Below are 62,651 nucleotides of genomic sequence, written 5' to 3'. Positions count from 1 at the left end.
TCTTCCACACCTTCAAAAAGGAGAGAGCTCCTACTGTGTTGTCTTCAAAAGCTGGGTACACACGCTCAGAGACAGCCCTGTTGAATCACCCTATATAGCCCAGTTCACAGTCAGCACAGGAAATGTTTTGTGATTTTTTTGTATTATGTCATAATCTTTGATCTAGCTGTGGATGGATGCTAGGGGTGCACCCTCCTGTACCCCACACAGCAACTGCACCTTTGAATATAAAAGACTATAAGCTAAAAGAGGTCATGAGAGGCAAAGTCTGGTGAATAAAAAAATGACGGGAGGTGAAAGACGAAGGAATGGCCCTCCAATACCTCCATGAGAACTGAGCATACGGAATGTCCTGAAACTGCTAAAGAGACTAAAACAGAAGAGATGCTGGTCATTTGGCATTGGAGACCACGAGAGTCAGCTGCAAGTCTCTGTCCGTGCCCACCAACTGAGGGGATTTCGTTTTTTACTTCAAATATAATTGAAGTGAACTATTGCTATTGCGTAAACTACCTTTTACAGCGATGCCAGCTCGTTCAAACTACACTGCACTTCAAATTGTTGAGGTTGAAAAACACAATTTAGAAGAAGAATGTGTAACAACTATCCCAGACATTTATCCAAGAGGAAATTGTTCCAACTATGTTGTTAATCTTGTTTGTGTGTGTCCTCATGGATCACAGACACACGTGCAGCCATATAAATGAAGGCAAAACTATTCTATTTTGTTTTGTTTCCGCAAACTTAACAGTCACCAACATGGTTGATGGTCTTATTTGCAAATGTGGTTGTGGTTTGTTCTCCAAGCTCGTTTTAATACAATTCCTGAACGTTTTGTTACCAAACTAGGTAACCTCATCAGCAGGATTTTCTTGTCCTCTTCCCCTTAGCTCTTAAACGTCTTGTGTGATCAGTTGGTCTTTGAATTCCGAGCAGCTGATTGGTTCTCTTGTTGATTGGCGCTTTGAATGGTCTGGCTTCTTACGTATTGATATGTTGGATCTAAATCAATGTGTTTGTTAATTGCTCTATTGGTGGAATACCAGGCCTCAATATGTTTACGCCTATACAACTTTGAAATAATAAAAATTACTTGTAGCTCGCGTTTTAGAAGGAAAGTAATGAAGAACGCCTGGCCTCAAGGTAAGTGGCTTCCATTTATGTGAAATCTGATTGTTATTCTGTGTGGGATGTGTGTTTAACACTTAAATAATACCGGTATGTCCTGTTCAGTTGGTAGTGTGTATAAAGATAGATTAAACTATGTCAACGGGGGACAGGATTATATATATATTGAAGTCCACACATCTTAAAATGGCTAAGGTTGGGGAACCCTGCCTTAGGGAATGCTGGTGTAAGAAGCCACTTTTACATCACCTGCTGATATTTAAAGGAAGAGACATGGAATAGAACCCTTCACTCAGAAAGCGGCATGCAGACATCCCCAAGCTACCAAAACAAACTTATTGACGGTCTTTTTTCTTTCTGTGAAAACTCACACGAGACTCACACTGTTGAGATGCGTATATTTATTGTTATCAAGCTCCTCCTGCAACAGCCACAGGAAAAAGGATGGCATCCAGAGGCCTGCAGAGCTCAGACAGGCTATTTTCCAGGCAGTCTTTGTGCAGGACATCTAGTCTGGTAAACATAGACTTAAAGTAGGCTTATGGGTGCCTCGAGAAGAAAACAGACCCCAGGAGAACCAGCAGAGCCCAGGGACAGAGTGGGCTGTCTGCAGAGGCCCCTCGCTCTGTTCAGAATAATAAATAGCAACACATGTGTTGGTCTTTTTTAAACATGAAAAACATGACATTACTTACAAAGTACTCTGTAAACAATGCAGTCTGCAGAACAGAACAGAATACAGAATAGAACAGAACATAGAATAGAATAGAGAATAGAACAGAATACAGAATAGAATAGAACACAGAATAGAATAGAATAGAAGCTGGAAGGGACCTTGGAGATCTTCTAGTCCAGCCCCCTGCTCAAGCAGGAGAACCTATGCCCTCTCAGACAAGTGACTGTCCAGTCTCTTCTTAAAAACCTCCAGTGATGGAGCGCCCACGATTTCTGGTGGCAAGCTGTTCCACTGGTTCATTGTCCTCTCTGTTAGAAACTTTCTCCTTAATTCCAGGTTGCTTCTCTCTTTGGTCAGTTTCCATCCATTGTTTCTTGTCACAGATCCTCTGCTGAACACGAGGGAACCACCATCCTTTCTGGTGCTGCCCGCAGAAATGTGGTGGAGAAGTCCTTGGGGTTTCTCAGCCTCCCTCCCGTAGCTTTGTTTTTCCGGTTAAAGATCCAGCTTCTCCCGCACGTTCCTAAGTGACATTTTTATCAGAGCCTAATACTGTTTGTCATCAGCATGACATCCTTCCCCTGACAAAATGCCTTTGCATCAAACACACATGAACAGTAAGCCAATGAAGTGATGTTTGGTCCTCCTTGTGACCAAGAGCCTCAAAGCCGGGTGCGCTACCAGACTCGTTGGACCGAAGAAAGCTGCTGTTCTCAACACTGTTTTGCACTTAGCCACAAACCATGGTTTACGTGTCTGGATTTGGAAAGCCCAAATGAATCACACTGGCCCCGCCTGGCCCCGATGATCATTGCAACCATGCTACAATTAACATGTGGGTTTACAGCAGTCCAGTCCAGTAGCGGAAAGGACTGAGGTCCATAAATATGGAATGGGATTTCCTGCCCAGGGTGGGACCTTCAGCTGGCCGGCTCTGGGAGACGCTCTTAGGTCAGGGCTTTTCAACCAGTGGTATGGGTACCACCTGTGGTACACTGGCACCTGGGAGGTGGTACGCGACCATCCTAGAAAAGTAGTGGGGGAGGGGAATGAGAGTGCCGCCGGGCGGCCAGGCAGGCGTCTTGCTCAGCTGTGGCTTGGGGGGCACTTTTTTCAGTGCCATTGTAACTTCGAACAGTCACTAAGCGAACTGTTGTAAGTCGAGAACTATCTGTATTTTATCACTTTTTCCTTTTGGGGGGGGTGATCAAGTTTTTGACACCTTGCTAGGCGACTGATGGTACTCGGATATTGCCATATCCTAAAAGTGGTACAATGGGTGAAAAGGTTGAAAAGCCCTGTCTTAGGTCACTGAACTGTAGGGACTCCTGCAGGCCAATGTGCTGGCAGCTGAGTGCCAGGGGATACTCTGCCTAACGGACCAAGGGGTCTTCATGTCAATTGCACCATCCCAGCAAAATGTCCTCGGGATATAGTTGCACCTACAAATCCCTTTCCTTTGGGGTTTTCAGATTCCTCAAAGTGTCCTCAGAGAAGATGTCCTTGCCCTGGCCTAAGGAACAGATCCCAACCTGACACTGCAGCAATGTTGTCCTCCATATTAAGAGGATGGTGAGGGGTGGCTTGGATCTGTTCCTTGCTCCTACACAACAGGCAGCCTCTGAAGACCCACCAAGTGGCCAAACAGTAGACACAGAGCTTCGAAACAGGGTTAAGGCAAAATCCATCACTAAGCCCATGTTACTGTAAGGAAAAATTTAGCAATAACGCTCTTAAAATAATGTTCTGCCGTCAAGCCAACTTGCAGAAGAATTTTGCATGCAAGTCCATCTAGATCTGATTTTATCAAATATTTTTCCGTATTCCAAGAAGACAAAGGCGAGTTGACTAAAATACGCTGCTGCTGTCATCACTGGCTTTTTTTGTGTGTAAGCTCCATAAATCCCGCAATGCTCTTTGTTTATGATTCTGGTCCAAGAGCATCCATGGGGGAATAAAACAGTCAAAAGTGCAAAGTCCTGCTGTTTTGTTTTTTTTCCATATGCGCTGAATGTGCAACGTTTATAACGAAGGGCTTCAGTTTTCCTTTGCTACCCTGCTCCAGCCAAAGCTGAATTCTTCACATAATTCTACCATTTTTTCTAGGGAATATAAAAATATATATAATGTGCAGGATCGTCATGTCATCTTATTTTTGATGCTCTTTTGTTCTGGATGGCATCCCCAGGTGTGGAAGCAAGAAGAGTGTCTCTGCAATGGCTGGCCTGGTCCAATGCTATGCAAAGTAGGCCCAGAGAAAGACCCCAGCGCTCATGCACAAGACCAGGTTGATGTTGAGGATGTGCTTCACCAGAGGTGGTTCATCAAGTGAAGCCCTGACTCCAGCTTTGGGCTCAGCAGGCATCCCAGGTGAGTCCTTATCTCTGCTCTCCATCCCACAGAGCCACAAAAACAGGCTCATTAATTTAGACTTCTTCTCCTTCTTCTTTGTGTCCAAGGGACCTGCAGGCAAGACAATCAGCGGTAAGAACACCACAAGGCACTCAAAATCTCCCCCATTTGGACCTCTGGAATTGGCTGGCATGTTCTGGGACCAATCCAGATAGTCGCTAGGAGTCAACGCTGACTCAAAGGCACCCAAATCAAAAGCAGATTAGCTGCCGGTCCCAGAATTTGCCATGATACATCTTAAATCTCAGATGAGTACATTTATTTTCCTAATTTGACTTTCACAAAATTGCAAAGGGTGTCCCCTCAGCTTTTGCAAGGGATCTCCTGGGCTTTGCCAAGGCTCGCCTCTAGGGGTCACTCCAAGACCGTGAAAGCCCCTTCCCCACTTGGGAGAGAAAGGCAGCCCTGGGGATTCTCCCTCTGGGTATCCCAGATGTTGGGGCTTCTAACATCAGTACGATTTTCCAACCTCTTTGCTGCTGAGAGGGGGGGGGAGCACCCAGGATTTTGTAGCCCGGATGTGGGATGCCCAGAATTGCTTTGGAGCCAAGTAATTGCTTCGTCCCCAGAAAAGTGCATCTCAGCCTCCCTTAAAGCAATGGAAATGCCCCCCCCCCTCCTGTTTGGAGACCTGTTGCACAACTGAGCAAACTGAAGAATCTTCTTGGACGAGAAGCAAAATGTTTTCAAGGGAAAACCCAAGAAAGCCCAGTTGGCTTTTGGAAAAAGCACCTTTGGGATAACCACGACCTGGATGGATCTCCATAGACAACTGAGCAAACCAGCTTTGGTGGCCACAGGGGATTCTGCTCTTGCCCAGCCTCCATTCACAAGTCCTCCTGGCTTCCTGGTTCACATGCAAGAACCCCCCCCCATCAGAATTTGGGAGATAGAAACTCAGCTGATCAAGGCTCCTTGGGGTTGGGAGGGAGGAGATACATTTGAATCTTCCCCTTTCCACTGTATGTTAGGATCAATGGTTTTTCTCTTCCGTTTCATTGTGGGCAATGGGGGGGGAGGCACAGTGCTACCCCCCCCTCAGAGATTAGAATGGCCCCAATACGGATGACTTTTCGTAAGGCTTTAAAAACTTCTGTGGAGCCCTGTATAGTCTCCACATGTGTTGTATGGGCCCCGTTGCTTGGACTTAGTTTTAACTAGTTAATTATCTCGGCTGCTGTGTATATTCATTTTGGATGATTTGGTGTTTTAAATGTTTTTTATAGTTTTAGAATTGCCACCTAGAGTCATTGGTTGAGATGGGCAGTTAAAGAAATTGAATGAATGAATGAATGAATGAATGAATGATAGATAGATAGATAGATAGATAGATAGATAGATGATAGAAAGATAAAAAGATGATAGACATAGATGATAGATGTATGAATAGATGATAGATAGATAGATAGATAGATAGATAGATAGATAGAGAGAGAGAGAGAGAGAGAGAGATGATAGATGATAGAGAGATAAAGAGATGATAGACAGATGATGGATGGATAGATAGATAGATGATAGAGAGATGATGGATGATGGATGGATGGATGGATGGATAGATAGATGATAGAAGATAGATAAGATAGATGTTAGAGAGATAGATGATAGAGAGATAAAGAGATGATAGACATAGATGATGGATGGATGGATAGATGGATGGATGGATGGATGGATGGATAGATAGATGATAGACAGATAGATGATAGACAGAGAGATAAAGAGATGATAGACATAGATGATGGATGGATGGATAGATAGATGGATGAATGGATAGATAGATAGATGATAGACAGATAGATGATAGACATAGATGATGGATGGATGGATAGATATATGGATGGATGGATAGATAGATAGATGATAGACAGATAGATGATAGACAGAGAGATAAAGAGATGATAGACATAGATGATGGATGGATGGATGGATGGATGGATGGATGGATAGATAGATAGATAGATAGATAGATAGATAGATAGATAGATAGATAGATAGATAGATAGATAGATAGATAGATAGATGATAGATAGATGATAGACAGACAGACAGACAGACAGACAGACAGACAGACAGACAGTAACTTGGGATTGTTATTTCAATCAGTCAGTTTGCTGCCCTGATCAAAATGGTGGCTCCACCTGATCTGTTCAAAGACTGGAACCCACTTTAGACTGGGGGCTCCGGCCAATTTGCCCTCTGCTCTGTCTCTTTGGAGAAGGAGGTCAAGGCACAACCTCTCACAGCCCCAACTCGTGCTCTCCCTCAGGGGAAAGATTCTGTTCCTCTCCCTGACGGGCTGCTTACCTGAATGTTTTTTGCAAATGTTTTCTGGGCCATCCATGATTTCCAGTTGCCCCAGAGGAGAAAGACCAGCCTCATTGTTACCTCTGACTGGAATGGACAACGATGCAGTTGGAGCATCATTTTTTCTTGGAACATCCTTGCGGGTGAACCAGGTGAGGCGGCTAACCTGTTTGGACAAAAAAACAGGGCCCTGGATGAGCGTGGCTGTGGTGGTCATGGAAGATTGGGTGGGTGTGGCCAAGGTGGGCGTGGTCACCTCTATGTTGCTCGTGGGGAGGGACGTCTGTGGGGGCCGGGCAGGATTGGGAGAGATCCAGGGGGTCTCTGGCAGGTGGGGCGATGGGCAGAAGGCTCATCCTGCAGGGTGAGGTGAGGCAAGACAAGGCAGGGCAGGGGTGCCATTGTCGCAGGGCAAGGCGAGGCAGGGGCCAGGGTAGCTGCTGCCTGACACCATCGGCCCCTGCACACACAGGCCAGCGAGCACATGGGGGGGGGGACAGTGTCTGTCAGCAGCCACAGCCTGCCGGCCCCTCGACCGGCACATTCTGGGGCTCCGCAGCCCGCCACCAGCAGTTTAGAGAAGCCGCCTCTGAGCTGGACAGCCAGCTAACAGCTGAGGAGGCTTTGTAGTGGGTCGTGCCAAGGAAAAGGAGAGCATGTGAGGCCAGGAGGGATGGGACGGGGGGGGAGGGAAACCAGCTGTGCTGGGATGCATCCGGCCATGTGGGACCTCAGCGAGTTAATGGGTGGTTGGTTGAAGAGGGACGGTTGCCATCTCTGGGGCATGGCACACGTGCCCACAGAGAGGGCTCTGAGTGCCACCTCTGGCACGCGTGCCATAGGTTCACCACCACTGTCTTAGGCCAATCCCTTCTGACTGATTTTACTCCAGGTAGCCAGGTCACCCTAAGCAGATCATGAGAGTGAAGGCAGCCAGCGCCCCTCTCAATGCGCACGTACCATTTCCTCCGGGGGGGCCTCCGTCAAGAGGCTGACAGCCACCACCACAATGAGCGTGATCACCCCCAGGATCATGGAGAAGTAGAGATAATGCACATATTTCACCACAGCCGGACGGTCATCTGACTCCCCACAGCCCGGCTGCAGGTAGACGAAATCCAAAACCATCCGGATTAGGCCGATCACCATGCCAACCAAAAGACCACAAAATGCCCCCTAAAGGAAAATCAAGAAAAGAAATCAAGTTAGTTCCCTGCCCTGAAACCAGTTGCCCTCTTTTTAGAACCACAAGAGTTTGCAGGCCACCTGTCAGCTGCCACCTTATGTTTGCGTGTGTGCTTCGCTACCAGGCAGTGAGAGTCTGCCGTGAACTCTGGGGAAGGTGGAGGGGAGGGGGGATGCTTGGGGGAAAGCGAAAGTAACCATTGTATCTCCCCAAGATGCTGCTTCAAGGTCGGCCGGCTGGGAGAAGAAGGCAGCTGCATGCCAACAACGCTTGAACTGCCCGTTCTGAAAACATCTTGTCATGGTTCCGAAAGAAGAAGCTCTTCAAAGAACTTTGAGGCATTGTTTACCTTAAAGAATCTTTTAATTTGCAACACAGTAACAAAGCATAACTCACTCCTTCATTTAACAGTCATTAATCACATTCTTCAATTAGTTTGAAGTGTGAACTTTCTCTCCTGTTATCTCCTCTTATTACAATTAACCTTGAAAAATACTCTACTGAGATATTGTTATGGCTAACTAGTCCCCAAGCACATTCTTCCCCCCTCCCTTCCAGCACCATCTAATTTTGACTCTAAAAGTAATACACAGGTTAAATAGAAAATGTCTGCATCTTCATATATTGTCAAGCAAGAACATCCAATGTTAGCAGCATTGACACATCTTGCTTGAATCTGATTAGTCATCGGGGGGGGTGTCAGGGATGGGAGGCAGTGAAGGGAGGGAAAAGCTGAACTTTGGGGATTTGGGAGCGTGATTCTCAGTTCTGGCTATGCGTTGCTGCAATACAATTACCTTCTAATAAAATTATACCTGTGTCAACAAACGGAGCCAAGGATTGTTTCTATTTAGAGGTTTAAGTTGGTGGCAGGTCTGACACCCCCCAAAAGTCCTTGGAGTTACCTTCTCATTTGTCCGCTTCCAGAAGCATCCGAGGATAAACACGATGGCCACGGGAGGTTGCAGGTAAGAGCTGATGGTCTGGATGTAGATGAAGAGCTGCCCACCCTGGCTGGCTTGCACCAGGGGGATCCACAGGATGGAAATGATCACAAGGAGCAGAACAAACACCCTGTGTGCAGAAGAAAGGCCGGGTCATTTGGATTTCACGCTCTTCAAACTGGGGATGAACACATCCTGGCAGTGAGTGAAGCCCTTTGTAAGGACCCACTTCAATCCACATCTTAAGAAAGCAGAACTCTAGGGAACGGTCTCTTCCAACAGGAACTTTTATTAAGAGAAACTGATAGCAGGCATGATAGACAGGATCTGAGGATTCCCTTACAATTCAATGTTTTAAAATGTCCCAAAGCAGCCCCCCCCCCGCAGTTCTTCTGGGCAATTCAAACCGGCAGATTTCTAGGTGTCAACTCCAGGAGAGATAACATCCATCTGGCTCCGTTGGCACTGTTCATTCAACATTTCCTCACACAGATCCCAGATGCTGCATCTTTTTCCCCGCCCTCCCCTCCCTTTCTCTCACTGGCCAGTAAAGGAGGAAAAGTTCAGAGGGGCGTAGGATGAAAGGCAAATGGTTACATTGTGATGGTTAGCAGATCCGAAGCGAATAAAAAAAAAGGTTACTTTGTAGTGAATAGAGGAAGTGAAAGTCATAAAAACCCCATGCATACCCCCCTCCCCCTTAGTAGTATGACAGGATCCAGGAGAGAGTAAGAATTGGTTTTATATCAGAGAAGATAGATAGAAATGAAATATAACTGGATTCTGACACTCTTCCCATCGGGAGCTTTGGAACGGTGGATTTGAGCTGAGCTCGGTTGGGAAAAGCGCTCTGGCCTTGCAGAAGCAAAGCCCTTCTCTGCCGTTCATTAAAGGATCCTGAGCTTTTTCAGGCTTCTGGGTGAGCGTGACGAAAAGTTATGTCAGGCCTGCCATCTTCAGCCTCGCTGGCATCCTGCCATGAAAGGGAAGGGAAGGGGAGAGGAGGATGGGGAAATAGGGAATGGGCAAAAGGAGGAAGAGAGGGGATGACAGGATTATAATAATAATAATAATGATGATGATGATAAAGTTGGAAGGGACCTTGGAGGTCATCTAGTCCAACCCCCTGCTCAGGCAGGAAACCCTATACCATTTCGGACAAATGGCTGTCCAGTTTCTTCTTAAAAACTTCCAGTGTTGGAGCATTTACCGCTTCTGGAGGCAGGTTGTTCCACTGGTTAATTGTTCTCACTGTCAGAAAGTTTCTCCTTAGTTCTAGGTTGCTTCTCTCCTTGATGAGTTTCCATCCGTTGACTCTTGTCCTGTCTTCAGGCACTTTGGAGAATAGCTTGACTCCCTCTTTTTTGGGGCAGCCCCTGAGATACTGGAAGACTGTTATCATGTCCCCCCTCATCCTTCTCTTCGTTAAACTAGACATACCCAATTCCAGCAACCGTTCCTTATATGTTTTAGCCTCCAGTGCCCTGATCATCTTTGTTGCTCTTCTCTGCACTCTTTCTAGAGTCTCAGCATCTTTTTTACATTGTGGTGACCAAAACTGGATGCAGTATTCCAAGTGTGGCCTTACCAAGGCATTGTAAAGTAGTATTAATACTTCACGTGATCTTGATTCTATCCCTCTGTTAATGCAGCCTAGCACTGTGTTGGCTTTTTTGGCAGCTGCAGCACACGGCTGGCTCATATTTAGGTGATTGTCCACTAGGACTCCGAGGTCCCTCTCACAGTTACTACTATTGAGCAAGGTACCCCCTATACTATACCTGTACATTTGGTTTTTCTTGCCTAAATGTAGAACCTTACTTTTTTCACCATTGAGGGTATCAATCTGGAACAGCCAACCGATCAAGGACGAACCATGAAAGTGGAATGCAAAACTACAGTAAAGAGGCACCCAATCTCAAAGCCATTCCTCAAACCCTTAAAACGAATATGATTGGACACTGATGGACTGGTCAAGACAGAGGGAACCAGAGACGGGAGAAAACACAGGCTTTGCATGGGATTATTCAGATCCAGCTTTGCTTATCCTGCAATCACTTGACCTTAGTAGAAGTGAACCTTTCCCTTCAATCATGGAGTCGAGGGTCTATCCTTCCTAAGGACCAAATCAGGACAGTTCTGACAAGTTGCTTTTACAGAACCCACTCATGAACATTGAGATGCAAGTTGAATCCCTCAAAAAAGGTCAGGCTCCTTGAATGACTATCAGAGAGGTGCTGCGCGCACATACCAAGTCCAAAGCATTTCTTTCAAATGATCTTCAGAATAAGCTCAGCCCTTAAAGGTCTTTTTTGGTCATTTGTTTGGCTACTGCTTGCCTCCTAAGAGTAGAGTAGTCATGGGGCTCTTGCTAGATGTGTCCCATGGGCTTACCTGCCAACGATCATGAGCTCCCATTCAGAAGACAGAGGTCGAAGATGTCGCCAAAGGTCCATGGTGAAAATGGTGCTTGCGCTGTTGAAGATTGAAGTCAAAGAGGACATCAGTGCTGCGATCATGACCGACATCATAAGCCCTCTTAGTCCTGGAAGCAAAAAGCCTGGATGAGAATATTCCTTACCAGCATCTCCTCTGGAATCAAAAAAAGTTTCCAGTTTACTCAAAAACTTCTTACTATTTGCTAAGTCATAGCTTGCATCCAACTTCAGAAAAAAAGAATAAAATCAGGAATTGTTTCCTTTGACAAAGTGAAAAACAAATCTAATTTACTTTTCACAGATGTACAGAATCACAGAATAAAATGGAACAGAACAGAAAAGGACAGAACAGAACAGAACAGAACAGAATACTTTATTGGCCAAGTGTAATTGGACACACAAGGAATTTGTCTCCGATGCGGAAGCTCTCAGTGTACATACAAACAATAAAGTGATAAGTCATAGATCATAAATCATAAGTTATAATCATAAATCATAAGATGCAATCATAAATCATAAGATACAATTGATAGATCATAATATACCAATAGGAGGAGGTAGTAGGAAAGATGACAAATGAGAAAGATGAAAAGATGCTATTCCATCTAGTTTTATGTTAACTGCAAATGTAATTATTTCCTTCACCATTAATCTAAGTAATGAATGAAAAAAATAGCAAACCGGACCTTCCTAAAGCAGCTCATTCACTCTAGTGCAAGGGTAGGCAACCTTGGCTCTTTTATGACTATGGCCCCTTCATGACTCGTGGACTTCAACTCCCAGAATTCCTGAGCCAGCTATGCTGAGGGGAAAGGGAGAGGTTTCCAAGCTGAGCCATGCTGGCTCAGGAATTCTGGGAGTTGAAGTTCACGAGTCATGAAAGGGGCATAGTTCCCCCATGCTGGCTCAGGAATTCTGGGAGTTGAAGTCCACGAGTCATGAAAGAGCCAAGGTTGCCTACCCCTGCTCTAGTGAGATAAGGAACTTTTGGACAGCACTCTTAGTACCCATTACAAGCCAGCTAAGGATCCATCTAATAGACAGGTAATCCAGCTCACATTTCAGCTTGCTAACTAGATTGTCATGTGGTCCTTTATTAAATGCATTACTAAAATCAAGATATATTATAACCACAGCATTCCCCCAATCTATTAAAGAGTTTTCCACATCAAAAAAATGAAATAAGATTTCACAGTTCATAAAATAGTGAAGGTCAGAAACCAATTTCCTATGAGGAACAGTTAAAGGATTTGTTTGCATACAAAAAATTATCTAAGGGGAAAGAAGGTTGTAGTCTGAAAAGATAGCCCCAAAAGAGGAATTAGTCTTGTTTTCTATTGCCCAGAGAGAACAGGACCAGAATCAATGGGTTAAAACTACAATGAAAGAGATTCTCGGTTAGGCATCAGGAGGATCGCTCTGACTATATGAACTGTCTTCCATAACAGGCAGGCTGGAATGAACAACTCTTCCATAGAGAAAGAGAAGTTCTGCCTTTTCCATGCTTGTTATTCTTTAGCTATATTTTCCTAGCATGTGTATCATATTTTATCTACCCTTTTATTCTGAAGATAACAAAGGAGCCCCTTTCACTGTTCTTAGCATCCTTTGTCAACTCCAACTCGTTCTGAGTAGCCAGCAAAGCTATGACTAGAAGCCAACTTGACTTTGTCCAAAACAGATCATGCCAAACAAATCTTATTGCATTCTTTGAAAAAGTGACTAAATTAGTGGTCCAACGAAATGCCGTGGATATAATTTACTTGGACTTCAGTAAGGCATTTGATAAAGTAGATTGTAACCTACTACTTGATAAGGTAGAAAAAAAATGGGATAGACAGCATCTCTAACTGGCTGAAAATCCACACTCAACGTGTGGTCCTCAGTGGAACTATATCTCCATGGAGAGAAGCAAGCAGTGGGTTACCTCACATTTCTGTCTTAGGCCCAGTACTCTTCAACAACTTCATAAACAATTTAGATAAGGGAATAGAAGGAGAACTCATCAAATTTTCAGATGACACCAAGCTGGAGGGAATAGCCAACACTTTAGAAGGTAGGCTCAAGATCCAAAAGACAGACTTGAACACTGGATCCAATACAACAAAATGCAACTCAGTTGTGAGAAAAGTAAGGTAATAGTCTGCTCCTGAAGGCTCCCAGGAGTCCTATTGCAATTCTGCCTCTCGACCATGCCCCTCTTCGCATTAATGAGAAGCCCCTTACCCAGTGGCAGAAGCTCAATGACAAGTTTGGGGTACGCAATATCTGAACATCCAGATGGATTGCCACAGATCTCTTTACAGGATTTGGGATCAGCACAGGCCACTAGATCTGCAACAAAATAGAACCAAAAGAAGTTATGAAGGGTGAGAGAAAGGCTGGACAATTCAAAAAAGTAAAAAAAAAAAAAAAAGGATTAGAAATCAGATTCAGGACTGCCATTTTGAAATCAGAATGGGGCCTGCAAGATGAAAGTCTGGGGGTCCCAACTTTGACTTTTGGAAGCCCTCTGGGTCTTCCCAGCCCTGCCCCCTCCTGGAATAGCTAACACACCTATCTTCCCAGAAAAATTTCACTTGAATTCTAATCTCTTGCCCCAGTGTGGATGAAAATCAAGGTATTTACACCCCAAACTGCCTGTCAGTTGGTTAAAAGATCAAAATGCAAATGCTGAAATAATTTCTTTATAGCTAATTCTTGGCTACTTGGGATATCTACAGGCTACTAGAGCAATTTCAAAAGGCATAAAGAAAATCAAACTTTATTTCTAAAAATGTAAAACCCCTTTTTATCTGTAATTATTAAAACATTCAACAAACTTCCCAGGTCATGAGATGCAGTAGGTACAACCGAGGAACACAGCTTGAATCACTGTTAAACTTTAAAGGCCCACTTGTATAATTTAAACAGAGAATTAAGAACATGAAATAAACGAGACTTTAAACACTACGGGAAAACAAAAACCATAAATTAAACAAACTCCTGGCTACTTGCTTAATTTATTTCTATAGAAAGAACAATTGTCCGCAGCAAACAGTTCCTCTAGCTCAGTTACCTGGGCTGAACTGAAATTCTAAACTTTAATCAGAGTCCGAGAAGAACCTGTACTTTTGCCGATCTCTCTCCACAGCTTCTGAGGGACTTCTTCTGCCTGGAACCCTTTGTTTTAAATCAGCTAACCGTTTCTATAGATTGAGGGACGGTAGTATTTCACTCAACATGGTCAAGGGCATCTGTCTCCACTAGGTTTTATTGATAGTCTACCCTGGGCACCTGGCAGGTGAGTTGCCTTCATCCATCACTCAAGCTCCCCTCAGGAGCACCAATGCCTTCTTCACCACAGTGGCCAGGTTTCCATGTCAGAAAGTGAAAGAGACCCAGGAATTTGGATTGTTTATTTTTGAGATAGCTTTTTTCTATGAACCCAGCCAAATATATTTTTCCCAGGGAATTAAGAGTAAGCAATGTATAGCTGAATGTGTGAACCCAATCAGGTAACTAAGTTTATGCTTAGTAACATCATGCTTAGTCAAATGGAATTATAATTTGCTTAACCGTAGTTTATTTTAAAAAATTACAATCGCCTGAGTTTATTCAACGCAATAATCAATACAAAGAACCTACGAGTTCACATGGTCCCTTAGGCACAAACAAGCAATCCACATCTCAGTTTTGTACGTTGTGTGAACATAGAGAGGGATCATAATCACCAATTGATAAATAAGCAAAGAACATAAAAAGGCCAATTAAAAAAACAAAACAGGATAACCATTACAACTGTGCAGAGAGGAATAGAACATTGTTCACTTCCCAGAACAAATAATTCTATATTTTTTAAAAAATCATGTAGAAAAGAAGAAGCATTTGATTTTTGATTTTTTTTTTTGAGAATTACACTTCCCTTTGTATCCTGATTTGGTTTGGTTTTAGCCCAGTCTCGGTGAACTGAGAAAGAAAGAGTCTGAGAAGACAGCCTTATTATGTATTATTAAATAAAATATGAAATATTAGAAATGGTTTAATAATTTATTAAATAATAACTACTATACTAATAATTATTAAATAATAATAAATAATAAGGCTGTCTTCTCAGACTCTTTCTTTCTCAGTTCTTCCAGACTAGGCCAGAATCAAACCGAAGGGAAGCGTTGTTGTTGTTGTTGTTGTTAATTGCGAAGTCGTGTCCGACCCATTGCGACCCCATGGACAACGCTCCTCCAGGCCTTCCTGTCCTCTTCCATCTTCTGGAGTCTATTTAAGCTCACGCCTCCTGCTTCAGTGACTCCATCCAGCCACCTCCTTCTCTGTCCTTCTCTTCTTCTATTGCCCTCAATCTTGCCCAGCATGAGGCTCTTCTCCAGTGAGTCCTTCCTTCTCCTTAGGTGGCCAAAGTAACCGGAAGGGAAGCGTAGTGCCCCCCCCAAATAAAAAGAACATGCTTCTTCTTTTCTAAATGATTTTTAGGCCACCGCTCCCACTCTTACCTGGAAAGAGGATACGGCTGATCATGCCAGGCAAGACCATCATGAAGAGAGGCAGGATCTTCAAGTAGGAGGCCAGCAGGGCCCCGCCCTTGGCATGAGAGAGAGACTTTGCCGCCAGAGACCTTTGGACAATGACCTTCAAAGGAAAAGGAGATGGACAGGGTTCATTTTCCCTTCTTTGCCTAGAACAGCCTCCCACATCACCCCAGCTTCAAAGTCCAGGCACGGTGTAGTCCAAAAAGTCAAGATGATGGTCACAATAGTCCAGTCAAAGGTTCAACCAATTTTTTTAATGTGCTTTGGCTTCCTTGTCCACACCTCGCAGATGCCTCTAAGTCCAGAACCATGAAGATGTACCCAAATGTCACCCTGACAAAGTAGACCAGACTGAAAAAAACCAAGACCAAGTAGGATACTTTTATGGTAAAGCTCTAGGAACATAATCTTGCAAGTCTCAATGTCCTTGTCCCTCCCTCCCTTTATCTTTGTGTGAATTGGGGGGAGGGGGGAGAGCTTGTCTGAGAATTTTTCTCACATTGTTTTCTCTGCGGGGGAACTCAAGGCTGGCTTATCTGACTGTTGCCTTGGAAGCAGCTCTTTCTTCTGTCTGCCAAGGCCATTTGCTCTGTCCTCTACTCCAAATAGACAGTGGCTGTTGAGGCGCTGGTGCATGGTGCATTCTGAAGGCAGATGGTGCTGGCCTTGAATGTGGGAAGCCTGGATTGAAATCTCTGCATAGTCAGGAAAAGGAAGGGGGTGTCCTCTCTATCCAAATGCTGCTCATTCAGAACACCCACTAATGGTGGATCATAGTGAGGAGCCAACCATATGAGTATTTATTTAGTTACCAAATTTATTTTCCAAAGCACCAGAAGGCAAGACAAGAAGCAAGGGATGGAAACTAACCAAGAAGAGAAGCAACCTAGCACTAAGGAGAAATTTCCTGACAGTGAGAACAATTTACCAGTGGAACAGCTTGCCTCCAAAAGTTGTGGGTGCTCCATCACTGTAGGTTTTTAAGACGAGATTGGACAGCTATTTGTCTAAAATGGTATAGGGTCTCCAGCTTTAGCAGGAGATTGGACTAGAAGACCAGGTCCCTTCCAACTCTATTATTCTATGTTCTATGTTCTATATAGTCGCTCATCTCACAAAATGTGACTCTGGGCGCTCCCAAACATGTTTCATGATTATAGGTAATTCCCAGTTATAATAATAATAATATTTTATTTGCGGTCACAGACCAAAATGCAAGCGCAACAAAAGAAAGCACAAAAAAGATATAATCACAAACAATTAAGCACCAGAAGCCTTGGCTAAAGGGAATTACAACGTTCTCCTCTAATAGTTACAGCTCTTAAAAGAAACTTAGAAACTTGAGAAGTAATATTGGAGGAGCCATCCCCTAGACAATATAAGACCAAATTACTACCATTGGGACCAGAGGGATCGATTCCAAGGAGAGACAGTAATTTAATTCTGCCTGTGTAATTCCCAGTTTAAGGATGAGTTCTATACCCAAGGTCTGTCCTTAAGTCAAATTTGTATGTAAGCCGGGACAGTGTTATATAATACTGTATAAATAACATTGTGTAATGAACTTGAACCACTGTGTATTTAACTTGAATCATTGTGTATTTCAATCAAATTTTGCAACAATAGGCTCCATTCATAAGCATGGGTCATCCTTAAATCGGGACATTCTTAACCCAGGGACTTACTGTATTACCATGACAGCACATGATGATGTGGGCAGATTACAGTGTTGTTCTCATAATGCCAGACATTTCAGTTGCCACACTTGAGAAGCGATTCGGAGGAAGTTGTGCAAACATTCTCAAGCACACAGCCTGACCCCTAATTAAAGTAGCCGCATCTTTTGCCACTCCTCTGTGTGAGCCATGCTGCAAGTTCTCCCTTAAAGCAATGCTATCACTTCCTGGCACATGGTGGCAAATTCTCTTTCTTTAAAGCTCTCCCTCTTTAGAGGGCACAATGGCTGAATGGTTAAAGGTGCTGAGCTTGTCAACTGGCAGCTTACAGCCCGGGTTTGAACCCAAGTGCCATGCGACGGGGTGAGTTCCTATTTCTTGCCCAACTAGCAGTTCGAAAACATGCAACTGCGAGTAGATTAAGTCCTAGAGGAGATCAACCCTGACTGCTCTTTAGAAGGCCAGATCCTGAAGTTGAAACTCAAATACTTTGGCCACCTAATGAGAAGGAAGGACTCACTGGAGAAGGGCCTAATGCTGGGAAAGATTGAGGGCAATAGAAGAAAGGGACGACAGAGAATGAGGTGGCTGGATGGAGTCACTGAAGCAGCAGGCGTGAGCTTAAATGGACTCCAGAAGATGGTAGAGGACAGGAAGGCCTGGAGGAACGTTGTCCATAGGGTTGCGGTGGATCGGACATGACTTCGCAACTAGCGACAACAACAATCATTTCAGTGGGAAGGTTAACAGTATTTTGTGCATTTTGGCTGGCCATATGACCACAGAAAAAGTCTTCGGACAATGCTGGCTCCCTCGCCTAAGAAACGGAGATGAGCACCACCCCTTAGAATTCGGATACAACTGGACAAGGGAAACCTTTACCTTTTAAAACTCTTCCTCAGCCAGAGATGAGAAGATGAATTACCTGGTCAGTGCACCAGTACCACAAAGATGGGATGGTCATTCCCACTATGATTCCCGGCCAGGGAAAGTCGGATGTGACAGGGTCCCGGAATATGTGGAAGGCATCCTGTCTTGGCAAACCACAGCTGGTGTTTCCGTGGTGGTTGCTTGCGATGGCTTTGAAGTATCTGTTCTTCAGGTCCTCGAGGCCTCCAATTTTGGCAAAGCCTACAGAGGTTGAAATGGACCAGTTCAGCTGCCTCCCACAGACAGACAGCAGGCTAAGGAACAGCAATTCTGAAAGCCCCCCGCCCAGTACTCACTGAAGCCCATCAGGGTGAGGGCGCCAGCCAGCATGATGACCGTCTGCAGGGTGTCCGTGTAGATGACCGCTGCCAGGCCCCCTGGAGAAAGCAGCAAGAGCTGGATTGGGGTCCAGTTTCTGCCCCAAAATCTGGACTAGCCTCAAAAAAGCCCTTTCCTGATATTGAAGGTTTATTATTACTTTATTTGTTGAATTTGCAAGTTACCCCTCTCACTATCAAGTGACTTTCGGTAGCTGCACAGTTCTGGAAAAATGAGAATATACCATCAGAGGAAGAAGTGATAAGAAAAATCCTGGACTGTGCTGAGATGGACAAATTAACAAAAGAGATAAAAAGAAAAGGAAGACACAGAGTACTATCTAATATGGAACAAGTGGTATGACTGGTTGGAGATTAGAAATAATAAATGAGAATAAAAGTGGAAAGGTTAAAAATGGAAAATGTGCGTATAATAATGTATAGTAATAATAATATGTATTATTTTTAGTATGAAGTATAGTATGAAGGAAGAAAAATACAAACAAGAAACAACGGGACAACAAGGACAAATATATCTAAAGAAGAATAAGGGGGGGAAATGTAAATAATAGATTACCGTTACGAAATTGCTGTTAAAAAAAAAAGGAGGACTATATACTGTGTGTGTATGTGTGTTATGTTTTGTTGTTTTAAAAAAAAAAAAATTTAAAGTGACTTTCGGTAGCTAAAGTTAATTTTATACCTATCAGAAAATTGCTGTTTTAATGCAGGTGTGATTAAATATTGGGAGACTTCTTGGAAGGTTTGCTGTTGGCATTTTTAACTAGAAATCCAAGTAAAAAATACCATGCACCTGATTATTTGCATCCCAAGTACCTAGCCTACGTTTGGTTTTGCTATTTTTAATATAACAAGACTTTCCCGACAGGGATTATGTGCCAGTTGGAAAGCAGTCATTTTGGAAAGAGAAGAAACAATTTTACGATGCTGGCTGAGATGGCAAAATTGACCTTTTGATTAGAGAAAAGACACCGATTCATATGAATGCTGGCTGGAAAACCCTTCGCCGGGAAACAGGAAAAAATAAATAAAATTGTGGCAAGTGTGTTTGATGATTAGAAAAAAAAAACCCAGTAGATTAGAAGAAAAATGAAACTGATGTAACTTTAGAGCAAGAGGTCAATTTAAATTCATGCTTCTATCTGTTATAAAAGACAATCAAAAATAATTTCTCTGTCTTTTTCTCTTCTTTCAGCACTTTTGGCTTTGCTCTTTCTTTTTTTTTCTTTCCTATCTGAACGGTTAGTTTTTGTATTTCTAGTTTAAACAATCTAGTAAAGTTATCAGACAATTTTATGGCCTTTTGCATAGAGTGGAATATGTGTGTGTGTGTGTGTGTGAGAGAGAGAGAGAGAGAGAGAAAGAGAGAGAGGGAGGGAGAGAGGGGGGAGGGAGGGAGAGAGAGAGAAAGAGAGAGAGGGAGGAGGGAGGGAGGGAGAGAGGGGGAGAGAGAGAGAGAAAGGGAGGGAGGGAGAGAGAGAGAGAGAGAAAGTGGGAGAGGGAGGGAGGAGGAGGGAGGGAGGGAGGAGGGAGGGAGAGAGCTTTCTGGGATCCACATCAGCTTTCAGTGGGGACCTGATTTAACTCTCGCTGTCCTCTTCAAACAACTTTTGGGGTCTTGGGGAGCAGATGCAGCTGTCAACCTGTCAAGAAAGGAGCGTCTGCCCTTCCCATCAAGCCAACTGGTGGTCTAGCAATAGATCATGACTGGCTGTTCGCTTGCCTTTCTCCATGTGGTTTGATTTCTTCCTTGCTAACAAGTAGTTCCCTGGGCAATATACAAAAGTCTGCAGCTGAATGCCACGTCTTTTTAACTTATTTCAAAAGGAGTTAAAAAAAGGAAACTTTGAGAACATTATTTAACTGAAGTTCAAAGCAAAGGAAGATGAAAAGGGGTGAGATTTTCTAAAGAAAGCCAGGACGTGATAATCTTTGCTTTGGAAATTTCAAGCTGTTCCTTCTCTGTAGGCCAACATATCTAATATTTTCTTTCTTGCAAAGCACTTCTGTGTACCCAAGTTATTTTTACAAAGCATGCAATGTGAGTAATAGTTTACTTATTTGCAAATGCTACCCCCTCACTATATTTTTTTAGTTGGCAGTGGGGCAAAATGAGGTCTCAGAAAAAGCAACAAAAGTCAGGCGGCACCTGAAGCCCCAAGAAGTACTTGGTGGTCACAAAGCAGAATTTAACCAATGTTCCAGGTAAATTAGGGTGAGTTACCTAACCACATGCTACATATTCATCGTGTAGACTTCCACAGGCTGCTAAATCTTCTAAGGAAACATGCTTTCTCTCCATACACGTTGGTCAAACCGCAACTGCCTGAAGCTGGATGATAGAACAGCCAAACAATCCCAGCTATTCTCCTAAACTCCTTCCCTGGAGCTCATAGTCCAGAAATAACTGCAAAAAGATCCACTCTTACAGCGTTAGCATCTACCTGCCACAGTGTAAATTGCAGTGATGACCAGCAAACCGGTGACCGCTATGTAGAGGTCCCAGTGCAGGGCCTGTTGGATGAAGAGAGCCCCAGCATACATGTCAACCTGGAGGAGAGAGAAACATTTAACATTGCAATCTCAATAACCATCTTGTCTGGGCTGACTCAAATTAGAAGACAGTTGGCCAAATGTTGTGTTGTATCCCCTACACCAGGGGTAGGCAACCTTGGCTCTTTTATGACTCGTGGACTTCAACTCCCAGAATTCCTGAGCCAGTATGGCTGGCTCAGGAATTCTGGGAGTTGAAGTCCATGAGTTATAAAAGAGCCAAGGTTGCCTACCCCTGCCCTACATTAATGGTTGCATTTGGGTATGTAGATAGATAGTAGCCTCTCTTGGAATCCTAGGGCTGAAGTGACCTTCAAAGTCTTCTAATCCAAACTCCTGCCCAAGGCAGGAAATCTTATTGCATCCCAAAGAAATGAATGTCCAATCTTTTCTTGAAGACCTCCAGTGATGGAACACCCACAACTCCAGGAGGCAAGTTGTTCCATTGATTAACTGCTGTCATTGTCAGGAAATTCCTCCTTATTTCTAGGTTGGATTTCCCTCTTGTGAATTTCCACCCGTTGCTTCTTGTCCTGCCTCAATCCTACCATGAGCATCGTGTTGCTGAAAGGTGATGCCCGTTTCCTGTATGCAAACTTTAATGGCAATTTTCTCCGATTTTCTCTGGTCATGCCCTAAGAGCTGGATTAGGAAGAATTACCTGGCCCAGGCCTTGGGCTTAAAGCCTAACTAATTACCCTTCTCAATTATTGTCTAAACGGGTATTATGTCTGACCTTTGTTTCAAGCACAGTAATTATTAATTGGCTGGTCAATATTTGAACTATTGATTGAGATAGCCCCCTTCTCTTTTTCTGCAAATTACAGGTAGTCCTTGACTTACGGCCATAATTGAGCCCAAAATTTCTGAGACATTTGTTAAGTGAGTTTTGCCCCATTTTACAACTTTTCTTGCCACAGTTGTTAAGCGACTCACTGCAGTTAGTAACCCGGTTGTTAAGTGAATCTGGCTTCTCCAGAAGGTCACACAAGGGACTCACATGATCTTGGGACACAGCAACCTTCAGAAATAGAGGCAGTTGCCAAGCATTTTAATTCTGATCAGGTGAACCGTGGAGGTGCTGCAAAGGTCGTAACTGTGAAAAACGGTCATAAGGCGCATTCTTCAGTGCCGTTGTAACTTTGAACGGCCGCTAAACAAACGGTTATAAGTCGAGGATTACCTGTATAAAGCTAAACGTCCAAACACACTTTATATTTGCAAATACTCTTTTCAAGGTATTAAAGGTAGTCCCTGCGGATTTTACTCCGCTAGTCGTTGCCGACTCTACAGGGCGCTGCTCATCTCCGTTTCGAGGCCACTAAGCCAGCACTGTCCAAAGACATTTCTGTGGTCCTGTGGCCAGCATGATGTCACGGACCACTGTTCCCTTCCCACCCAAGTGGCACCCATTTACCGCGTTTCCCTGAAAATAAGACCCGGTCTTTTTTTTAAAATAAAATTGCCTCCAAAAGAGGCATCGTGTCTCATTTTCAGGGGGTGGGTGTTCTTTTCCACTCACCTCGTTGCAGCGGCACCGACAGCCCCGCCCAGCCGGCCCACGTCTTCTGCGGCCGAAGGAGCAGCTGCACTCTGCAGCTGAGAATGGAGCTCTCAGGCCGGAAGGGCCTCTGACGGTGAAATGCAGGCTGGGGGGCGCTGCAGAAGAAGTGGGCCGGCGAGGAGAGGCAGGTGTCAATTAATGGGAGGCCTGGTGAGCGGGTGGGGGGCACATGGGGCAGCTCCACTCCTCCACCCCCGCCCTAGCTTAATTTTTAGGCGTGCGCCTCACCCCAAAACTAGGGCTCATTTTGGGGGGGAGGGCTTATATTAGGCCTACCCCCAAAAATCAAGCTGGGGCTTATCTTCTGGGTAGGTCTTACTTTTGGGAAAACATGGTACCTACTTGCATTTGCATGCTTTCAAGCTGTTAGGTTGCCAGACGGTGAGCTGAGGGTGGAAGCTCACCCGTCACGAGGCGCTCAGGTCTTGAACCCGGGCTGCTGCTCTCCAGCCAACAAGCCCAGCACTCTAACCCCCGAGCCACTCTGCCGCCCACAGTTCCTATTAAGCTTTTTAAGACTACTGAATTGATGGCTATTGTTACCAAAACTAAAAGATATTTCTGTACTGGTGCATTTAGAAGTGGCTTAAGCATTTGAACTTGTTTTTTTCCCTTTTACATCACAACTAAGATAAATTTACATAGAAAGTTAAAAAAAATTGTTGAGATTCCTTGGTACATGAGTTGCAAACAATAAATTGCAAGAAAAAACTTCCACTTATTCAGTGTCCCATTATTTTCAAGCTGGGACTAAGAATGTGTGTGGGTGCAATTCAATGGTACATAACTGGCACAAAATATTGTCATTGTTTGGGTGAACAGAATAAGGCTAGATGTTTTTAGAGGTTTCCTTTGAAGCTGATTAGAAATGTCTTAAACTCTTAACTATGGGACTAGAAAAATGTAGTCACAGTGAAGCAAAGCTGTTGAAGAGAACCATTTAAGGACATGGCAGCTGCCATTGAGCAATGTACAAACTTAGTCAAACAGAACTGGTAAAAAGCGGTTCACAACTTTGGCACAGATTTGAGGTGAATGTAACAACCCTGATTTTGTGGGTGAAAATCTTTTGCCGCCCTAGAGTAACACAGCTCTCCTCTTACAGGGGTTTGTAGTTATTTACTCTTTTTTGTAATGTGGTGACCAGTTTTGGTCACCACATTACAAAAAGGATGTTGAGACTTTGGGGGGGGAAAGTGCAGAGAAGAGCAACTAAGATGATTACGGGCCTGGAGACTAAAACATATGAAGAACGACTGCAGGAACTGTGTATGGCCAGTCTAGAGAAAAGAAGAATTAGGGGTGACATGACAGCAGTGTTCCAGTATCTGCAAAGAAGAGGGGGTCAACTTATTTTCCAAAGCACCAGAAAGCAGGACAAGAAACAATGGATGGAAACTAATCAAGGAGAGAAGCAACTGGGAATTAAGGAGAAACTTAATTAATAACCAGTGGAACAACTTGCTTCCAGAAGTTGTGGGTGCTCCATCACTGGAGATTTTTAAAAAGAGACTGTCTGAAATGGTTAGGGTCTCCTGCTGGAGCAGGGGGTTGGACTAGAAGACCTTCAAGGTCCCTTCCAGCTCTATTCTGAATTGAATTGAAAGCCCAGTTTGAAAAGACTGCATCCTCTTAACTATCAGAGTTTAAAACTTGGACAGAAGTTGTAACATTTTGGTTAGAAACCAAATGTTGTGATTCATACCCAACCCAGCTGAAGTAGCATCTTTCTCTTGATGGGATTGAGTGTCTTCTGTGGTTAATAAGTGACTGGAGCAAAAGGTTAGCCAGTTACTCATTAAATGTGAGTAGTCAAACACAAAAGTCAATGACTAGACGATAGGACTGGGCATCTTCTGTGCCCGCCTGTCCACACACACAACACGTTCCATTGGTGTGGGCATTTCCTTTAACATCTCTATCTGGGAAATAAATTTTCAGTTAAGAACAAAACAAATAGATGGAAACCAGCACTAGAAAATCAGCAACAAACAAATCAGATAAGGAGGGAGATTCTGGACTCAAGCCCACAAATTTGGACATCTCCTTAATATTAAAAGCTTTAACTCCAACGCTTTGTGATTCTATTTTAGAGCAACGTTTTTAATCCATTTTTTTTCTTGAATGGTTGTATGATGCTACTACACAAGCCGACCAAAGTAACGGTGTGAATATGAGCGTTCTTAGAGCTTCTCCCAGCATCGTCTCCAGAGTCAGTTTTAGAACTCTTGGAAAACAATTCTTGGTGGAAATGTTATGAGAGATTCTGCCCGGCCTGCAAACTTTCAGGAATGGATCTGTGATCCAAATCCTAGATTCCTTTCGTATCCTGAAGCCCCTTGGGCACCAGCGGACATTTCCTTAACTCACAGGCGCATTCCCGAGGACAGTGAGGCTGCGGAGTGAGCCGAGGGAAGACATGCGTCTTCGGAAAAAGGCTGCCCACAGATGCGGCTTCCATGCCCACATTGGCCCTGCTCGCCTTTTAGACTTTGGATCCCAAACGCAGCATCTCCCCAGTTCCCTCCTGTATCTGTTGGTTTGCCGCTCTACGGCTGCCACAATGCACGAGAAACATCAAAAGTCACTTATGAAGCCTATGTTGACCTACTCTTTCCAAGCCAGTTCTGTTCTGTCTCCTCTCGTCTCCTTACTTACTGAAATTTTGGTGAATATATAGATAAACAAGTAGAGAATTGCAAGGAAGATCTGAATCCTTTTGCCACCAAACCGTCTCTGCAAATACTCTGGCATGGTTGTAACCTGGGAGAGACGAAAAAGAGGAAGTCTTTACCAAACAAAAGCCTTGATGTTTTGGTGATTGCTGGAATTTACGCAAAGCCGTCTGGGAGATGAACGATTTCACAGCCCTCACCCTTCACCTCTCAAATCTGCAACTTCCCCAGCAACAGAAGACCCCTTTAGCCCCTAGAGCAGTGATTCTCAACCTTTTTAATGCCGTGACCCCCAACCGGTCATAAGTCGAGGACTAAACCGGTCGTAAGTCGAGGACTAAACCGGTCGTAAGTCGAGGACTACCCAACCGGTCGTAAGTCGAGGACTTTCCCTGCCCGGGAGCGCTGCGCATGCGTGGTTCCGCCCCCTGCGCCGGCCGAGGCGTAGCTGGCAAGCGGCAGAGACGGAGCAGGCTGACCACCAGTTGGCCCAGCCCAAGGGAGGTAATGCACCCACCGGAAAAGGGGGAAAAAAATGGCGGACAGCCTTGCTTGGCGACCCCCGTGAAATGGTCGATCGACCCCAAATGGGGTCGCGACCCATAGGTTGAGAACCGCTGCCCTAGAGAGAGCCTGCTAAAGATCCTTTTACCCCCTACTACAGTGATGGCGAAACTTTTAGAGACTGAGTGCCCAAAAAGCACCTCATCCCTGTCCCACCCCCGCCTCTCCTGCCTGCAGGGCCACCCACCAATTCCATGGCCCATCACAGCAGATCGCCCAGGCGGCCCAGCAGGGTCATGGCGGCCACGCCCTCTGTCTGCACCCCACAGCATCATCTGTAAGCGATGGGGCACAAGGGCGGAGCCTTGTCCCCGCTGCCCGGCTGCCTTGTCCTTGGCTGCTCTGCTCTGCGCAGGCTGCGCCCGGGGCAAGTCTCCTCCGGGGGGGACTGCTGGTGAGGAGGGGCCCACAGGAGGTAGCGAGGCTGGGGCAATGGTGTGCGTGCCCACAGAGAAGGCTCTAAGTGCCGCCTCTGGCACCCATGCCATAGGTTCGCCACCACTGCCCTACTACAAGCCTACTAAAGACTTCTTTAGCCTCTGCTAAGAGCCATGGTGGTGCAGTGGTTAGAAAGCAGTATTGCAGGCAACCTCTGCCCACTGCCAGGAGTTCAATCCTGACCGGCTCAAGATTGACTCAGCCTTCCAGCCTTTCCAGGTCGGTAAAAGGAGGACGCAGATTGCTGGCGGCAATAGGCTGACACTGTAAACCGCTTTGAGGGGGCTGAAAAGCACTGTGACGTGGTATATAAGTCTAAGTGTTATTGCTATTTGGCTTGGCTTTTAATCTCTTGCTAGCTGCCCAGAGTCACTCTGGCAAGTGGATGGCCAAATAAATTGATTAAAATAATTACAGAAAGTCCTCGACTTGCAACAGTTGCTTTAGGGACCGTTCAAAGTTACAACGGCACTGAAAAAAAGTGACTTTTGACATTTTTTCACATTTATGACTGCTGCAGCTCCACCTGCCCTCCATTGCCTGCATGGCTGGTACTGGCAGCTCGGGAGGGTACACGAGCCTGGTTCCAGGGAATTGTGAACGCTTCTTTGCAGGAGGGTGTCTTCCCCGCGGCCCTTAAGGAGGCCGTTGTGAGGCCCCTCCTCAAAAAGCCTTCCCTGAACCCAGATGAGTTGGCTAACTATCGCCCGGTCTCCAACCTTCGCTTTATGGCGAAGGTTGTTGNGGCTCTAAGTGCCACCTCTGGCACCCGTGCCATAGGTTCGCCACCACTGCCCTACTACAAGCCTACTAAAGACTTCTTTAGCCTCTACTAAGAGCCATGGTGGTGCAGTGGTTAGAAAGCAGTATTGCAGGCAAACTCTGTCCACTGCCAGGAGTTCAATCCTGACCGGCTCAAGATTGACTCAGCCTTCCAGCCTTTCCAGGTCGGTAAAAGGAGGATGCAGATTGCTGGCGGCAATAGGCTGACACTGTAAACCACTTTGAGGGGGCTGAAAAGCACTGTGACGTGGTATATAAGTCTAAGTGTTATTGCTATTTGGCTTGGCTTTTAATCTCTTGCTAGCTGCCCAGAGTCACTCTGGCAAGTGGATGGCCAAATAAATTGATTAAAATAATTACAGAAAGTCCTCGACTTGCAACAGTTCCTTTAGGGACCGTTCAAAGTTACAACGGCACTGAAAAAAGTGACTTTTGACATTTTTTCACATTTATGACTGCTGCAGCTCCACCTGCCCTCCATTGCCTGCATGAGCATCTTGAAATAGGATGTTATGAGATATAAGCCACCTTGGAGGCCTCTAAAGACGCTGAGACCCAGGGATGCTTTCAGATGTGTGCAACAGAGAGACGGCCTTGCTCAAAGCGCTTTAAGAAAGGAAGGAAGGCATTTCTAACCCCTTTGGACGGGGAGCAAATTCCCAGAGGCTCTGCCATATTGCCGGGTTGCACGTGGCCCTTCTCAGGTGAAGGTAAAGGTGGAAGAAAGCAGGCAGGATCAAGAAGGACTCGGCTCTCTGGGAGAGCAGAGGAGGCGTTCTGGGTGCTGACTTACTCACCTCACTTGCAAGATAGATGGGAACAAACAGCCATGCCAGCACCAGGACACAAAACATCCCCTAGGAGAGACCACAGAGCCGTTAGAAAAGCGGAAGCCCCCTCCCCTCAAAAACCTGAAGATCTACGGGGCACCTCACCCACTCTCCGTTGGCAGGGCAGGCCAACAGTTGGTGGCCGAGGGTCTCCACAAGCAAATTCAGCTTCATTTTACGTCTCCAGCTGTAGACTTCTGGCAGCCCCCGCCAATCAATCTGGTGCATTTTAGGAGGATTTGAAAAGGGAGCCAAAGGTGACTCAGGTGATAGAGTCCCAAAAGCTCAACTGGATTAGCAAACCAGGCCCTGCTGGGATAGGCCTGCAAGCTCTCCAGGTGTGACTAAGTCAGAATAACAGAATAACAGAGTTGGAAGGGACCTGGGAGGTCTTCTAGTCCAACCTTTGACCCAAGCAGGAGACCCTACACCAGAGGTAGGCAACTTTGGCTCTTTTATGACTCGTGGACTTCAACTCCCAGAATTCCTGAGCCGGCATGGCTCAGCTTGGAAACCTCTCCCTTTCCCCTCAGCATGGCTGGCTCAGGAATTCTGGGAGTTGAAGTCCACGAGCCATAAAAGTTGCCTACCCCTGGTCTAGTTTAATGAAAAGAAGGATTAGGGGCGACATGATAGCAGTCTTCCAATATCTCAGGGGTTGCCGCAAAGAAGGAGTCAACCTATTCTCCGAAGCACCTGAAGGCAGGACAAAAAGCAACAGATGGAAGCTAATCAAGGAGAGAAGCAACCTAGAACGAAGGAGAAATTTCCTGACAGTGAGAACAATCAACCAGTGGAACGGCTTGCTTTCAGAAACTGTGGGCGCTCCATCACTGGAGGCTTTCAAGAAGAGATTGAACACCCATTTCTCTGGAATGGTGTAGACTCTCCTGTTTCAGCAGTGGGTCAGACTAGAAGACCTCCAAGGTCCTTTCCAACTCTTGTTATTCTGTTTCAGTGTTCCATTTACTTGGATGTCTTTATATTCCAGGTGTGCAAAAGCTGACTCAATCCAAGAAGCATCCAGCCAGGCACCAGAGCTGAAGAGAAAGGAGAGTCAGCCCTTTGCACAAAAGACACAACTCTTTTGCTGACCTCTTTAAACAGCTCCTGGAAAAGTCTGCTACTCTTTAATTAGCCGAATCAGGCCCAGGAGATAGAGAGATGGGCCCGCAGATTGGAGGAAGACCTTGCCCCTTGCCCTTCGCCAGCCAGCACAAAAGGGACCATAAAAGCAATACTCACATTCCATTCGTAGGCCGTGGCAGCAATTCCAGAGGCCGCACCAGAGCCAGCCAAGCCAATGAAATGCCCGCTGCCAACATTACTGGCAAACAGGGAGGCCCCCACCTGTGAAAAGAAGCCAGGGATCAGCTGGGTGGGAATCTCAGGCACCTTCTAAACCTGCCTTGAGTGCAAAGCCTGTCATTGCGTGGAGAGGGTTGAAGGGTTTCTGGATCACTTGTCCTGACCCAAGACCCAGTTTCTCCTTTGGGATGCTTCTCTTGACACTATAGGACAGGGATGGCAAACCTTTTAGAGACCGAGTGCCCAAAACCTGGCCCCGCCCCCGCTCCACCCCCTGCCCTGCCCCCACTCCGCCCCCCCATCCACTGTGCCGCCTGCCCGCAGGGCCACTCACCGTCTCCAGGGCCCGCCACAGATTGCCCAGGCAGCCCACCAGCGCCTATGGCGGTCACGCCCTCTGCCCGCGCCCTGCAGCATCAACTGTGCATGATGGGGTGTGAGGGCAGAGTCTTGTCTACGCTGCCTGGCTGCCATGTCCTTGGCTGCGCTGCTCCGCGTGGGCCACACTCAGGGGCAACTCTCCTTCAGGGGGGCTGCTGGAGAGGAGGGGGTCACGGGGGGAGGTGAGGCTGGGCCAACGGCACGTGTGCCCACAGAGAGGGCTCCGAGTGCCACCTCTGGCACCCGTGCCAATAGGTTCGCCACCACTGCTATAGGACCAGGGTATCCAAACTTGGCAACTTTAAGACTTGTATCTATGGAGATTCTCAGTCATCCAGGTCACGGGGGTCTTTAAAAAGGCCACAAGCTCAAATTGGTGGAGTCAAATCTGTTTGGGTTTTCTCAAAGAAAAACAACAGAGCCGTGTTCCAGGCCACGTGGGGATCGGTCTACCTCTATCCCTATCCTCCAGGACCAATGTCTATGGAGATTCTCAGTCATCCAGGTCTTGGTTGTCCCAAAGGTGCTTTTTCAAGAGGCAACTGGACTTTCTGGTTTTTCCTTGAAGACATTTCACTTCTCATCCAAGAAGCTTCTTCAGCTCTGGCTGGATGGTGGGGAAGGGAAGGATTTATACTTCTTTCAGTCAGCTGGTCATTTGCATCCTTTTAGGATGTCATTGAGGCCACTTGAAGGCTTGTCTGTGTCCTCAGGATCCCCTGAGTGGTGCAAATGGGTGTGGAGCCTTCTTGGCTGCAGGATGTTTTGTCCTGTGTCCCTTCACTGTTGAAGGCAGGCGCAGGCAAATGGCCCCAACGATTCTCTAAAAAGCTGCAAATGACCAGCAAGCAATATAAATCCCTCCACTTCCCACCATCTAGTAGTCAGAGCTGAAGAAGCTTCTTGGATGAGAAGCGAAGCGTCTTCAAAGAAAAACAAGGAAGTCCAGTGGCCTCCTGAAAAAGCACCTTTGGGTTTAAGACTTGTGGATTTCAACTCCCAGAATTCAAGTCTCAAGTCTTAAAGTTGCCAGGTTTGGAGACCCCTGCTAGAGAAGCGGACACTCTCATTGCTCTTCCTGGTTTGTATACGTTCAGACAACCTGGCCTTTGGCAACATCTGGTCTATCAACAAGAGAGGCTTGTCCAGCTCCTTCAGACTTAGGTCTGGGTGTGGAAGGAGGTTCTCGGTGGCTTGAACCACCTTTTCAAAGTAGAGGAAACAGGGAACGAAAGGACATCTCTATCTTTTGTATCAGGAGTCACTTTGTTGTAGTGGTGAAGGTAGCAGGCTAGAAACTGGGAGATGGTGAGTTCTAGTCCTGTCTCAGCTAGGTGACCTTGGGCCAGTCTCTTGGCCCTAGGCAGAAGAAGACAATGATAGGCAACCATTTCTGAAAATGTTGCCAAGAAAACTTCAGCAACTAGTCCAGGCAGGGGCCTCAGCAAAAGACTGACTGGAAGGCACAAAATGTTTTGTGTAATTCCCCTCCCCAAATCTCTCACCAAGCAAAACATTTTAGACAAGCTGAAATTGGAGATATCCTACCGGCCACCAGACCATCTCGCCCCCAGCTAGGAAGTAACCCTTAACGGTGCTTCGTTTTGTCTTCCACATTGACTGAAATATTAAAAGAGAATGAGTTTATTTGCTGAGAATATGAAAGGTTCCATAAACTACAATTCCCCCACCCATAAAAAACAGGCAAGTAGGAGTGAATATGGAAAGGGTCCCATTTCACTCTGGGATAATTCCTGGGGCTTCCTGTTTTGGGATCTTGAAAGAGACACAAAAGAGGAAGAATGCCTTCCCTCAATCAAGGGAAGAACCTGTTTTAGACCTTCAGCTTGCTGCTTGAGTATTTCCAATAGAATAGAATAGAATAGAATAGAATAGAATAGAATAGAATAGAATAGAATAGAATAGAATAGAATAGAATAGAATAGAATAAGGAGAGGATAGACTAATAGAAAATTGGAATAGAATAGAATAGAATAGAATAGAATAGAATAGAATAGAATAGAATAGAATAGAATAGAATAGTTGGAAGGGACTTTGGAGGTCTTCTAGTCCAACCCCCTGCTCAGGCAGGAAACCCTATACCATTTCAGACAAATGGTTGTCCAATCTCTTCTTAAAACCTTCCAGTGTTGGAGCATTCACTGCTCCTGAAGTTATTCCAATGATTAATTGTTCTGTCAGGAAATTTCTCCTTAGTTCCAGGTTGCTTCTCTCCTTGATTAGTTTCCATGTCAAGCACAGTATCCAGTGTTGAAACAGGTGATTATAATTCATGGGAAAGCACCCATCAAAGAACCAGTTTGCCTCAGATGTTGGGCCAAGATGGGCCACAAGGCCACAGCTGAGAGGATGCTTCGGATAGGGAGGGGCACCTGGCATTCTGCAGGTTTCCTTGCAGAGACAGGTAGGGTTCTTTGGAAGGGGAATCCCTTAGAATACACCTGAAGCAGGATGCAGCCCACTTGGTAGGCCAGCTGTGTACCCAAGTGCCATGAAGTTGGCAGCCTAGCAGAGCCTGAAGAGAGTAGCCTTGACTTGGCCTGTTGTGCAAACAAGTGAGCCGGGAGCCATGAAACTATGTGCTAATCCGACTGTTGGCTTTGCACAGGCTCCAGGCCAAGTGGGTGGCACTCTGACCTGGCAGAGGGTGCCAGGAGAAAAGAAAGAGTTCCTGGATTCCATTGATCAAGGGCAAGGATCCTATCTCACATAACTCGGCAACATCTACAGTTGAACTACAAGGCTCGTCAGACGATGAACAATGCCACAAGAACGACAAAGCCCGCCTTTCATAGCAGGAATTGTGACATGTTTAGCAAACGTTAACCTCTGCAAACCATGTGGGATGGGAAAAGCCTTTGCTTGACCCAGGATCTGGCCACAAAACTTGTGAAGTGGGACACTAATGCATTTACAGAAGGTATTTTGCTTAAAGGGATAGATTTTTTGTGGAATTTGGGTAATTCCAGTCACAATGGACTGGATCTAGGTATTTGCAAGACCGCCATCCCACAGCCTCCTACCAAATATCTCCCTTCGACCAGTCCGCTCCCACAGAGAGGGCCTCCTTAGGGTACCGTTGGCCAGTCAATGCCGGCTGGCAACCCCCAGGGGGAGAGCCTTCTCTGTGGCAGCTCCTGCCCTCTGGAATGACCTACCCCCCGACCTATGTACAATTGCGGACCTGCGCCTCTTTCGCCGAGCCTTGAAAACCCATCTATTCCATGCGGCCAGCCTGGTGTAGTTTTAATTGGGTTTTGTTAGGGGTTTTATATTTTAGAGCAGGCTTTTATGTAATATTTACTGTGATTTTTATTATTGCCTGTTCACCGCCCTGAGTCCCGTAAGGGAGATAGGGCGGTATATAAATTTAAATAATAATAATAATAATAAATTTAAATAATAATTTAAATAAATAATACAGGTTAAGCTGCTCTTTATTCTTGGCCTGATCCAGAAGAACAGCAGCTGTTGTGATGTGCTCTTCAGAACAGGAACAAACCACAGATCTAATCCCTGAGCTGCTGCCAGCTTCTACAGGAAGTTTGTCCACCATCCTCTGCTCCAAAAAAAGAGCCACCTCAGGTGAGCATTTAGAAGAGGGAGGGACACCCCAGGACGCACAGCTCTCCTGCAGACCTAGATGGCCCCAGAGGACTTTGGCCCCAGAGCTGGCACTAAAAGGGACCGAAGAGGAAGACCGCTAAGCACATGGAGAGCAATCCAATGAATTACACTCCGTTTATTTGACTGAGAATTGAGATCAATTAATTTGCACTTCAGTTGTGTCCTGCCTTGGCCCATCTCTGTGTCCGGAACGTTGCCTCTGCTCAATGTCAACAACAGCTCCAGAGCAAAGCTAGATTTGTTCCCCCAATTGAGGAGTAGGAACTGAGGCTTCTCTGGGGAGGTCAAAGAAGTCAAGCTGGCAGCCGCAGTTGCAGCTACTATCCACAAAAGCCCTGAGTTGGGGAGAAAAAAAAAAAAAAAGGCATCCAGAACTGGCCTTTAATAAAAGGATGGGTTTGGAGCTCTACTGAGGTCCAGGCAGTTACCAGGAGTTAACACTGACTCTAAACCACACACACACACACACACACACACACACACAGAGAGAGACACACACACACACACAGCCCTTAAAGATGAGTGGTTTCTAGCTGCTGGATCCTCCTTCACGTCTCAGGGGATTTGCTAGCAAAGATTTAGCAGCAAAAAGCAAAAGAAGGCAATGAACCTTGGATTTGTTCAATCTACAGCCACTCAATAACCTTTAAAACAACAGCCTCCCCAAACACAGTCATCCACTGGAAAATCCCCGGTTTAGGTGATTTTACGATGCCACTGCCCACCGCAGGGCTGCATAGCCGAGGAAGGGCAAAGAAACAGTTGCAGGATTTGGGTACTGCCAGTTGAGAGAAAAGAAGGACCAGGGATGACATGATAGCAGTACTACAGTATTTGAGGGGCTGCCACAAAGAAGAATTGGGGGGGGGTGCTATTTTCCCAAAGCACCGGAAGACAAGAAACAACGGATGGAAACTAATCGAGGAGAGAAGCAACCTAGAATTAAGGAGGAGTTTCCTGACAGTGAGAACAATTAATCAGTGGAATAACTTGCCTCCAGAAGTTGTGAATGTTCCAGCACTGGAGGGTTTTTAAGAGGAGATTGGACAACCATTTGTTTGAAATGGTATAGGGTTTCTGGCTTGAGCAGAGGGTTGGACTAGAAGACCTCCAAGGTCTCTTCTCTTCTCTTCTCTTCTCTTCTCTTCTCTTCTCTTCTCTTCTCTTCTCTTCTATTCTATTCTATTCTATTCTATTCTATTCTATTCTATTCTATTCTATTCCCACGAAAAGGTTGCCGTGACTGTTGTTAGAAGACACAGCTGGGTCGGGTCTTAGACAGGAGTGTTTGCTTTTGGATATCAGCTGAATTTATGAATAATAAAAACAGACTGAAATATCGGATGCTGTGTCACCAGAAAGACCCTCACCCCCCCTCTCCCCCGCCGTGGCTCCTAAGGAGAACTAATGATTACATTTGGAAGCTCTCCCTAAAAAACACTTGCAGAGTCCAGCGGAGCCTTCAGCTTCGCTTGCCCATCCGATGCCCGAGGGGCAGCCCTCCTTTCCTTACCCAGAGGCCCACAGCCAAAACAAAGACGAAGTACAAAACCAGGACAACAATATCAACGGCCTCCAGGGTCTGCTGGGGGAAGGCAGTCCAGCTGTTGGAGGGGGGAGACGTTGGGCTGGTACCGCTAGGCTCCATCGCTGCTGCTCGCCCTGGCTGCCAGCTGCCTCGTCTGCCCAGCGCGTGGATCTGCGCGACGAAAAGGAGAGCGAAGTCAGGCCCTTCCTTGGGGAGAGCCAGCTCTGCCCATTAGCCCGGCACTCTCGCTCTGGGTTTGATCCCTGGGTTTGATCCAGCAGTTCTGTTTATTCACGACGGCAGGTGAAAAAAAGTTATTGTGACAGATTCTAAATTAGACCGACTGGCTAACATGATGCAAAGGTCAATTTATTTGCTTTTGGCCAACTTTATTTGCTTTTCGATTCCGCAAGAGAGAGAGAGAGAGCGGAAAAAAATAACAGTGCCGGGAGAATGGGCCAATTGTTGGCATGTTGAGACAGAATGCCTCGGTTCTAATGTTTATACCCCTGGAGCTCAGTTGCACTATATCAAATGCAATCTGTAGATTGAGCTATGCGGCAGGTAGCCGAGGCTACCATATCTGCAGGAAGCCACAGAAACTTCTCTGCTCTATCTCGACCGACAACCAAAAAACAGTTAATCTTCTGAGTTAGTCAAGTCTTCGGAGTTGGCTTTTTAGATGCAATGACCAGCTGGAACCTAGAACCCTCATGTTGGATGGGGATCTAGAGTCCATCAGGTACAACCGCTTCTCAGGGCAGGAATTTAAACACCCCCGACCACCAGCTGAATACCTCCAATTCAAGGGACTTCATCCACTCACCCCTCTGGGCCATTGGTCCCTCTCTTGAATTGCTGTAACTAATAAGAAAGTAGGCAATACTGGATTAACAAACCCAGGTCTGTTTCTCAGGGGTGACATCATACAAAGGAGTCCCAGGGCTTCAGTGCAGAGTCAGCCCCAAAACATTTGAAGCAATAACAAAAACGTCCTTCAAACATTTAGCAAATTTCTTCCTTCACTGGCTTACTTTAAATTAGGTACAGGAAAACAGGGATCCTTTCTCTAAAGTAAATATTTTGCAAAGATTTGGGGATCCAGTGAGAAGGTCTAGTTGTTGAGATACTTACTGTTCCTTCTTTGTGCCGGCGTCTGGTGAAACTGCAGGAAGAGAGGTCCCACCACACGCAGAGGTCTTATCTGCTGAGTCCAAGGCTGGGAACAGAGTCCCAGAAAATAAGTTTTTGGAGGCTATTCCTGTTCCCCTCACCTTGTGTTGGGTTGGGTTGGGTTGTGTGGGAGTTTTCTGAGAGTAGACGAACAAGTTTCTCTCTGTGGCTTAAGGAGGTACTTGGAGGTTGAGGCTGAGAGCCAACTCATCACCTTGCACGTTGACACAATTTTCTTTATCTCTCTGTGGCCTGCCTGGAACTTGAAGAAGTGCCAGCTCTGTTGCTCTGGAAGATCCTGGAGGCTCTGCACGGCAGGGCTGATCTGGAAATATTCAGGAAGGGGGCCAAGGAACACCAGAGCTTCAGGCACACTGCTGGCTGCTAGGACAGAAAAATAGGTCCCTTTCACTTGGGTCCCACTGAGGAAAATTACTGGCACAGCCCTTCAGGATGGAGCTTTCCTGGGGCCAGAGACTGGGACCAGCAAGGGATGCCCCAGCCGTTGGGGGAAAAGACGGACTTTGGGGCTGATCTAGCTGGATCCTTTGAAAGGTTGGAATGGAATAATGCAAGATCATTATTCTGTAAGATCATCTCGTATCCCCAAAAGTTTATGCCACATAACTTCAACAGTAATAGAAAGCATTCTTCCATTCGAAGCTACTTTTGAGAATGAAGTTCTACTATTTCACTGGTTTTCACCTCTGTCCAACAGCGATGTTTTTAAAATGCCAGGTCCTTGCCTGCAGCTGTTTTTGCAGCTATTTGGCAACGAAGAGGAAGGGAATGGGGCAGAGTGGAGCCACTCCTGCCTGGGATTCTGATACGAGGAAAAATGGATTTAACTCAGCCTTATAATTTGCAAAGATTAGCCCTGCTTGCCAACCCCAACGGCAGCCAATTCCAGGGGGGGGGGGTGTCTTTCTGCAGCTGGATGGGAATGTCAGCATTGCCCTCCAAATCCCAGGGCCCAGATGAAATACCTAGGCAAGTCGGAGGGTGAGTGGCAATGCCTGTGTCCGCCTGGCCCCACACCTGCCCTCTTGAAGAACATCTGGGCATCCTCCCTGTCCTTTGACTCTGGCAAAGAGGAAGTTGAGGACGGCCACCCAGTTTGATCAGCACTTTATAATAATAATAATAATAATAATAATAATAATAATAATAATAATAATAATAATAATAATAATAATAATAATAATAATAATAATAATAATAATAAAAATAAAGTTGGAAGGGACCTTGGAGGTCATCGAGTCCAACCCCCTGCTCAGGCAGGAACCCTACACCATTTCAGACAAATGGCTGTCCAGTCTCTTCTTAAAAACTTCCAGTGTTGGAGCATTCACTACTTCTGGAGGCAGGTTGTTCCACTGATTAATTGTTCTTACTGTCAGGAAGTTTCTCCTTAGTTCTAGGTTGCTTCTCTCCTTGGTTAGTTTCCACCCGTTGCTTCTCGTCCTGCCTTCAGGCGCCTTGGAGAATAGCTTGACTCCCTCTTCTTTGGGGCAGCCCCTGAGATACTGGAACACTGCTATCATGTCCCCCCTCGTCCTTCTCTTCGTTAAACTAGACATCCCCAATTCCAGTAACCGTTCCTCATATGTTTTAGCCTCCAGTCCCCTAATCATCTTTGTTGCTTTCTTCTCCCATCTGCTGCCCAGGCTGAGTCGCAGAGGGACAGGCTGTGCTAGGGGCAACCAGGCATTGAAAGGAATCCCCTGGCCTGGACGGAGAGAGCCAGCAACCCCATGCGGCTTTGCCAGGGCTGCTGTTCTTGCCACTCCGTTTGTGCTTTCCTGCCCCCAGGCCTGGCAAGTGAGCCCCCACGGGCCTTTTGAGACGCACCCCGAGGGTTCAAGTGCTCCCGCAGATCCGAGCCAGGAGCGGAGACTTACCATGCTCCTCGGGGCTCGCTCCTGCCTCGTGCTCCGGGCGACCAGCCTTCTGCCAGTCCGCAGGGTGGCTTCCAGATTCCAGCGGAGAGGATTCAATAAGGCTCTTTCACCAGTTCACAGGCGTGAAAGGGGGAATTTACATGCAGGGCTCTTGGATTCATTGGTCCTGCCTTTGATGCTGCTCAGGAGTCGGGCTGAGCTGCTTCCTTATCAGCCTTTCAGGGGTCAAACTCCAAAGTATCCTATTCCCCCCCCCCCCTCCAAATAATCATGACAGGAGAGAAAGACAGAGACAGGGACCCAGAGTGAGTGAGTAAGTGAGAAAGAAAGACAGAGAAACACATGCAAGGAGAGTGGAAGTGTTGTAGACACTCCAAAGGCAAGGGAGGAATTTTCTCCCAACAGATGTCTGCATGATCTCAAGGAGGAAGGGAACTCCTACGGTTTTAGAGGATCACTTGTCCAGATCTCTGCACTTAAAGCAGCAGGGAGTAAACTTGATTTCTGCTTGCAAGTCACTCAACTTCAAATTTCATTATGTCATGCAAAAAAAAGAGGGGGAGGGGAAAGGAAGTTGTTACAGATCTCTATTCCGTCATTGCTAGCAAACTAGCAAGAACATAACAGCAGCTTGATCTTGGGTTGATTAAATGTTGCTTACAAAATGATTTGTTGTAGTAACAGGAGAAGTTTGTAATTGTATCTGGGTATTACGTAAGCTGCTCCTGCACTGAATGAATGGCAGCTGGTTCCACCTTTTTGTAGACATCAATCTAGTGCAAAGTCATGTTCACATGGCTCAGTCCTTGATTGCACACTCAAATGGCTTGCACAACTCACCACGTTGGCTTCTAAAGAATGGTGTGTTGGCCTCTTGCCCAGCCACGCCCGGGCCTCGACTTTGAAGATTATTCTGCTCTAGACCCAGTTTTAAGTATGGAGGGGATGTTATCAAGAATGACCCACCTTTTACATCTCCCTTCAGGAAGTTCTAGCATGGAACCTGGTCTCAAAGGGGGATTCCCATCCTGGGCACCCACAGAACATGGTCAGAAAAGCCAAGATAGCGAAATCAAAACCTGAATTGGTTTTTATGCAGATCGTCTGTGCGGCAGACATAAAAAAACCATGGCTCTTTGACCACACCATTACATCTGTCCTCATGAATTTTGACCATACTCAGCCCAAAACGAGGAGAAAATGTGGCAAAAATACTTTCTGCACCAAAAATGGATACTCTGATTCCCACAATGGACGAATGGCTGCAAAAGTTGATGGCATCGGCAGAGACGGCTAAACTGACTGCTTTGATTAAAGAACAGAATACAATTAATTTTGTTTCGACTTGGAAACCGCTTCTGGACTTTGTGCTTGAGGTGGATAAAAAAAATGAAACTTTGATTTGAGGTTTTGCTCAATAGGTAGGCTTGTTGTGGTGGAAACGGCCAGTACATAGGATAATTTAAAGTAAAAAGTTGAAGTTTTATGTTATTACGGTACCTTATTCTACTGCACCAAGAGTCAAGGTCAACACTTTTATTTTTCTTTTCTCCTTTATCCTACACTTTCTCCTCTTCCCCTTTTCCCCTATTTTCCCATTATTTTCATTTTTCTTTGTATTTCTGTATTTTATATTTTGGTAAACTAATAAAATATTTGAACCAGAAAATGCTGCTCTCGCCATAGTCTTGTTTTTGGGATGCAGCTCTAGGGCTTTTAGCTCAATAGCAAGGAACTAAACCAGACATGTCAAACACAAGGCCCGGGGGCCGGATGCAGCCTGCAAAGTGGTTTCATGTGGCCCGCGAAGCCATCCTGGAAACAGTGAGGGAACGGCCCCCGCTGCCTTGGCCCTGGCCCAGGCCGGCTGGGAGTCAATGTACAATTTTGTGGTGCCATCTATGCTGAAACGCATTCAGTCTTAGCTCCACAAGGCCGTCTGGAAACACCGAGGAACCAGCCCCTGCCGCGTCAGCCTCGCCCCCTGGGTGCATGCTGGGGAGGGGTCCCCCTTTGTGAGGAATGAAGAAATGCACCATCGCCTAGAAGTGGCCAGCAAATGGCCCTCGCCTACTTCACATATCCGGCTTGGGGTTTCAGCAGGCTCCTCCAGTGGACCATGCCTTGGCGCTTGCCCTGGTCCCACCCCCTTCTGCCAGAGACCCTCAGATCTGTCCCACTCCTGCCCAGGCCCCCACAGGCACCCTTGACGCAAATGATGTAGAGCTGGCTATGCCCACCCAGTAGGCCACACCCATTCCACACCCACCCAGTAGGCCGCACCCACCCTGGCCACACCCACCCGGCCTCCCCGAGGGCAACCGCAATGCTGATGCGGCCCTCAATGAAATTGAGTTTGACACCCCTGAACTAAATGGAGGCAGCTTCTAGGTAGCCACCAACGGCCCTTGCACATGCTGCAGAAGAAAACGGCCCAGGGCAGCATTCCTTGGCAAAGTGCACGGCTTCCTGTCATTCTGTTTGCCTTGCTTATTTTAAGCATTAACTGGTAAGTGATGGAAAAAGACCAAGAGGGAACCCTGCCATCCTTTCAGTCATACGATTTCGGCAAACATTGGCCACCTTTTAGACATGCACTTGCAGTTGCAGAGATAAACCTGGGCTTTGCCAGATGTTGAAAGTTTCAACATCTGCCTTTTGCACACTGCCAACTGGGTCACCTTCGCAGGTAGGTGGATTGTAACAAACATGTGAGTTACAACTCTACCCTGAGCCCACGTACAGCCTGACCATGGGCCACCTGAACAATAGGCCATAGAGGCCGGTTAAGGCAAGACAAATGCGTTCTCACTTCACACGTAAGCTGTAAAGTGTGCTTTGCAAACTGCAATGGCAGGGGATGTCTGAAAGGCAAACAAATCACATTACACTTTAGCAAGAGGTGCAAACACAGCCCACGTTTGTGCCACAACCTTCTTTATAGATAGGGGTGTCCAACCTTGGCAACTTTATGGCTGGCTGGGAAATTGTGGGAGTTGAAGTCCAGAGGTCTTAATGTTGTGCCAAGTTGGTACCCATGTTTTAGATCAAACTTTCCATGTGAGGCGTAGGGCTGCCCACACAGCCTGCCTCCTAAGGCACAAAGGCACCCCACTAACCATTGGCAGAGGACATGACCTCACCTTGCTTCCTCAATGGCTGAGGTGACCCAAGTTACTTGGGGCTACCTGCATGAAAGTGGCGTTTTCCCCGTGCCATCAGGTTCGCCCGGAGGACAGTCTCCGGTGACCTAGCTAGGATGGCCATCTCTCTGGTTTCTGTATACCCAGAGCCCCCAGGGCCCTTTTGCTGCCTTGCCCATTTCTTCTGGTGAAGTTGGGAGACTGGAAGATGCTGCCGCTCTTACAGGAGATCCATATTCTCACTAGTGGAGCAGAAGAAACGGAGAAAGAACGAGTGTCTTAAATGGCTCCAGAGGAGTGGAATGTGTCAGCGGATTGTAAAGACACACACATACACAAACATGCATACACACAGAGACACAGAGACACACATACAGCAAAAGAGAAGGCTCTTTGCCTGATCAAAAACTGTTTCACTGAGAAAAAAATAATAATCCAGGAACATGGACAGCTCTCTAGTTTGAGCTCGTCTGATTTCAAACCAGCCTTTTCTGGGGTGGTGGGGGATTGTTTGACAAGAATATTAAAATTTCGTTCCCCCCCCCCCCCCCCGTTTCACAAGTGCTTCCATCTAGAGGTAGTTGGGATTACTTCAGGTTCAAACCTAAATATCTGAATCCCACCTTCAATTATCTCAGCATCTTCTAAATGCATTTTTAGCATTGTTTCATGATCTCCAGCATACAGTAAATAATAATGTTAAAGCTAAATTAAATAATAAATAAGCCTTGATCTCCTAACCCCCTCCCCCCACCGGGGCACATTTTTGGAAAGCTGATAAGTGGTTTGTTTTCCCACCAGTAGCTATTACTGGGTGGCCTGGGAAAAGGTGGATGGGAATCCACCAGCCGGCAGTGCTACATTTTGTCTGAGGACAGTAACTCTGTCTGGTGATGCTACAGAAGCACATCAAGATTGACCGCAGGGTAGTGCAATTTATGCCACAAGGACAGGAGAAAAGCACAACTGTGGCTAGAAGGAAGAGCCCATAAACCCTCCTCTTATTCTATAGATGGCTGGCTTGGATCAGGTGTAAAAGGACATGATTGCCAAAGGGATGCCATTTTCATCTTATAGCTGTGGCTACCGAGAGACTATCTCTTTATTACATGATAGAATCATACAGATTTGTACAGAGACACGGTTCTCACATCTATACACAATTCTCAGGGGCAATCTCCAACCTTGGAAAAACATCACAAGAAAATAGTGTCCGGAAATGAACAGCTTTGCACGGCCTTGGAAAGTTACTAAGAAGAGCAGAAGGGGGATCATAATCACCATCATTATCATAAAATTACCTTAAAATTGTAGCTCTTTGAGAATAGGAGCTGAGCTCCCTACGGATCCCCCAGAACAAGGCGGGCCAACGTGAGAGAGGCATCAAAATAAACTGCGAAGGAAGAGCCCTTATATCTACCTACCTGTTCACGGAAAGAAGGGGCTGTCTGAACAGCACGCTGCAAGAAATGGCTGGGTTGGGATTTTTCTTTGATCAAGAAGAGTGGTGGGTCAGAGACCACTAAGGCCCAGCATTATTGAGGGTCTCAGTTTTGCCCATGCCAGGCCGAAGTTGCTGCTACTCAGGGCTTTTTTTGTCATAGAACGCCCAGAACGGAGTTCCGGCACCTTTTTTGGATGGAACCTTGTAGGGTAGGCAAGGCGGGTTGTATGACGTGTGTGAGTTCTGGCACCTTTTTTTTTTTTTTAACAAAAAAAGCACTGCTGCTACTGATCACAAGGGGAGGCAAGGTGGGGGGCTGGACATGGGGCTTCTGCCATGGTGGACAGGCAAGGAGATGCTGGACTTATATCTGAGGCGGCCTTTTCTTCATTTCCAGTTCCAAGCGTCTCCACTAAGGGGCTAAGGGAAAGATTAGGCTGGGCACCCCTGGGGGGACCAAATGGACTGGAGCAGGGGTAGGCAACCTTGGCTCTTTTATGACTCGTGGACTTCAACTCCCAGAATTCCTGAGCCAGCCAAGCTGGCTCAGGAATTCTGGGAGTTGAAGTCCACGAGTCATAAAAGAGCCAAGGTTGCCTATCCCTGGACTGGAGCATCTCACTGGCTTGATGGTTTCCTGGTGCAACGAGCTTGCTCTCTGCTAGGGAAGCTTGCCACAATGCAGATCTGATGGGCTCGGCTAGGACTGGGGAGATGCTGGGTCAAGTCCCCCCTTTATCCATGAAAACTCAGGGGCTTCTTGGAATCTGCCACTCTTCTACTCTACATCCATCCCAGGGTCACTGCTTGGGGATAAAAAGAATGGGGTTCCCCTTGCCTCGAACTCCTCAAGGCATTCTGAGAGAGCAACCTAACAAACCAAGTAACCAAAACATAAATACAAGCTACTCTGCTCCCACATATCTGACCAAGAGACAGCAGAGCGGAAGCTGGTGTGGAACGGGCACCAGAGCTTCTGCTGAGCAGGTGCTGGGCTGGGTGAAGAGGGGACTTCTCTGCTTTTGCTGCCATTCAGCTCCAGAGAGAAGGCTTCGGCCACCCTCCTGCCTGCGTGGATCACTTCCTTTAGGAATCTGCTTTCCCAAGAGAACAGGGAACTGGAAGGAAAGACTCGCTGGCTACGTTTGCAACCACCGGAAAGGACGCCTGGAGACCCGGAGGCGGAAGAGGGAGCAAATCAGTTCTTTTGGGGGCAAAAGGATCTTGTCACACCACCTTTCCTTTGGGGCACCAGGCAGCCCCTGAGCAGGTGGACTGTTCCCAAACGCCACCTGCAGACTTGGTAACACCTCCCTGAAATAAAGGAGTTCTCGGAAAGGCCATAAAAAGTAGGGAAAGCCAGGGCACTTTGTCCGTGCCTCCTCACCCCTCGGATTCTAGCACTCAGGTTTAGCAACCACGGAATATCCCTGTGAAAAAAAGAAATGTCTCTGATGCGGAGAAGTCTGTAGAGATCTGCAGCGAGCCCCCCTCTCTTTTTTCTGAAGGCAGTTTCCATAGAAATGGGCACAGACGTGTCCTCTGCAACGCCTCTTCCATGCTGAGAGACAACTGCCAGACTTGGACCCAAAGCAGCCAAACTGTGGGCAAGAAAGCACCATGCTGCAGCCTTCCTTGAGCTCTCTGGTCACCAGGCAAGCGGGGGGATCATCTTCGGGCTGCACAGGGGCTCACTGGCCTGCACATCGTTGAAGGCCCGCTATGGAGAGAAGAGCATCATAGAATCATTAGGGCTGGAAGGGACATTGGAGGTATTCTAGCCCAGGGCTTTTCAACCTTTTCACCCATTGTACCACTTTTAGGATATGGCAATATCTGAGCCTAGCAAGGTGCCAAAAACTTGATGACCAAAAGAAAAGGAAAAAAGTGATAAAGTACAGGTAGCCCTCGACTTACAACAGTTTGCCTAGTGACTGTTCGAAGTTACAATGGCACTGAAAAAAGTGCCCCCCAAGCCACAGCCGAGCAAGACACCTGCCTGCCCGCCCGGCGGCGCTCTTCCTCCTGTCCGAGGTTTCCATTGTTGTGAGCATTTCTGTTGAGGATTGACAGCAGGGGTGGGGTGGGGGGTGTTTGGTTTTTATTCCCCCCGTCTGCTGGGTGGTTGCAGCAGGTTTTGGTCACTTCACATGACCCTGGGACACTGTGACCGTCATAAATATGAATCAGTTGCCAAGCATCTGAATGTAAATCACAAAAGCCTGGAGATGCTGCAACATTCCAGCTGATCGGCGCTTCTTCTGGGCTCAGCAGAAGCACCAGGATCAGTGCTGCTTTCCAGCTGATCGGCGCTTCTTCTGGGCTCAGCAGAAGCACCAGGATCAGTGCTGCTTTCCAGCTGATTGGTGCTTCTTTAGGGCTCAGCAGAAGCACCAGGATCAGTATTGCTTTCCAGCTGATCGGCGCTTCTTCTGGGCTCAGCGGAAGCACCAGGATTAGCGCCGAGCTCCAGCTGGAGCCTGGCGCTGATCCTGGCACTTCCACTGAGCCCTGACAGTCCTGGAGAAGCGCCGATTAGTTGGAAAGCGGCACTGATCCTGGCGCTTCTGCTGAGCCCTGACAGCCCTGCAACTCCAGCCATCTCTCGCTCAGGCTTGTGCGGTGCTGCCACTGGTTCAGCTCATTCCCCTCCCCCGCTACCACTTTTCTAGGATGGTGGCGTACCACCTGCCAGGTGCCAATGTACCACAGGTGGTACCCGTACCACTGGTTGAAAAGCCCTGTTCTAGCCCATCCCCTGCCCAAGACAGACAGCCATCAAGCACAAGGACATTCTAGCCATTAATTTAAAACCTCAACAACACATTTCCATGTCTTAAGGATGGGGAGGTCCAGAAGGAGACAACTCAACACACCCCAGTTCACTGCACAGCAGGTGTGTACAGAGAAAACAGAGGCAATTTTGATGAGCAGCTTGAGCCACAGACAGCCCTCTGCTTCTGGGTACTCCAGCCTGATGCTTGTGGAGGTGGTTGTGCCAGGTTCTTGCTGCCTTCTGCCACCTACCACAGTTTGCACAAAATAGTGTGGAAGCTGCAGTTACGAATATGACAGTTGATAGGACAGTGATGGCGAACCTTTTAGAGACCGAGTGCCCAAACGGCAACTCAAAACCCACTTATGTATCGTCGGGTGCCGGGTGGGCTTGGCCCATTGGGTGGGCGTGGCCCATTGGGTGGTGGGCGTGGCTGTGGTGGTAGCGGCAGACTGGGTGGGACTAAAAAGTTTAATCAATCAATTCCAACTTTGCGAGATTTTTTTTTCCCGCAAGAAGTTGAAATTGATTGAACCTTTTTTTTTTTGCACACGGTGGCGGAGGCCTAAAGCAAAAAGGTTTATAAAACCCAGCTGAAGGCCTAGGACAGTGATGGCGAACTTTTTAGAGACCGAGTGCCCAAACTGCAACCCAAAACCCACTTATATATCGTCAGGTGCCGGGTGGGTGTGGCCCATTGGCTGGGTGTGGCCCATTGGATGGGCGTGGCCAATTGGCTGGGCGTGGCTGTGGTGGTAATGGCAGACTGGGTGGGATTAAAAAGTTCAATCAATCAATTCCAACTTTGCAAGATTTTTTTTCCTGTGAGAAGTTGAAATTGACTGATTGATTGAACCTTTTTTTTTTCACACGACGGCGGAGGCCTAAAGCGAACAGGTTTATAAAACCCATCTGAAGGCTTAGGACTGGGGAGATGGTGCGCGTGCCCACAGATAGGGCTCTGAGTGCCGCCTCTGGCACCCGTGCCATAGGTTCGCCACCACTGGCCTAGGACTAGGGGGACAGTGTGCGTGCCCACAGAGAGGGCTCTGTGTGCCACCTATGGCATGCATGCCATAGGTTCGCCACCACGGTTATAGGACATGAGGAGAGAGAGCTGAAGTGCAAGCAGCTGGTACCCAGAAATCAAGCACTTCTGCCCGCGTATCCCCATCGTGCTGGTGGGCTGCCAGTTGGACCCGCGCTATGCAGACCTTGAGGCAGTGAACAGGGCGCGTCATTCCTTGGCCAACCCCAACTCCAGAACAGCTTCACACCAGTTCAAATTTCTTTGCTTGCTTGACTGGGTCAACCAGCCCACTGTTCTTTTTCACACAATATGCTTCCCTCCCCATGGCAATGTCCACACACGAGGACACTGCAAATATTTGGGGACTTGTGATTTTATGATCAAAAAAGTTGAATGTGTTGCTGGCTTAAGAGATTTGATGCTCTCATCCTGTCTGGCCTGGGCGATTAGGCATCTTCTTTGGGGGGCAGAACCATTTCCCCCCAATCCTCTAGTCCAGGGGTCTCCAAACTTAGCAACTTTAAGATTTGTGGACTTAAAGTCTGGCTTGGTTGAGGAATTCTGGGAGTTGAAGTCCACAAGTCATAAAAGAGCCAAGGTTGCCTACCCTTGCTCTAGTACAGTGGTTCTCAACCTGTGGGTCGGGATCCCATTTGGGGTCGATCGACCATTTCACGGGGGTCGCCAAGCAAGGCTGTCCGCCATTTTTTTTGTCCGCCATTTTTTTTGTCCGCCATTTTTTTCCCCTTTTCCGGCGGGTGCCTTACCTCCCTTGGGCTGGGCCAGCTGGTGGTCGGCCTGCTCCGTCTCTGCCGGCACAGGGGGCGGAACCACGCATGCGCGGCGCTCCCGGGCAGGGAAAGTCCTCGACTTACGACCGGTTGGGTAGTCCTCGACTTACGACCGGTTTAGTCCTCGACTTACGACCGGTTTAGTCCTCAACTTACGACCGGTTTAGTCCTCGACTTACGACCGGTTGGGGTCGCGGCATTAAAAAGGTTGAGAACCACTGCTCTAGTATAATCTGCTGTATCAAACTCTTATCAAGTCAAAGACATCTCAAGCTGGTGATGAATGAATCAGGGGGCCAATCTGCACCTAACTGGAGGAAACCCACCCTCAATTCCAGAATACCTACTCTTATCATCCAGTCCCCTGCCACCCCTGATGGTCTTTCTTATTCCCTGCAAAAGGGACGTGACTTTCCCGTTTCCTTCACAAGCAGCAAAAGAATTTTCAAGGAACAAACTTGATCTGGGGAGTGGCGGAAACCTGCAGGGCCAGCTAAATTATCTAGGATCCAAGCCAATGGGATCAAGTTACAAACACTGAAAGCGAATGTCCCCAAAGTTAGGAACAACTTCAGGAATTGGGGAGCTCCTTTTGGAAGCTGCTGAGGTATCAATGGTCTATTTCAGGGCTTTTCAACCAGTGGTACGGGTACCACCTGTGGTACATTGGCACCTGGCAGGTGGTACGCGACCATCCTAGAAAAGTGGTAGCGGGGGAGGGGAATGAGCTGAACCGGTGGCAGCACCGCACAAGCCTAAGCAAGAGATAGCTGGAGGTGCAGGGCTGTCAGGGCTCAGCGGAAGCGCCAGGATCAGCACTTCTTCGGGACTGTCAGGGCTCAGTGGAAGTGCCAGGATCAGCGCCAGGTTCCAGCTAGAGCTCGGCGCTGATCCTGGTGCTTCTGCTGAGCCCAAACGAAGCGCCAATCAGCTGGAATGTTGCAGCATCTCCAGGATCTTATGATTTACATTCAGATGCTTGGCAACTGATTCATATTTATGACGGTCACAGTGTCCCAGGGTCATGTGAAGTGACCAAAACCTGCTGCAACCACCCAGCAGACGGGGGGAATAAAAACCAAACACCCCCCACCCCACCCCCACTGCTAATCCTCAACAGAAACGCTCACAACAATGAAAACCTCGGACAGGAGGAAGAGCGCCGCCGGGTGGACAGGCAGGTGTCTTGCTCGGCTGTGACTTGGGAGGCACTTTTTTCAGTGCCATTGTAACTTCGAACAGTCACTAAGCGAACTGTTGTAAGTCGAGGACTATCTGTATTTTATCACTTTTTCCTTTTTTTTTTTTGTTGGTCATCAAGTTTTTGACACCTTGCTAGGCGACTGGTGGTACTCAGATACTGCCATATCCTAAAAGTGGTACAATGGGTGAAAAGGTTGAAAAGCCCTGGTCTATTTCTTAGGCTACGCATACTCCAACTCCATCAATCCCACCGCCCAAAGCCGCAGCTTTCCCCCCCCTGTCTAGGATTGCTAGACACAGTGGCATAAGTGTGGGATATTCCTTTCTCCAGCCTTGTCTCTCAAAGAGTGGCCACGTGATCCACAGGACATTCCTTGCAAGAGAACACAGGAGGGGGGAATGCCAGGACAAGCACGTGCAAAGTCCTCCCCCAAAGGTTCTTCCCCCTCAAGCTTCCCCCAGTTTTCCCCACTGGATTCTTTTTCGGGCTACGAAACAAGCCTGAATGTACAACTGATCAGCACAGATGGAAAAGCACAACCCATATCCACCAGCTTCTCCTCTCTCTGGCCAGCTTCTAAGTGACCATCGCCAATCGAGGTCCTTCAGGTGGACAACGGGGTCTTTAAAAAGGCCACAAGCTCAAATTGGCAGAGTCAAATCTGTTGGGGTTTTCTCAAAGAAAAATAACAGAGCCGTGTTCCAGGCCACGTGGGGATCGGTCTACCCCCAACCTCGGCTCTTTTATGACTCTTTTATGGCTGACTCAGGAATTCTGGGAGTTGAAATCCATGAGTCATAAAAGAGCCGAGGTTGCCTACCCGTGCCCTATCCCTATCCTCCAGCGATGGATGTCTACAGAGATTCTCCGTCATCCAGGTCATGGTTGTCCCAAAGGTGCTTTTTCAGGAGGCAATTGGACTTCCTTTGTTTTCTTTGAAGACGTTTCGCTTCTCATCCAAGAAGCTTCTTCAGCTCTGACTGGACACTGGGGAGTGGAAGGATTTATACTGCGAGAGTAGGAATGGATTTCCAGAAAACATTGCAGACTACAGGAACCATTGGAGCTTCAGTTTGAGATTCAGACCACCCAGACTCATCCCCAACAGCCTGCGCCTGTCTTCAACCGTGAAGGGACCCAGGGCAGAAAGCATCCTGCAGCCAAGAAGGCTCCACACCCATTTGCACTACTCAGGGGACCCTGAGGACACAGGTCAACCTCCAGGTGGCCTCAACGACCCTCTAAAAGGATGCAAACGACCAGCTGTCTGCAAGGAGTATAAATCCTGCCATCCAGCCAGAGCTGAAGAAGCTTCTTGGATGAGAAGCAAAACGTCTTCAAAGAAAACAAGAAAGTCCAGTTGCTTCCTGAAAAAGCACCTTTGGGAGTCCAGGAGCAATGCAAACAATCAAACAAAATCCACACGGCCGACCAGCGCTGCAAAGCCCCAACCACGATGTAACCAAAGAAGAATAAACGCCCAATATTCACCTCAAATTTGCTCATGAATTCGGCAAAAATACCAAAGAAATCCTCAGAGGTTGTGACTTTGGAGTCTTCCCCAAAGAAGGACGAGACCTTCCTGAACTCCTCCATGGCTTTATGCTGGAGATGATCCAGGGACTGGACGGTGGGATCTGCGCTCTCCAGGAAGGCCTGCAGCGGCGGGCTAAGGATGGACAAACGCCTGCTTGCTTTTTACATCAAGAAAAAACTGATTCTAAAAATGCAGAGTGGCCCACACCTTCTTACATTCTCAACTATCCAGGCAGAAAAAAAGAGCCGGTTTGGTACTGTGATTATAAGGCCCCTGGCTAGAAACTGGGAGACTTCGAGCTCCAGTCCCACCTGGGGCATGAAGGCAGGACAAGAAGCAACGGGTGGAAACTGATCAAGGAGAGAAGCAACCTAGAACTAAGGAGAAACTTCCTGACATTTAGAACAATTAACCAGTGGAACAACCTGCCTCCAGAAGCAGTGAATGCTCCAACACTGGAAGTTTTTAAGAAGAGACTGGACAGCCATTTGTCTGAAATGGTATAGGGTTTCCTGCCTGAGCAGGGGGTTGGACTAGAAGACCTCCAAGGTCCCTTCCAACATCATCATCATCATCATCATCATCATCATCATCATCATCATCATCATCATCATCAGGGGACTGGAGGCTAAAAGATACAAGGAAAGGCTGCTGGAATTGGGTATGTCTAGTGTAACGAAGAGAAGGACAAGGGGGGACAGGATAGCAGTGTTCCAGTATCTCAGGGGCTGCCCCAAAGAAGAGGGGGGGGTCAAGCTATTCTCCAAAGCGCCTGAAGGCAGGACAAGAAGCAATGGATGGAAACTAACCAAAGAGAGAAGCAACCTATAACTAAGGAGAAACTTCCTGACAGTGAGAACAATTAACCAGTGGAACAACCTGCCTCCAGAAGCAGTGAAAGCTCCAACACTGGAAGTTTTTAAGAAGAAACTGGACAGCCATTTGTCCGAAATGGTATAGGGTTATCTGCCTGAGCAGGGGGTTGGACTTGATGACCTCCAAGGTCCCTTCCAACTTTTTTTTTTTTTTTTATTATTATTATTATTATTATTATTATTATTATTATTATTATTATTATTATTATTATTATTATTATTATTATTATTATTATTATTACTACTACTACTACTACTACTACTACTACTACTACTACTACTACTACTACTACTATTAAGCCAGCCAGTCACTCTTTCACAGCCCTAGGAAGGAGGCAATGGCATTCCGTAAAACACCTTGCCAAGAAAATTGTAGGGATTAATCCGGGCAGCTCAAAACTGACTTGAAGACATACACACAAAGGTAAGCAAAGCACCCAGCTCCGAAGCTGTGCTTCTTTAGAGGGACCTCTCTGGTACTACAAATGTACATGGGGACTCATTTAGCTCCGATCCACGGCTACGAGCCACGGGTCACTCCGTTGTCTGGGGTGGGGGCAGTTCTTGGGGTGAGAGAGGGACAAGCAAATGCACCAGTCTCTCCCGGGGGAGATAAGAAGGAGGAAAGAGCAGAGGCTCTAACCCAGGGGTAGGCAACCTTGGCTCTTTTATGACTCGTGGACTTCAACTCCCAGAATTCCTGAGCCAGCCACGCTGAGGGGAAAGGGAGAGATTTCCAAGCTGAGTCATGCCGGCTCAGGAATTCTGGGAGTTGAAGTCCACGAGTCATAAAAGAGCCAAGGTTGCCTACCCCTGCGAGTCTAACCTAAGAGGGGACACTTTCAACTCTCCTCCAGCACCCAATTTGTGACACCCCCCACTATTCACACCACCATAATTTGGTTACAAAATTACTGAATCTGGGCAACATTCACCTACCCCCCCCTTCCAATGTAGGGCAGATATTTTCAATGCCAGCCTGAAAGAAAAAGAAATTCAGCCCAGATGTGTCTTAGAAGTCCTTTAGTGGTATTTGGGGGATGATAAGAGTAGCAAAGGGAGCAGAAGGCTTCTAGGTGATTAACCTTTCTGCTTCCAGACATAAAAATGCTGGAAAAACAGCAGTTTTGTCATAGGAATGAGTAGGGTTAGGGTTAGGGTTAAACCCCTCAGAAGCCTCCCACCCTCTTCAGTCCCCTATATCTGGGCCCATCCATTCTAGTGACGTCATCAGTCAACTGCCTCTGGTCCTCCAGGAGATCCAAAGATGTTTTAAAGTTCTTAGACATTCCTCCCCCGCCGCCCCATCTCTCAGTCTAGCTTAGGGGTAAGCAACTTTGGCTCTTTTATGACTCGTGGACTTCAACTCCCAGAATTCCTGAGCCAGCAGGACTCAGCTTGGAAACCTCTCCCTTTCCCCTCAGCATGGCTGGCTCAGGAATTCTGGGAGTTGAAGTCTACCAGTCATAAAAGAGCCAAGGTTGCCTACTCCTGCTCTAAACTAATAAAGTCGACATTAATTAACGTTAATTATGCTTTCATATGTTCCTCTAGGTCAGGAGTAGGCAACCATGGCTCTTTTATGACTCGTGGACTTCAACTCCCAGAATTCCTGAGCCAGCATGGCTCAACTTGGAAACTTCTCCCTTTTCCCTCAGCATGGCTGGCTAAGGAATTCTGGGAGTTGAAGTCCACGAGTCATAAAAGAGCCAAGGTTGCCTACCCCTGCTCTAAACTAATAAAATCTACATTAATTAATGTTAATTATGCTCTCATATGTTCCTCTAGGTCAGGGGTAGGCAACCTTCGCTCTTTTATGACTGGTGGACTTCAACTCCCAGAATTCCTGAGCCAGCAGGACTCAGCTTGGAAACCTCTCCCTTTCCCCTCAGCATGGCTGGCTGAGGAATTCTGGGAGTTGAAGTCCACGAGTCATAAAAGAGCCAAGGCTGCCTACCCCTGGTCTAGCTGCTTTTTCTTTTTCAGGGGTGGGGGGCTTCATTTATGGAACCCATATTGGAAGGCCACCCTTTTCCACGAAAAGATACATCCATCACTGGCACAAATCTGTCCTCGGGTGATGAAGGCACCATATTCTGGCAGGCGACTGCGATCTCGTGGACAGTGCGGTGAAGGTCACTGAGGTCAGCTGTTAATGTTCTCTGATTCACTGAGGGAAGAGAAACGGGAGAAGCACAGAATTTCAACAGCTTTGTGAAGCAAGGAAAGGGCTCCCTGCACTGACTCACCCATCTTGCTTTACGTAAAAAGGGACAAACCCGAAGGCGTCCTACTTCTGAGGAGGCCACCCAGCTTCCTTTCCTAGCACAGGTAGTCCTCGACTTGCAACAGTTCACTTAGCGACCGTTCAAAGTTACGACAGCGCTGAAAAAAGTGACCTACGGCTATTTTTCCCACCTGCGACCGTGGCAGCCTCCCCCATGGTCACGTGACCAAAATTCAGCCGGTTGGCAACTGATTCACATTTATGACGGTCGCAGTGTCCCGGGTTATGTAATCCCCTTTAGTGACCTTCTGTCAAGCAAAGTCAGTGGGTTACTCGCTTAACAACTGCAGTGATTCGTTTAATTGTGGCCAGAAAGGTTGTAAAATGGAGCAAAACTCACTTAACAACTGTCTTGCTTAGCAACAGAAATCTTGGGCTCAATTGTGGTCGTAAGCTGAGGACTACCTGTATCCACTTTGCCCTTGGCAGAGACTCCTAGATTCTCTCTGCCCATCAGGGGCTGATGGTGAGTGCCCATCCCTGGGTAGGGGCAGGCAGAGTCCCATACTGGAGAGGACAGCAAATGATCTGCTCAATTAAGCGTTGTGGGAACGGGTGTAAACGGGCAGACCCGGGAGGACCACTCATTCTTTCCATCCCTGTTTCCCTAAAAACCAAGTAATGTCAGAAAATAAGTCCCATCCTTTGTGATTTACCTTTGGCAGCATGTGGCACTGTGGGCAAATCCGTGGCAAAACCCAGGAGCTCTGGGAAATGTTGGCTAAGCGATTTGGCAAGGATATGCAGAAAGGTGGATTTCCCATCAACTGTTTTCGTTGTGTTCAGCTAGAATCAAGCCGAAAGAGAAGAGGAACATTTCTCAGTGACAGAGTAATTATGGTCCCTGAAGTGCTCGTGGCTGGCCAGCCCCAAAATGTGTTCCGTTATGGTGGCAAAAAAAGTTCTCCAGAAAATGAATATGATTGTTCACAATTGTTGGGTTCACACAACAAAACTGAACCAGCCACATTATTTTCATGGCCCACCTAACTCGGTTGTTACCCTGGTCAACTTTCTCTGCCCCCAGTTGGGGCTCATAAAGTGGGTTCTGTAACAACAATCCTCAAAAGTTCTTTGCAAAGTAGAGCAGCTGTCTAGGTGGTGGTGGGGGGGGGGTTTCCCATGACACAGCTATCCCAAGAGAGCTGGTGGAGCCTAAATATCACTTATTTGGTTTAAGCCCCTTAGATTCATTAGATTTACATGGCTGCCCATCTCACGTACAGTAACTCTGAATATAAAATAACAGAGTTGGAAGGGACCTTGGAGATCTTCTAGTCCATCACCTGCTCAAGCAGAAGACCTTATACCAGTGGTGGCGAACCTATGGCACGGGTGCCAGAGGCGGCACTCAGAGCCCTCTCTGTGGGCATGTGCGCCGTCGTCCCAGTCCTAGGCCTTCAGCTGGGTTTTATAAAACCTTTTCGCTTTAGGCCTCCACAGCTGTGTACAAAAAAAAAAAAAAAGTTCAATCAATCAGTCAATTTCAACTTCTTGCGGGGAAAAAAAAGGATCTTGCAAAGTTGGAATTGATTGATTGAACTTTTTAGTCCCACCCAGTCTGCCGTTACCACTGCACACACACACCCAATGGGCCACACCCAGCCAATGGGCCATACCCAGCCAATGGCCACCCGGTACCTGACGATGCATAAGTGGGTTTTGGGTTGCAGTTTGGGCACTCGGTCTCTAAAAGGTTCGCCATCACTGCCTTATACCATTTCAGACAGGTGCTATCCAGCCTCTTGTTAAAAGCCTCCAGTGATGGAGCACCCACGACCTCTGGAGGCATAGTCCTAATGTTGGGAGCCTGAAGGGGAGACTGCCGGGAAATACTGGGGTTGCAGCTTAAACTGTGAAGGAAAAGAATATTCCAACCACTTCTCTACAGTTCTAGGTGGCTAATACAAGAAAAACACCAGCAGAAAACAAAATACTAAAAAAAAAGAAAAATGACTACAAATTCCTGCAACTCGGAAACGTAACAAGCCCAAGAGAAAAGCCAGGCCTTGCAAGTTCTGTGAAGGTCAGCAGGATTAAGGCACGTCTCATCTCAATGGGCAGCTCCCGCTGTACAGAAGGCCAGCTGAGGGCACTCTGTCCCCCAAATAACCTCCCCCCACCCCACGAAGGGGGTCAAGGTAAAACCCTGCACAGAACCTCTTTTAGATCTTCTCAGAGAGCATTAACCCCTCTGCTGGCCATTCCATTGTTGATGGAGGATTTTCCATCGATGGACATTTGACATAAACGTCAAAACGGGCGCCATTTTGGTTTTGTACATGGAACGCTCCAATTTCCTTTTCCATCTTTCCAACTTACTTTGTGCATTCTAACCATGGGCTGAAATAGAACCGTTGTCATCGGTCCGTGCTATGTAAGAGCATCTAGGAATAACAGAATAACAGAGCTGGAAGGGAACCTTGGAGGTCTTCTAGTCCAACCCTCTGCTCATGCAGGAAACCCTATATCATTTCAGACAAGTGGCTGTCCAGTCTCTTCTTAAAAACCTCCCGTATTGCAGCACCCACAACATCTGGAGGGAAACCGTTCCACTGATTAATTGTTCTAGCTGTCAGGAAATGTCTTAGTTCTAGGTTGCTTCTCTCCTTGTCCCCTTAGTTTTGGGTTCTAGGGTTTTATAGCTGGCTGGATCCAGGGGCCAAATAGCACTTTGGCAGACAGAAGATATTGCCACTGTGCAGTTTTTGGCAAACGATAATTAGGGACAACTTTTTAAATAACAAAAATTTATCTTTAGTCCTAGACCCAACAATACATTGCTTTGGTATTGGGGAGAACAGATTCCTCCATTAGGCTGACTGAGAAGGCTAACAGGGATCCAAACCCCGATGGCCCCCTCCCCCTGCCATGATGGCTACTGTGGGGAGCAGCACTTTTGGTGCTTTCCAAGGCAGCCGGACCCAATGTTCAAACAGGGACAGACACATCTCCAAGATGACCCCTTGAGGGCAAATCTCCCTATAGGCAGTTTGCCAGAAATTGGCCCAAGAAGAAAGATCTTTTCGAGGCAGAAAACTGGAAAATTAAAGCCTTTCTCACTCACTGATAGATTCCTTTTCCCTGAGTAAAAAAAAAACAATCAAGGTTTTCTTCAAGCTGCTAAGAACATGCATTCAGTTTCCACAAACCATTTTGCAAATCCGGAGAGGAGCATTGTCTATAATGTAAATCACCAGGCAGTAAGTAATCCAGCCATTTGGAAATGATTTGGAAAACGTGCTTTGGACCCGTTGAGAGCCCAGCGCCTGCCTAGATCAGTGGTGGCGAACCTATGGCACGGGTGCCAGAGGCGGCACTCAGAGCCCTCTCTGTGGGCACACGTGCCATCACCCCAGTCTAGGCCTTCAGCTGGGTTTTATAAAACTTTTTCGCTTTAGGTCTCTGCCGCCGTGTGCAAAAAAAAAAAAAGGTTCAATCAATCAGTCAATTTCAACTTCTCGGGGGAAAAAAAAGATCTTGCAAAGTTGGAATTGATTGATTGAACTTTTTAGTCCCACCCAGTCTGCCGTTACCACTGCGGCCATGCCCACCCAATGGGCCACACCCAGCCAATGGGCCACACCCACCCGGCACCCGACGATGCATAAGTGGGTTTTGGGTTGCAGTTTGGGCACTCGGTCTCTAAAAGGTTCGCCATCACTGGCCTAGATCATTCATTAAAGCCGACTCAATTTTCTTTAGGCTGAAGGAGGCTAAAAGAAGATGCAGAGGCTTTTAAGAGCTGCATTCACATGTGTAGTATTTGAAGCTACGAGATTAACTCAGAAATACAAGCAGTAGCCGTCACTCCTAATCAAAGGTAGCATCTTGATGTTTTCAACAGGCGCTCCTCTGCTGGAGTCCCCCTTGAATCCTACAGGATGATTGAACTTGTGGTAGTTTCCCAGATTGGTTAGCAAGAACCCCAGATAGCATTTTAAGCTCTATAACGATTAATGAAATGGACCAGTAAGTAGCACCCTGTGTCAGACATCTGGGTCTGGTCCAGGCATCAGAGGAATATAAATATTAATAAAAGCAGAGGGCTTGAGAGAAATTTAACCTGTTCGGTTCAAATTCATTTTGCATCCTTATGCAAAGACCTTGCTCTCTGGAGAAAGCCCTAAAGGTGGAAGGAAAGAGAAGAGGACAACTGGATTACAACAGTGATGGGTGCACCACTGGGAGACCTGAAGGATCAGGTTGTGGAGGAGATCATCTGGAGAAGACCAATCTGTGTGGTTGCTAAAGGGCTTGATGACACTTAGATCCATGTTCCCTCTTTAACCCAAGGAGAGCATCCATCTAGCCAGGTTTGGAGGCCACCTACCTCTGTGAGGAAGTTGATTTTAAAGCTGGTTGTTTTGTTGGTTTGGGGTTGCCCGTGGTTTAGGTAGTTGCCCATGGCCAGCACAAACTGCAAAAAGAGAGTTTCTGGTGAATCACAGGTCAGAGAAAACCACCCCATTCATTATCTCTCTTCCCATTTCTGCCTTATCTGTTGGTGCTGAACTAACAGCTTTCAGTCCTGGTTCACACAACAGGCAGAGATATGGCAGGTAGAGACTTGCCATACACATTGCACGCACAGGATTTATGCCCGTCCTAGAGCCCTGCCTGCTCAAAGCCCAGCCAGAAGAGGCAATGTCTAGGCTGAGTTTTACACACTAGAAATGAGGCGGCTGGGATGATTCCATGTCCCAGGAAAGCCAGAACTGTAAAGGGACTTGGTGGCCATCTAGCCTATCCTCTGCCTCTTGCTCACTCCAGACCGTGCTGTGCCTTTCCTTTTTGCCTGGCGGTGCTGCACATGTGCAAAGGAAGAAGGAAATACTGTGAATTTTCACAAAATCAGTCAATCGTGACTTACGCAATCAAACTGTCAGAGTTTGCACGACGCGCTAAGCCATAAACACACCATACAAGCTATGTTTGCACAACATGCAGGCTGAAATACAGGTTGGATTATATGAGGCTGAACACATCCACACATCCCCGGTGCGTTTGTTTTGAGGACAAGATTGCATAGCGTTACCCTCCCTCACCCTCAACTCTAGAAGGAGGCAGGGATAGTGAAGAGATTATTAATTGATAAAAGAGACAGTACCGGTAGTCTAGTCCTCAATTTAAAACCGTTCATTTAGCAACTGTTCGAAATTACGACAGTGCAGGAAAAAAAAGTGTCTTAAGACTGGCCCTTACACTTACGACTGTCACACAATCCCTGCAGTCACGCAGTTACAATTTGGGTGCTGGGCAATTGGCAAGCAGTTCAACAGTTGCAGCATCTCAGCATCTTGTGATCGCCATTTGCAAACTTCCCAGCCAGCTTCCGACAAGCCCAGGCAATAGGGAAGCTGGATTCACTTAACACAGGGGTCTCCACCCTTGGTAACTTTAAGACTTGTGGACTTCAACTCCCGGAATTCCTCAGCCAGCTTGGCTGGCTGAGGAATTCTGGGAGTTGAAGTCCACAAGTCTTAAAGTTGCCAAGGTTGGGGGAACCTCTGACTTAACAACTGTGGCAAAAAAAAAGATTGTAAAATCGGGCGCAACTCGCACAGACTGCCTCCCTAAGGGAAAGTTGGCACAGCTTCCCAGTATTTCTGCTGCTCTCACCCCTGCAGTGCCACTCTGCCATCTTCACTGGGGGTGCACTGAGTGACAGGGAAGCAAACTGGTTTTTCCAGGGCGGGGACAGGGGCCTCAAACCTTTCCCCCCCACACACACACATTTGGTCCTTGGCCACTGGGAGGGAAGCAGAGAGCTGGTCCTTGGCCCTTGGTGACCAGTTTTCTGAGTCGCCCTCTTGGTTCGAGGCTGGCAGCGGGAGAGGCCCAGTCCTGGCACGGCCCCGGAGTCGACCGTTTCTCCCCTCTCCTTCCACTTCTGGTGTGGGCAGAGTCCTCATCTGCTTTGTTCCCAAGGCAGAAGAGGGTCAGCAGTGCAAGCAGGCCTTCTTAGTTTTGCCAGGGCAGCATATTTTGGGGCTGTGATGCAGAACAGCCCTCCAGGTGTTGTGTGAACCCAGCCAGTCGCTCAAGTGAAGCGCCCTCAGCTCTCCAGATCAGAAGAGTTTGGAAGGCCTGGTAGATCATTCATAGAGGAGCTTCAGGGGAGGGGGGAGTTGAGGGGGGCAGGCCCCAATGCTCCTCTACATCCAGAGGGCCCCAGGGTAGGGTTCCCCCCTTCTCAGCTCCATAGCAAGCCTCCAAAGAACGTCATCGCTCTCTGGGAATCCTCAGAAGCTGGCCCAGCTTCAGGAGACGCCGAAGAAATACCAGATCAGGAACCCCCTGCACCGGGTCCGCCACTAGAGAGCCTTCCATGCCAGGCACGGGAACTGGGTCAGGAGAGCTCCATATCTGCTGAACCGACGGGGACAGAGGGCTCCAGGGCTGGCCAGGCAGCACGTCTCCCTCCTAACCTTGAGTTAATTGATAGCCAGCCAAGGAGGGAGCTGTTAACCAAGTGTTCTTTATGGCGTTTTGAGTGGGTGCAAGGTGTCATTGGGAATTCTTCTGTGTGCCGTTGCGTGTTTTGCTCCTGGGGACCAACTCCTGTTGCACATTAATGCATGTTCTGAAGCTCCAGGGTGGCTTCTCTTCAAAGGAAGACAGCTTTGGGGGGTTGCAGTCAATCAGAACAGAGTTGGAAGGGACCTTGGAGGTCTTCTTGTCCAACACCTTGCTCCAGCAGGAAACCCTATACCATTTCAGACAGGTGGCTGTCCTGTCTCTTCTTAAAAACCTCCAGTGGTGGAGCACCCACACTGAAAGCAAGCCATTACACTGATTAACTGTTCTCATTGTCAGGAAGTTTCTCCTTAAGTCCAGGTTGCTTCTTTCCTTGATTAGTTTCCATCCATTGTTTTTTGCTTTGCCTTCTAATGCTTTGGAAAATAGGCTGACACACACAGCCCTTCTTTGTGGCAGCCCCTCAAATATTGGAACACTGCTATCATGTTTATACAACAGAGGCAACAGCTCAAGGAGGGGAGAAGCAGAAGCCCCTCTCTGCTTTTGGCTCCAAATGGTGTTTGCAAGCAATTTGGACCTCTGGGGCTGTGGTTTATCTTGCATGTTGGAGGGAGCAGGCAGACCTTAGTCCAGCGGTCTTCAAACTTGGCGACTTTAAGACTTTAAGATGGCAGAATTCTGGGAGTTGAAGTCCACAAGTCTTAAAGTCGCCAAGTTTGAAGACCCCTCCCTTAGTCCTTCACAAATCAGGGCAGTAGCACAGCCAAACTACCCTTTTACTTTGTAGGTAGCATCTCTGGACACTGCAGGGATCGCCCAACATGCAGGACTAAAACACGGGATCCATAACTGTAGTGATTGCAGGCAGGGAGAAACCAGAAACATAGGAAAACCCTACCCAGAATTCTAGCCTTCCATGCTCCCCTCCTTGTGGGGAAGGGCCAAGCTGTCCACCTAAGCAACCTCTCAGTATCTCTTCCATTGCCATGGAGGCTGTCCAAAGCACATCTGCAGGAGACCACAGGGCTGAGCTACAGGGTGCTCGGCCTCCAACTGGCACCATCCCAACCAGCATGGCCTCTGCTGGGGATGGCAGGAGTTGAAGACCAAGAGATTAGAGCGGCCTCCCTGAAGAAGACTCTGTAAGAACGACCCTCTCTTCACTTCCTTCCAGAAAAAATCAGAAGCTTTATATATCAACAGAAGTGAAAGGAACACTGAGAAAACAAGAGCCACAAAGAATAGCAGTATCGTGCAGATGTCAGAGAGAGAAAGAAAGAGAGACGGAGAGAGGGGGGGGGGAAGGAAGAAAGAAAGAAAGAAAGAAAGAAGGCAGAGGGGGGGAAGGAAGGAAGAAAGGAAGGAAAGAAAGAAAGAAAGAAAGAAAGAAAGAAAGAAAGAAAGAAAGAAAGAAAGAAAGAAAGAAAGAAGGCAGAGAGGGGGGAAGGAAGGAAGGAAGTAAGGAAGGAAAGAAAGAAAGAAAGAAAGAAAGAAAGAAAGAAAGAAAGAAAGAAAGAAAGAAAGAAAGAAAGCAGAGAGGGGGGGAAGGAAGGAAGGAAAGAAAGAAAGAAAGAAAGAAAGAAGAGGGGGAAGGAAGAAAGGAAGGAAAGAAAGAAAGAAAGAAAGAAAGAAAGAAGGCAGAGGGGGGAAGGAAGAAAGGAAGGAAGGAAAGAAAGAAAGAAAGAAGGCAGAGAGAGGGGGGAAGGAAGGAAGGAAGGAAAGAAAGAAAGAAAGAAAGAAAGAAAGAAAGAAAGAAAGAAAGAAAGAAAGAAAGAAAGAAAGAAAGAAAGAAAGAAAGAAAGAAAGAAAGAAAGAAAGAAAGAGACAGAGGCGGAAGAAGAGGCAGACTACGATGGAACTCTTTGCACCCTGAAAGTCTGGGAACTGCCAACGGGTGGCTGAGCAGAAGGAAGTGGTGGCCCTCTGGTGGCCACTACTAGCAACAGGAACGTTCTTTGACCGACCTCCAAGATTTTGGCCAGTTTCTTGCTATTCTTCAGTTCCAGGGAAGCCTTGTAGATGCACTCATAGCTGGCCGTAATCTCCTCCACCTTCTCCTGCAGGGTCGTCTTGAAGTGAAGGCTGCCCAGGCGGATTTTATATTCAGGCACCAAAAGCATCTGGAAGGGAAGGAAAAGAAGGGGCAAAGGAAGACCATCACACCTGAGGCCACCTAAAGTACAGGAGGGAGGAGGGCGAACATGAAATACACCGCCTTGCCTGAGACCCCACCCATCGTTCTGCTGATAAAAATGGGGCCTCTGGCTTCAGAGCAGAAGTGGGGAAAGGCCACATGAAAAGGAGGAAGCAAGATGGGGCAAGATGGGTGTTCTGGATCAGCCAGTTAGATGGGTCTGTATGTTAGAATGTTTGGCATTTATAAGGTTAAGCGCTGTCTCCTTAAGAGATGGCTTATGGGTAATGTAGTTTAGCTATTCAGTAAATCCCATGTTAACAGGTCAGTAGGAGGGGCTACTAAGTTCATCACAGGATATCCTGGCTACGTGCCAGTTTGGAATGTCTTTGTCTGAGATAAGTATGGCAATACCGGAGGATAGACACAGCCATAATCCACGTTAGAAGTTGATGTGAAGGAATTATTGATTTTTACCTACAAAGATGGACGATATGTAATATCCAGAAGAAACTACATAACCGTGAGTTTGCAAGTACTCCTGGATTAAATATTTGTTTAAAGCTATCTTTGTTGAGTCATCTGTCTGATCTTGAATTGCAAAGCATCTCAGTTCAGGTATCAGAACAATGGGGGCTGCTCCCCCCAACTGCCACTGAGCATGCCAACGTTTCTTTACAGGCCAGCAAAAGGGTCCGTGCTTGTTAAACACCCACACACACAGCCTCAGCCACATTTGCCAGAGCCCCACATTCATCTTGGTTTTGTTCTGTCCCCGTCCGTCCGACCCACACACCCAAACAGCCAGCCGTGGATTAAAGACTTCTCCAGACACCACTTCACAGATAAGAAACTTGGCAGCAGCTCCGTAGCTGCCTGCCAAGACCTTTTACTCCAAGCACACAGAAACAAAAAACAATACACACAGTTTAAAGCCACAGCAAACTACTTCGCCAGAGATTCAGCTTTTGTCCGTCACAGAGGTCCAAATGGCCACCACCACCCTTTTATAGCCTGTGGGGTGTGGTCCAGTGACTCAGCTTAATCTC

At 47.0% G+C, this 62,651-nt stretch overlaps 2 protein-coding genes across 2 annotated transcripts in view; both read right to left on the bottom strand.

Moving 5' to 3' along the window:
- Nucleotides 1-3,854: 3,854 nt before the first annotated feature.
- SLC5A11 (solute carrier family 5 member 11) lies at nt 3,855-31,268 on the bottom strand. Its single transcript, XM_015825976.1, has 14 exons — nt 31,197-31,268; nt 29,205-29,309; nt 27,927-27,986; nt 25,328-25,432; nt 20,997-21,102; nt 18,511-18,591; nt 18,210-18,415; nt 15,573-15,708; nt 13,312-13,419; nt 11,042-11,192; nt 8,609-8,777; nt 7,478-7,693; nt 6,518-6,683; nt 3,855-4,267 (listed from the first exon to the last, which is right to left on the bottom strand). Exons 1-14 carry the CDS (start codon nt 31,263-31,265, stop codon nt 4,041-4,043), a joined length of 1,905 nt encoding a protein of 634 aa, XP_015681462.1. The 5' UTR covers nt 31,266-31,268; the 3' UTR covers nt 3,855-4,040.
- Nucleotides 31,269-44,133: 12,865 nt separating this feature from the next.
- GRID2IP (Grid2 interacting protein) overlaps nt 44,134-62,651 on the bottom strand; it is a gene marked incomplete at its 5' end in the record, with an annotated part of 44,588 nt that continues 26,070 nt past the window's right edge. The window contains 6 exons of the mRNA XM_015825982.1: nt 44,134-44,205; nt 49,778-49,942; nt 52,747-52,868; nt 53,642-53,771; nt 57,319-57,405; nt 61,433-61,588. Coding sequence (XP_015681468.1) covers nt 44,134-44,205; nt 49,778-49,942; nt 52,747-52,868; nt 53,642-53,771; nt 57,319-57,405; nt 61,433-61,588 — 732 coding nt within the window. The remainder of the gene's footprint in view (nt 44,206-49,777; nt 49,943-52,746; nt 52,869-53,641; nt 53,772-57,318; nt 57,406-61,432; nt 61,589-62,651) is intronic.

The sequence above is a fragment of the Protobothrops mucrosquamatus genome, unplaced genomic scaffold (genome assembly GCF_001527695.2).
Source record: "Protobothrops mucrosquamatus isolate PMUCROS unplaced genomic scaffold, P.Mucros_1.0 scaffold2910, whole genome shotgun sequence".
NCBI lineage: Eukaryota > Metazoa > Chordata > Lepidosauria > Squamata > Viperidae > Protobothrops > Protobothrops mucrosquamatus.
Note: the sequence above shows the minus strand (reverse complement) of the source record. Positions and strands in the feature narration are given on the sequence as shown.

Bases quoted from the DNA above. Each gene is read 5' to 3' on its own strand.
- SLC5A11 (XM_015825976.1), bottom strand. From the start codon at position 31,265: ATGTGGAAGACAAAACGAAGCACCGTTAAGGGTTACTTCCTAGCTGGG. The intron at 18,592-20,996 runs GTAGATGCTAAC...TGCTTTCTCCAG, and splicing joins TGCAATTTACACTGTGGCAG to GGGGCCTGGCAGCGGTCATC. The intron at 15,709-18,209 runs GTAATTCATCTT...TTTCCTTTGAAG, and splicing joins GGTACTGGTGCACTGACCAG to GTCATTGTCCAAAGGTCTCT.